This window comes from Oncorhynchus masou, chromosome 3 (assembly GCF_036934945.1).
Source record: "Oncorhynchus masou masou isolate Uvic2021 chromosome 3, UVic_Omas_1.1, whole genome shotgun sequence".
Taxonomy (NCBI): Eukaryota; Metazoa; Chordata; class Actinopteri; order Salmoniformes; family Salmonidae; genus Oncorhynchus; species Oncorhynchus masou.
In genome coordinates this window covers 40,327,402-40,399,490 of record NC_088214.1, presented here as the reverse complement: position 1 = coordinate 40,399,490, position 72,089 = coordinate 40,327,402, and the positions used below count along the sequence as shown (strand labels likewise).

Sequence of the window (72,089 nt, the reverse complement as noted above, 5' to 3'; positions counted from 1 at the left end):
TATCTTTTATATGTTAAAACATGCAATATTTCTTTCTAACATGGGGCAAATTGACTGTCAGCTGATTTGATAACCTATTGCTCCAACAACATCATTCAACAGGGTCATGTTCAGTAGCCACAGAACCGAAGAGGTCCAAAGTGGAGTGAAACTGGGAGGTTCTACTCTATCTGAACATGTCCAATGAGAAACACAAATGTTTGTTTTCTGTTGCAAAATGTTTTGCTACGGTGAGTGCTAATGAACACGACACAGTCCAGAAACATAATTTACCATTTGGCTTTGCCTGTGGTGTCCCAGTATCCTGTGGGTCTTGGAATGTAACATAGCCTGCTTGTAGTAACTATAAAACATGAGCATCATGTCATCTGCCAGCTGATATGGACCTATAGGAGATTAAATAAGGATAGGAGGGGAAAAAAGAGGATGAGTAAGGAAGTTTGATGATTGACATGATACGTAGAATTATTGTTACATTGTAGCCGATAGTCCTTCAACTTGCAGCGATTACCATAGGCTCGCAGCGATTACCATAGGCTCGCAGCAACTGACATTAAAAATGTATGTCATCAGAAGATATAAATATACTTCACTTTTAAATGCAATGCTTTAATGTGTTAATCTGCCGATCTTCAGCTCTAAAGACACAACCTGTCATTTCTATAGCCTGCCTACAGAGCTATACAAGGACTGGCTGTTCATGAGATTGACATGATAGTTTTAAACATATTTTGAATCACTGTTTATAAAGACTCATATGACGACAAAAACATAAACAATGGAGAAGCCTAATACAACTGTAACTGTATTTGGGGTTAAGACAGGGTAAAACAGTTGTAATAATTAAGCTCTGGATATCTGTCAGAATGACCATCAGGTTTTTGGTCACCTCCTTTACCAAGGCCCTTCTCCCCTGATTGCTCCCCGGATTGCTCAGTTTGGTGGTTCCAAACTTCTTCCATTTAAGAATGATGGAGGCCACTGTGTTCTTGGGGAACCTTCAAGGCTGCAGAACATTTTTGGTAACTTTCCCCAGATCTGTGCCTCGAAACAATCCTGTCTCAGAGCTCTACGGACAATTCCTTCGACCTCATGGCTTGGTTTTTGCTCAGACGCACTGTCAACTGTGTGTCCTTATATAGACAGGTGTGCGCGTTTCAAAATCATGTCCAATCAATTGAATGTACCACAGGGGGACTCCAATCAAGTTGTAGAAACATCAAGGATGATCAATGAAAACAGGATGCACCTGAGCTCAATTTTGAGTCTCATAGCAAAGGGTCTGAATACTTATGTTAGTTTGCTAAAATTTCGAAACCTGTTTTTGCTTTGTCATTCTAGGGTATTGTGCGTAGCTTGATAAAGGCTGTAATGTTAAAAACAAAAATGTGGAAAAAGTGAAGGGGTCTGAATACTTTCCGAATACACTGTAACCTACCAATTGTACTTGTAGAATCACAATAGTGTGGTGAGGAGGAGGAGCTCTGCGGACCCTTAGTGTCCAGAAGTAATTTAGCCATTTCATTGTAGTCATTGCGATCGATAGTTTCTATTTTCTCCATTTTCTTGTGGTGTCAATTAACTCGTGACATTCCTGGATTACTCATTAATAAAGTAAATGTAATCAACTAATACAATAGGTTAATGGTACAACTGTGTTTTGGCAAAATCACTACATATCATTACTACTTAACGGCGAGCCAAGCAGGCTCACAGTTCCAAGACCAGTCAGACCAACGAAACAATACATAATTTTAAAGTTTCTTTCCAACAAATTGTTAAGTTGAATGATTGTATAACTAGCAAAGGAGTGTTGAAGTTGAGGGAGCAATATTTATGAAGTTTGGCAATGAGGACAAAAACTAGCATAGTTCAGCTAGCCAGCTAGTTTAGCAAGGGAAAATGAGCTCGGGCCTAACATACTAGGCTAGATCAGGAGACATATTGTAGTTTTTATGCCCTGATATCAGGAGCTGGTGACAATTTTTTAATTAAAACAATTCAGAAACAAATAAAATCAGATGACTTATATTTAAAGGAATACTTATTTAAAGGACAAGAGGGCATTTTCACCTTAAATCCACAGATGAGATAGTCACGCTTCATATGCAATGTAGGCTATATTGGATGATAGATAGCAAGTGCACAACCAATACTAAATACTCCCTCCAAGCTAGCTAACCACTGTAGCTAGTATTGACAATAGAATTAAATCCCAATTAGATGCCCATTAATTAAACAGCTGCCTGTGTTCGTGCTCTGTCCTTCGCTAGCTAGCTATGTTGTGCTAGATAGCGTATATGCTAACGTTAGCTAGTTTTGGCCTGAATGTCAAGTGTGTGCATTGTGTCCCACCACCCACCACCCGCCAACCCCCTCTTTTACACTACTACTACTCTCTGTTCATCATATATGCATAGTCACTTTAACCATATCTACAGTACATGTACATACTGCCTCAATCAGCCTGACTAACCGGTGCCTGTATGTAGCCTTGCTACTTTTATAGCCTCACTACTGTTATTTTTCACTGTCTTTTTACTGTTGTTTTTATTACTTTACTTACCTATTGTTCCCCTAATACCTTTTTTGCACTATTGGTTAGAGCCTTTAAGTAAGTATTTCACTGTAAGGTTTACACCTGTTGTGTTCGGCGCACGTGACAAATAAACTTTGATTTGATTTGCTTTGAAGCATGGTCAAATCAAATCAAATGTTATGCTTGCTTACAAGCCATTAACTAACAATGCAGTTAAAGAAATAAGAGTTAAGAAAATATTTACAAAATAAACTAAAGTAAAAAAATACAAGAAAATCTAAAAGTAACACAAGACAATTACATAACAATAACTAGGCTATATACAGGGGGTACCGAGTCAATGTGCGGGGGTACAGGTTAGTCGAGGTAGTTTGTAAAGTGACTATGCATAGATAATAAACAGCGAGTAGCAGCAGTGGAAAAACAAGGGGGGGGGGGGTCAATGTAAATAGTCTGGGTGGCCATTTGATTAATTGTTCAGCCGTCTTATGGCTTGGGGGTAGAAGCTGTTAAAAACAACTTAGTGATAGGGGGCAGTATTCTGACGTGCCCAAAGTAAACTGCCTGTTACTCAGGCCCAGAAGCTAGGCTATACATATATTGGTAGTGTTGGATAGGAAACACGCTGAAGTTTCTAGAACTGTTACAATGATGTCTGTGAGTATAACAGAACTGATATGGCAGGCAAAAACCCGAATCCATCCTGAATTATTTTAGGAAATTCAAAGGAAATCCTCCCAGATTGCAGTTCTGGCTTCCACTAGATGTAAACAGTCTTTAGAAAGGGTTTCAGGCTTGTTTTTTTTAAATGAGCAAGAATTAGTAGTATTTCAAGGTGGCTCTCATTTGGACTGTAGTCTTGTGGCGCACGTGGACGAAGGTGTGCACTTCGTTTTTATCTCCGGTTTTGAACACACTATTCTCCTTCTTAAATGTTTCCATTTATGTACATATTAGGGTACATAAAGGATTGATTAGAAACGTTGTTTGACTTGTTTGGATGAAGTTTATTGGTAACTTTTGGGATTCCTTTGTATGCATTTTGAATGAGTGGAACAGGTGGATTACTAAATCAAGCGCATCAACTAAAGTGACTTTTTTGGGATATAAAGAACGACTTTATCGGAAAAAATACAACAATTTGTTGTGTAGCTGGGACCCTTGGGATTGCAAACAGAGGAAGATCTTCAAAGGTACCGGATTTACTTTATTGCTATTTCTCACTTTTCTGACGCCTCTGTGCTGGTTTGGATAATGTTAATGCTTTTGTACGTGGGGACCTGTCCTCATATAATCGCATGGTATGCTTTCGCTGTAAAGCCTTTTTGAAATCTGACAAAGCAACTGGATTAGCTTTTTTTTGGTATTTTCATGAAAGTTTAATATTATGATTTTTGTATTTTGATTTCGCGCTCTGCAATTTCACCGGATGTTGTCGAAAGGTGCTAGCGCCCCACCTTTCCCAAAGTTAAGGAGCCTTTTGGTGCGAGACTTGGCGCTCCGGTACCGCTTGCCGTGTGGTAGCAGAGAGAACAGTATGACTTGGGTGACTGGAGTCTTTGACAAATTTTGGGGCCTTCCTTTGCCACCGCAAAGTATATGTCAGGAAGTCAGGAAGCTTGGTCCCAGTGATGCACTAGGCCGTACGCATTACCCTCTCTAGTGCCTTTACAGTCAGATACCGAGCAGGTGAGACACCAGGTGGTGATGCAACCGGTCAGGATGCTCTCGATGGTGCAGCTGTAGAACTATTTATTTTTATTTATTTTTTACCCCCTTTTTCTCCCCAATTTCATGGTATCCAATTGTTAGTAGCTACTATCTTGTCTCATCGCTATAACTCCCGTACGGGCTCGGGAGAGACGAAGGTTGAAAGTCATGCGACCTCCGATACACAACCCAACCAAGCCGCTGCTTCTTAACACAGCGTGCATCCAACCCGGAAGCCAGCCACACCAATGTGTCGGAGGAAACACCGTGCACCTGGCAACCTTGGTTAGCACGCACTGCGCCCAGCCCGCCACAGGAGTCGCTGGTGCGCGATGAGACAAGGATATCCCTACCGGCCAAGCCCTCCCTAACCCGGACAACGCTATGCCAATTGTGCGAACCCAGAGTCTCTGGTGGCACAGCTGGCGCTGCAGTACAGCGCCCTTAACCATTGCACCACCCGGGAGGCCAGCTGTAGAACTATTTGAAGATCTGGGGATCCATGTCATACATAATTTAATCCCTTTACTCCCGCTTGACAAGCACTACTGTCCGGCAACTGCGTGGGAAGTAGCTACCTAGCAGCCAATATCAACAACTTGTAGACTTGTTTACGTGCTGCTGTGCAGTTTGTTGCTAATGTTTCTTTGCTTCCTGCTAACTTTACGGTTTTTACTTTTTAATTACCATTTTTTATTTTCCCTCGCTCAACTTTTTTCATTCAACTTTTTCACCTCGGATGCTTTATCTGGACATGGTTCTACACGACCTTCACCAGCCGAAGCTAAGTAGTAACATTAACATTATGCCTTCTAATTGCAGTCACTACTCATAATATGCAGGAGAATGATCGCCTTATGGCGAGGATAGCCGTGCTGCAAACCTAACTTCAGAAGTAATTGTTAGGCAAGAGTAATTTAAGTGTAGGAAAGGACGAAACAGCGTCTGTGCCACCAATAAGTACAGATAGTAGTATAAATCCCCTCGCACAGTCCCCACAGCCGGACAATTTTCTCATGGCTTCTTGAAGGAAATGCTGTAGGAATGTTCAACCGGTGTCACTCATTCAGCCGACATAAACTTTCAACCTCATTAAGCAACGAGTCAGAGTCTTCTCTGGTCTCTCCTCCACCCGTTATGGGGTTGGATACGCCGAAGCCACACACCATTAGCTCTGACAAATTGAACACCCTAGTCATTGGCGACTCCATTACCCGTAGTGTTAGACTTAAAAATAATCATCCAGCAATCATACACTGTTTACCAGGGGGCAGGGCTGCCGACGTTAAGGCTAATCTGAAGATGGTGCTGGCTAAGGCTAAAACTGGCGAGTGTCGATTGTATAGGGATATTGCTATCCACGTCGGCACCAAAGATATTAGGATGAAACAGTCAGAGGTCACCAAGCGCAACATAGCTTCAGCGTGTAAATCAGCTAGAAAGATGTCGGCATAGAGTAATTGTCTCTGGCCCCCTCCCAGTTAGGGGGAGTAATGAGCTCTACAGCAGAGTCTCACAACTCAATCGCTGGTTGAAAACTGTTTTCTACCCCTCCCAAAAGATAGCATTTGTAGATAATTGGCCCTCTTTCTGGGACTCACCCACAAACAGGACCAAGCCTGACCTGCTGAGGAGTGACGGACTCCATCCTAGCTGGAGGGGTGCTCTCATCTTATCTATGAACAAAGACAGGGCTCTAACTCCTCTAGCTCCACAATGAGAATTATTATTGCAGGCCAGGTAGCATGCTGTTAGCCACCCTGCCAGCTTAGTGGAGTCTGCCACTAGCAGAGCCAGTGTAGTCAGCACAGCTGTCTCCACTGAGACAGTGTCTGTCTCAATCTAGGTTGGGCAAAACTAAACATGGCGGTGTTCGTTTTAGCAATCGCACTGGAATAAAGACCTCCTCCATTCCTGTCATTATTGAAAGAGATTGTGATATCTCACATCTCAAAATAGGGCTACTTAATGTTAGATCCCTCACTTCCAAGGTAGTTATAGTTAATGAACTAATCACTGATCATAGTCTTGATGTGATTGGCCTGACTGAAACATGACTGAACTTCGTACGGCTGAAATACTGCTAACGGGATCGATATGACAAACAGCCAGTGAAAGTGCATGGTACCAAATTCAAACATCAGAAATCTCATAATTAAAATTCCTCAAACATACAAGTATTTTACACCATTTTAAACTTGTTGTTAATCCCACCACAGTGTCCGATTTCAAAAAGGCTTTACAGCAAAGCACACCAAACAATTATGTTAGGTCAGCACCTAGTCCCAGAAAAACACAGCCAAAGAGAGGAATCACAAAAAGCAGAAATAGAGATAAAATTAATCACTAACCTTTGATGATCTTCATCAGATGACACTCATAGGACTTCATGTTACACATACATGTATGTTTTGTTCGATAAAGTTAATATTTATATCCAATAATCTCAGTTTACATTGGCGCGATATGTTCAGTAATGTTTTGCTTCCAAAATATCCAGTGATTTTGCAGAGAGCCACATCAATTACAGAAATACTCATAAGAAACATTGATAAAAGATACAAGGTTATACATGGAATTATAGATCCACTTCTCCATAATGCAACCGCTGTGTCAGATTTCAAAAAAACTTTATGGAAAAAGCACCCCATGCAATAACCTGAGTACAGCGCTAAGACACAAAAACAAGCCATACAGATACCCGCAATGTTTTGGAGTCAACAGAAGTCAGAAATAGCATTATAAATATTCACTTACCTTTGATGATCTTCATCAGAATGCACTCCTAGGAATCCCAGTTCCACAATAAATGTTTGTTTTGTTCGATAAAGTCCATAATTTATGTCCGAATACCTCCTTTCTGTTCACGCGTTTAGTTCACAAACCAAATTCTTGAGTTGCGATCACTAGGTCCAGACAAAAAGTCAAAAAGTTCCGTTACAGTCTGTAGGAACATGTTAAACGAGGTTTTGAATCAATCTTTAGGATGTTTTTAACATAAATCTTCAATAATGTTCCAACCGGAGAATTCCTTTGTCTTTAGAAATGAAATGGAACGCAGGTCGCTCTCACGGGCGTGTGTGTGATCAGCTCATGGCCTTCAGTCAGACCTCTGGTTGAAACAGCTCTCATTCGCCCCCACTTCACATGTGAAGCCTCAAACAAGGTTCTACAGACCTATGGCATCTAGTGGAAGCCCTAGGAAGTGCAATCGGACCAAATCTACACTGTATCTTGGATAGGCAAAGATGAAAACCTACAAGCCTCAGATTTCCCCCTTCCTGATTGGATTTTTTCTCAGGTTTTTGCCTGCCATATGAGTTCTGTTATAGTCACAGACATCATTCAAACAGTTTTAGAAAATACAAGAGTGTTTGCTATCCAAATCTACTACAAATGCATATCTTAATTTCTGGGACTGAGTAGCAGGCAAATTTACTCTGGGCACCATATTCATCCAAGCTACGCAATACTGCCCCCAAGCCATAAGAAGTTAAGCCTGATGAATTTACTGTGTTAAATGATGCCTCTCCCCCTGGTTACACCAGTGACCAAAAACCCTGCTCATCCCGCAAAGGCAGAGGTGTTGCTAACATTTACAATAGCAAATTTCAATTTACCCCCCAAGAAAGTGACTGCGTTTTCGTCTTTTGAGCTTCTAGTCATGAAATCTATGAAACCTTCTCAATCACTTTTTATAGCTACTGTTTACAGGCCTCCTGGGTCGTATACATCGTTCCTCACTGAGTTCCCTGAGTTCCCTTGTAGTCATAGCAGATAATATTCACATTTTTGGTGACTTTAATATTCACATGGAAATGTCCACAGACCCACTCCAAAAGGCTTTCGGAGCCATCATCGACTCAGTGGGTTTTGTCTAGAGGTCGACCAATTAATTGGCATGGCCGATTAATTAGGGCCGATTTCAAGTTTTCATAACAATCGGTAATCATCATTTTTGGATGCCGATTATGGCCAATTACATTGCACTCCACAAGGAGACTGCGTGGCAGGTTGACCACCTGTTACGCGAGTGCAGCAAGGAGCCAAGGTAAGTTGCTAGCTAGCATTAAACCTTTCTTATAAAAAAAAACAATCAATCTTAACATAATCACTAGTTAACTACACATGGTTGATGATGTTACTAGTTTAACTAGCTTGTCCTGTGTTTCAAATAATCAATGCGGTGCCTGTTAATTTATCATAGAATCACAGCCTACTTTGCCAAACGGGTGATGATTTAACAAGCGCATTTGCGAAAAAAGCACTGTCGTTTCACCAATGTACCTAACCATAAACATCAATGCCTTTCTTAAAATCAATACACAAGTATATTTTTTTAAACCTGCATATTTAGTTAAAAGAAATTCATGTTAGCAGGCAATATTAACTAGGGAAATTGTGTCACTTCTCTTGCTTTCCGTGCAAGCAGAGTCAGGGTATATGCAGCAGTTTGGGCCACCTGGCTCGTTGCGAACTGTGTGAAGACCATTTCTTCCTAACAAAGACCGTAATTAATTTGCCCGAATTTTGCATAATTATGACATAACATTGAAGGTTGTGCAATGTAACAATATTTAGACTTTTGGATGCCACCCGTTTTATAAAATACGGAATGGTTCCGTATTTCACTGAAAGAATAAACGTTTTGTTTTCAAAATGATAGTTTCTGGATTTGACCATATTAATGACCAAAGTCTTGTATTTCTGTCTATTATATTATAATTAAGTCTATGATTTGATATTTGATAGAGCAGTCTGATGACTGCTCTATGACTTCAAGTCTATCAACTCCTGAGATTAGGCTGGCAATACTATAGTGTCTATAAGAATATCCAATCGTCAAAGGTATATGAAATACAAATGGTATGGAGAGAAATAGTCCTATAATTCCTATGATAACTACAACCTAAAACTTTTTAACTGGGAATATTGAAGACTCATGTTAAAAGGAACCACCAGCTTTCATATGTTCTCATGTTCTGAGCCAGGAACTTAAACATGAGCTTTTTTACATGGCACATATTGCACTTTTACTTTCTTCTCCAACACCTTGTTTTTGCATTATTTAAACCTAATTGAACATGTTTCATTATTTATTTGAGACTAAATTGATTTTTATTTACGTATTATATTAAGTTCAAGTATTGTTGTAATTGTCATTATTACAAATATATATTTAAAAATCCGCCAATTAATCGGTATCGGCTTTTTTTGGTCCTCCAATAATTGGTATCGAGACCTACTCACTGCCACAGTCATACTCTGGACCTAGTTTTGTCCCGAGGAATAAATATTGTGGATCTTAATGTTTTTCCTCATAATCCTGGACTTTCGGACTACCATTTTATTATGTTTGCAATCGTAACAAATAATCTGCTCAGACCCCAACCAAGGATCATCAAAAGCCATGCTATAATTTCTCAGACAACCCAAAGATTCCTAGATGCCCTTTCAGACTCACTCCACCAACCCAAGGAAGTAGTACAAAAGGAGTACAAGGAGTACAAAAATCGGTTAACCACCTAACTGAGGAACTAAATTTAACATTGTGTAATACCCTAGATGCAGTCACACCCCTAAAAACAAAAAACATTTGTCATAAGAAACTAGCTCCCTGGTATACAGAAAATACCCGAACCCTGAAGCAAGCTTCCAGAAAATTGGAACAGAAAGGCAACAAACAATGTACACGAAACACTTCAGTCTGGTTTTACACCCCACCATAGCACTGAGACTGCACTCGTGAAGGTGGAAAATTACCTTTTCATGGCGTCAGACCAAGGCTCTGCATCTGTCCTCATGCTCCTAGACCTTAGTGCTGCTTTTGATACCATCGATCACCACATTCTTTTGGAGTGGGTGGAAACCCAAATTGGTCTACACGGACAAGTTCTGGTCTGGTTTAGATCTTATCTGTCTTGGCTAGAACCAAAGAATTTGATCATATTACTCCAGTGCTAGCCTCTCTAGACTGGCTTCCTGTTAAGGCTAGGGCTGATTTCAAGGTTTTATTGCTAACATTCAAAGCATTACATGGGCTTGCTCCTACCCATCTTTCTAATTTGGTCTTGCCGCACATACCTACATGTACTCTACGGTCACAAGATGCAGGCCTCCTTACTGTCCCTAGAATTTCTAAACAAACAGCTGGAGGCAGGGCTTTCTCCTACAGAGCTCAGTTTTATGGAATGGTCTGGCTATCCATATGTGAGACGCAGACTCAGTTTCGACATTTAAGTCTATATTGAAGACCCGTCTCTTCAGTAGGTCCTATGATTGAGTGTAGTCTGACCCAGTGGTGTGAAGGTGAATGGAAAGGCACTGGAGTGACGAACCACTGTTGCTGTCTCTGCCTGTCTGGTTCCTCACTCTCCACTGGGATTCTCTGCCTCAAACCCTATTACGGGGGCTGAGTCATTGGCTTACTGGTGCTCTTCCATGCCGTCCCTAGGAGGGCTGCGTCACTTGAGTGGGTTGAGTCACTGACGTGATCTTCCTGTCCGGGTTGGCGCCCCCCTCGGGTTCGTGCTGTGGGGGAGATCTTCGTGGGCTATACTCGGCCTTGTCTCAGGGTAGTAGGTTGGTGGTTGAAGATATCCCTTGTGTGGTGTAGCTGCTGTGCTTTGGCAAAGTGGGTGGGGTTATAATCCTGCCTATTTGTAAATTTGGCCCTGTCGTCGGGCAGGGCCATAGTGTCTCCTGACCCCTCCTGTCTCAGCCTCCAGTATTGATGCTGAAATAGTTTGTGTGTCGGGGGGCTAGGGTCAGTCTGTTATATGTGGAGTATTTCTTCAGTCTTATCCTGTGTCCTGTGTGAATTTAAGTATGCTACCTCTAATTCTCTCTCTTTCTCCCTCTCTCTATCTTCTCTGAGCCCTAGGACCATGCCTCAGGACTAGCTGGCCTGATGACTCCTTGCAGTCCCCAGTCCACCTGGTCATGCTGCTGCTCCAGTTTCAACTGTTTTGCCTGTGGCTATGGAACCCTGACCTGTTCACTAGACATGCTACCTTGTCCCGGACCTGCTGTTTTGGACTCTCTCTCTAATTCTGAATGATCGGCTATGAAACGCCAACTGACTTTTACTCCCGAGGTGCTGACCTGTTGCACCCTCTACAACCACTGAGATTATTATTATCTGACCCTGCTGGTCATCTATGAACGTTTGAACATCTTGACCATGTTCTGTTATAATCTCCACCCGGCACAGCCAGAAGAGGACTGGCCACCCCTCAGAGCCTGGTTCCTCTCTAGGTTTCTTCCTAGGTTCCGGCCTTTCTAGGGAGTTTTTCCTAGCCACCGTGCTTCTACATCTGCATTGCTTGCTGTTTGGGGTTTTAGGTTGGGTTTCTGTACAACACTTTGTGACATCGGCTGATATAAAAAGGGCTTTATAAATACATTTACTTAATTGATTGATCAGGGTGACAGTCACAGTAAGCATATGCATACAATGCATTAAGCAACAGTACATTAATCTTCAATATTTTTTATTAAAAAAATGACAAACAATCAACAGTTTTATAACAACAACAAAAAAAAACTCAGTGAAATACGACTCATCCTCTGGCTTAAAAACGGAAGTCCAAACTCTCGCAGTACGGTAGCTCAAAGGATGGTAGTTGCATGAAAGGAACAGAAGAAAAAAAATGCAGCTCAATGTAAACAGTCTAACCTATAGCAGAGCGCTTTCGACATACAGTGTACCTACAGCTTTCATTTCAACACACTCACTAGCCCATATGCCGGTCACCATATTGCGATGCAGCTATCCCCTTATTGTGCAATAATGCAATTCGCCCTTGCACTCCTAAACAATGCCATTTTTTTAAACTTTAAAAAAGTGTAACATCTACAAAATGCTGTCCACTCTGTTACAGATTCTAGGTTTGGAATCAGAAAACTGTATGGAGATCAAATGCTTCATAGATAACAAAATGTCAGCCAAAATCTCAACCCATCTTCTCCACTGCAGGCCACTGGTCTTCCTCTCATCACCATATTTGGTAGTGAGTGGAAACGCCAACCGGATGCTTCAGATTTATATATCTGTTGAAATATCTGTCTCATTGTTCAATTTGTGCAGATAACTTGGAATCTAGACCATAAGGACCACACACGGATTGGCAAACAATGCTACTGCCTCCTTCTGGTTTGGAGTGTTTTAACAAGGCTGAGTGGCTGATGACTTCCAAGGTCTTTGTGGTGTGAACACAAAAGAGATTGACTGCCGACACTTTTCAGAGGTGCTAAGTGCTGTCGGCAGGCAAACGTTTGACAATCTTAACGGTGTGTCTGAGCTTTAAATGACTAAATACAACAGAGTGAGCAGACATAGGCTAAACAAGCTAATGTTACTGCTAAATAGGCTACTCAGTTGTAGCACATAGCCCACAAGTCATTTCCTGGTTTAATGTATAGGCTAGTATAGTTATTAATGGATAATTAGCCCACAATCTGCAGGTAAACTCTGAATCACTCGCACTGCGGCATCAAACCGGGTCGGAACTCGTCTTCGTTGGTGTGCTCCATGACTTTGTCACAACCAGGAGGACATGCACAGATTTAACATTCAGTCACCTCTGTGACAACAAAGTTACATGGCAGCAATAATGTCCATTAATGTCCATTAAATCAACAGGCTTTCATAATGTGTCATTGAAATCAATAGGCCTATTCAATACCCTCGCACCTCGTCAAGGTATTAAATGGATAGGCTACATGCCTATCTAATAGGATTGTTACTTATTATTTTCACTTGAGGCTATTCAGTTGTTGCAAACATTCTCAACATTAAATGTTAATATATGAGTGAATGTAAAAACAGAACCAAGTCGATAGAAGGTGAATTGGCCCTATGCATGTTTGGATGGATTAAGTCCTCTGCTGCCTGCATATAGCCCTATGCCGACAGTCCGATACTGACCTCTCAAATTCGGTCAAACAAAACATATAATCCCCAAAACTGCGAGGGAGTTGTAGGCCTAGTGTCTTTTCTACCAGGCCCATAATGCTCTTCATGGGGGATTTCATATGTGAGATGTTGTGAGAAAGAGGTGAAAGGAGGTGACAGGGATAACTGGGCCCAAAATCTGTATTCTCCAGCAGGTGGCTTTTTGTCGTGTTTTTTTTCGCTCACCAAGCGATGAGTTTTGTATGGAGGTCAATGAGAGAGTCTATTTGGTCAACAAAATATTTAATGTATTATTTGATCGTATATAAGTGTCGTAATGCTTAGGTTGTTACGCATGTACTTATATAGGACACGTGACATCCCGGCAACTTTGAGAAAAAACACTTAATATCTGAGTTGGGCCTGTTGTTAACACGCGTATCTGCCCTCTCATTGGCTAGAATGGTCCCACCTGCTCTTGCCTCCTTCCGACTGCCCTCCATTTTTAAAGAAACGTATATTCATTGTCAGAGCTGCCACTTGAGTATCTCTGTTCAATATAACGGATAATCTGTGGCTGACTGGAAAAACTCAGTTTTGCTTACCTTAAAAAATAATAATAATAATAATATATCCCATTTAGCAGACGCTTTTGTCCAAAGCGACTTACAAATCGGCTGGGGCCACTACTTTTACATATGGGTGGCCCTAGCGGGAATCGAACCCACGACGCTTGGCGTTGCAAGCGCCATGCTCTACCGACTGAGCCACACAGGACCCTATATTTTTGATACAGACGCACAAGGACAAAATGTTACAATGTAGCATATAGAATGCAACAAAAGCTGGGTGCCATCGATGGAACACTGGATAGGCTACTTTGTATCACTAGACTGGATTGTACATCACCCTTCATCACTTTTGGGTTTAGGTTCACGAGCGAATATCGCACTGAAATTCAATTGGTCAACAACTAATCGATGCAGCATTTGAACCAATCACATTTAACAACGAGCCCCAGAGCGCGTATAATTTTTGGGACAGTTATAAAATCGAGGCCAGAAATCTCACAATACCAGGCGGAGAGCCCCTTTCTCTCTTACCACACGGAAAGCCACAACGCTTGGCCTCATTGGAAAGAAAGAAAGGAAATGCAGAGGGATGTAAGATGGCAGAGCTACAAATGTTGCTAGAGGAAGAAATTCCAGCCGGTAAACGAGCACTCGTGGAAAGCTACCAAAATCTGTCGAGGGTTGCAGAATACTGTGAAAACAATTATGTACAGGTAAGGATAAAATGTTCAATTATATGCGGAATTCGTCGTATTAGTTATGTTATAGAACTGTGTGAAACCGGAGACAGGAAATGTGTCTCTGAGATCAATGACCGCTAAACATGGATATTTAACTCTTATTTAAACAGGCTTTGGCAATGTAACAAAAAAAATCCTACCTCATCATTATATGCTGACTCTATTCTCCTATAACAGCCGTGTTCGGGTGGTTGTCTACTCTTACGACCATTCTAAACCAGCTATTTGATATGCATTTACAAAGCTGCTGAAGACTATTCAGAGGGTGTGTCGTTCTCTTTGATAGGTAGGCTAGAACTGTAGCCTAGGCAATGCTATTACAATTGTAGCCAGGGCTAAAAGAAAAATGTATCGCTTTCCAAACCTAGGATATCGAATAGGTCAAATGGTTTGAATCGTTTCTTCATTATAGGCTTAATGTCTATTGGCATCGTTCGTCACCGAATGGTGTTACTAGGGCAATAATGGTCGCTCTACTGCAGTTTCCACCAATGTACTATATGCCTTTGAGAGCAGCACAGTAGAGCCAGCAAAGCAGTTCCCCTCATTCTGTATCATGCATGTAATAAATGCGTGACTGGTCTTTGTGTTTTTTTGTTTTTATCGACAGTGTGCCTAGCTTAACATTAGTTAGAAATTGGTAGGTATCGCAGTTTATTGCCCCTGGATAGGTTTCTGTGCAAGCGCCGTATGTGTGTATAAACTACAATTTATCAAATATATTGCCCGACTTGGTTGAGGCTGCCTGAATTGTAATTAACCGAAAGAAGGGACTGCATCGTGATACCTGTAATTCCAGATTGATGGATAAAGCGTAGTCCTATGTACTTGTTTCATCCTCCGTCTTTCAGATAATTTGAATAGTTGAATTGCGCCCCAGTAGTGGTCTACTGAAACGGTGGGAGCTGTTGTCACTGTACAAATGTGATAAAAATATGAAATATTATATGTATTTCCTATTCAACAAAACTGTATGAATAAGGCATGAAATTACTTGTGTGCTTTGTAAATATAGTATAATCAAATTATAAAATGACCAACTATATGATTTCATCTTCCTTCTAACTGTAAAATACCAATATGTATGTTTAGTGTATGAGAAAATGTGCATGTTTTCTAAAGGCCTCTATTGATCAAAACGTCTGTGCCAATGACTTGAACGTCTCACAGAGCTCTAGCTTGGCTTTCTGAATTCGTTAGGCAATCGCCTTTCATATCCTATTAATCGTGTCTGTCTAGGACACAGAAAGTGTTTTTTGTTTAAAAGCTATGAATTATTATAGATTAGTGGCTATAAATCGACCTCTGTATGGAGTACCGTGATGAAACAATGTTCTCCTGCTGCACTATGATGTAAAGATTACATGCATGTGCGATGTCAGTGGCTGGGATGTAGGGTTCAGCCAGGAGTGGATGGACAGTCGGAAGAGCAAATTAAATGCGAGAAGGGACATCCCAGCTTCAAGTGGTTTCAGATTTCACATCCTACATTACACTGGCCCAGGGTTCAGGAAATATATTGTTTCCACCTGACCTAGGGGTATAGCTCAAGGCAAGCTATTTTTAATCGACTGTGTCCACAGATCAATTTATAAGCAAAAATGTCAGTCGGAACAGGTACCAGAACCATGCAGGTCTTTACATCTAAGAGGATTTACTAATAGCCAGGCAACGGCTTCACATTTCTATCCCTCCAATCATCTCTAACTCCTCTTCCTCCCTGCCTTTTGCTGCTGAGCCCTGACTCTCCACACCACTTCCATTGACTTAGATTAGCAGAGGGAGAGGAGCAACAAATAGGATACAATTGTGGTCAGGAACTTAATCTTTCTCTCTCCCTGTGTCTCTTCCTTCCTCTCTTTTTCTCAACCATACACATTCACTCTTGCTAATAAAGGGTTTCCATAATAAATTGTGTGATACAGTTACACACACACTCTCTCTCCTCCAATCAACTTTCTTGCCTGACAGACTAACTACAGAGTTAGCCAATGCTAGCTGATTAGTTACGAAGCAGGGACAGTTTTCAAATTAAATGCATCGGTAGAAACAGGACAAAACACGCAACTTGCTAGCTGGCAATGTAAACAAATATCAAACTCATCATATGAGCTCCACTGCACAGGCATCTATTACCCTAACAGGACAACTAAGCTGTCTAATAACATAAATACTAGGCAATGTACAGTGCTTTTGGAAGGTATTCAGACCCCTTGACATTTTACACATTTTGTTATGTAACAGCCTTTTTCTAAAATTGATCAAATTGTTCCCCCCCCCCCTCATTAATCTACTCACAATACCCCGTACTGACTAAGCAAAAACAGATTTTTAGACATTTTTTGCAAATGTATTAAAAATAAAAAAAACTGAAATATCACTTTTACATAAGTATTCAGATCCTTTACTCAGTACTTTGTTGAAGCACCTTTGGCAGCGATTACAGCCTCGGGTCTTATTGGGTATGACGCAACACGCATGGCACACCTGTATTTAGGGAGTTTCTCCCATTCTTCTCTGCAGATTCGCTCAAGCTCTGTCAGGTTGGATGCGGAGCGTCGCTGCACAGCTATTTTCAGGTCTCTCCAGAGATGTTCGATCGGGTTCAAGTCCGGGCTCTGGCTGGGCCACTCAAGGACATTCAGAGACTTGTCCCAAAGCCACTCACGTGTTGTCTTGGCTGTGTGTTTAGGGTTGTTGTCCTGTTGGAAGGTGAAGCTTCGCCCCAGTCTGAGGTCCTGAGCGCTCTGGAGCAGGTATTTTACAAGGATCTCTCTGTACTTTGCACCGTTCATCTTTCCCTCGATCTTGACTAGTCTCCCAGTCACTGCCGCTGAAAAACATCCCCACAGTATGATGCTGCCACCAACATGTTACCTCCAGGCATGACTTTTGGCATTCAGGCCGAAGAGTTGGTTTCATACGGAGGAGTGCCTTCTGTCTGGTCACTTCATCATAAAAGCTTGATTGGTGGAGTGCTGCAGAGATGGTTGTCCTTCTGGAAGGTTCTTTCATCTCCATAGAGGAACTCTGGAGCTCTGTCAGAGAGGCCATCGGGTTCTTGGTCACCTCTCTGACCAAGGCACTTCTCCCCCGATTGCTCAGTTTGGCCGGGCATGCAGCTCTAGGAAGAGTCCTGGTGATTCCAAACTTCTTCCATTTAAGAATGATGGAGGCCACCGTTTTCTTGAAGACCTTCAATGCTGCAGAAATGTTTTCGTACCCTTCCCCAGATCTGTGTCTCGACACAATCCTGTCTCAGAGCTCTACAAACAATTCCTTCAACCTCATAGCTTGGTTTTTGCTCTGACATGCACTGTTAACTGTAGGATATTTTATAGAGGTGTGTGCCTTTCCAAATCATGTCCAATCAATTGAACTTAGCTGAGCTCAATTTTGAGTCTCATAGCAAAGTGTCTGAGTACTTATGTAATAAGGTTTTTTTTTTTTTTTTTTTTTTTTTTTTTTCTAAATGTGCAAACATTTAAAAAATAATTTTTGCTTTGTTATTATGTGGTGTTGATGAGATTTTTTTTAGTTATATCCATTTTAGAATAAGGCTGTAATGTAACAAAATCTGGAAAAAGTGAATACTTTCCAAATGCACTGTATATCCTACAAATATCTGCACCTAGCAAACATAACAAACCATAACCTAAGATAATCACAAATTACTCTAGCCTTAATTTTGGAGGCTATTTAACTGGTTGTCTGTATGGCTAGCTGGTGAAAGTGACAGTTGAGGTTGACGCTTCAGCGCAGCCCAAATTTACTGCTACACACAAGTTCTTGCCTGACAGACAAACTAGTTATCTAGCTAGTTATAGCAAGCCATTTATATGTGAATTACGTTGGTACAAACAAGACAAAACAACTAATTAGTTATCTGACTATATACAGCTAAACACTGCAACTATTTCCAAGAGACGGAGAGCAATTATTCGAGCTCCGCCGCTGATGTGCTTGCCTGTACCAACCAAGTTATCATGACATGACAGGACTTGTTAATCTAAGAGCTATTCCCCAACTTTCACAGCATCAAACATAGACAACACCAAACATATATCTGCTGTTTACTTATTTCACTCACCTCGACATCATTGCTTTTCAAAATGCAAAGACGTGTTCTAATCCATATCACCGACCAATATAGATACAGCCTCTTTCACAGTGAAATGTTGTGTACGCTTCGGCGGCATCATTTTGAGTAATGAAGTTAAAAAAACGATTAAATGTCAAATGACAGCAGCCACGCAAAAACGACAACAGGGTGTCGCAAGTTCATTTTGCGATATTGACACAGATATTATTATTAGAAAATATGGCTGTTCGCGGCCGCTGTAGTAATTTAAAGAATAGTCCATAGACAGCCGCTATGGGTCCTAAAGAGTTCAAATATAATTTTGTTCTAATGTTACTGTCCCCACCACAACAAAAAAATACTTAACGAGAAATTTTACTGCTATTCTATTTCACTATATATGTCTGTTAATATGTTATTAACATATCATATGTGTCATAAAAATGTTGAATTTCCTTACTACACGTAAATATGAGCGCACCAGTAGAAATGGGCCTGCTACATTTCTTGGTTGTAAGCAAAGCACATTATCCAGAATTCATAGCGATTTTAGGACATAGTACTGCCCGGTAGAGGTGTATCCAGTTTGGGAGAAATATCAAAGTGTTTGTAGCCAGCACTTTCAGACAGAGGATTTGGAAAAGGAACCAAATTCTCAACTGATGGGGTTGCCATGTCGTCGAACATTGAAAGGTGATGCTGTTCCATCGATTTTCTCTTTCACTTCGAAGAGGAAGGCATCCGATCAGCCAACATCAGAGCAGCAGAAAAGAAGTCAAGCTGAGGTAACGTAGTTAACGTTACCTAGCTAACTAGCTAGCGAACTACATTTGTTTTCAGTGCCTTCAGAAAGTATTCACACCCCTTGGTTTTGTTGTGTTACAGCCTAAATTAGATATTTTTTTCACTGGCCTACACACAGTACTCTATAATGTCAAAGTAGATTCATGTTTTTTTTTAAGCATTTTTACAAAATAATAAGAAATAAAAAGCTGAAATGTTGTAAAGTCGGCTTCCCATCATTAAGCACACCTGTCACCATATCAGTGCAATATAGACTCACCTGGACTCCTTCACTTTGTTGATTGCCCCTTCTATATCTGTCTGTTCCTCAGTTTGTTCCCCGTGTCAGCATATTGTCGTTATGTTTCCCCTGTTCAGAATCTGTCCTTTTTTGTTTCTTATCAGTTATTTATTAAATGTTCACTCCCTGTACTTGCTTCTCGTCTCCCAGCATCTGTCCTTACAAATGGTGAGTTTAAAATGGGTACAGAGTTTAATGGCTGTGATAGGATAACTGAGGTTGGATCAACAACATTGTAGTTACTCCACAGTACTGACCTAATTGACAGAGTTAAAAGAAGGAAGCCTGTACAGAATACAAACATTCTAAAACATCCATCCTGTTTGCAAAAAGGCACTAAAGTAATACTGCAAGAAATGTGGCAAAGCAATTAACTTTTTTCCTGAATACAAAGTGTTATGTTTGGGGCAAATCCTATACAGCACATTACTGAGTACCACTTTTCAAGCATAGTGGTGGCTGCATCATGTTATGGGTAAAGACTAATAGACATATTTTGCACAATCCAGGTGTGGAAAACTGTTCAAGAACTTACCCAGAAAGACTCACAGCTGTAATTGCTGCCAAAGGTGATTCTAACATGTATTGACTCAGGGGGTGTGAATACTTATGTAATCAAAATATATTAGTATTTTATTTTTGATTCAATTTTTTTTTACACATTAGACTTTTTCTTCCGCTTTGACATTGCAGAGTATTTTGTGTAGATTGTTGACAAAAAAATGACAATTAATTCCACTTTGTAACACAACATTATAAATACTTTCTGAAGGCACTGTATCTCAACCAAAATCTAGCTTTCATAATACGCTGACTAGACATTCCAAAGCATATTAATTTAATTAGCCAGCTGCTATCTGGCAATGTAACTTTGCAAGCTGACATTAGCTTCATTAGGTTACGGTAACCTAACTAACTACCGCAGAGGCTAATGTGACTTTGTTCTATTTAGAGTCTGATCCCATCAACATCTGCATAGGCATCAAGCTCAGCACCAGGAAATAGTGTAAGTCACCTTGAAAATTTTTACTAAAATCTACTAAATCTTTCAATGACTCTATGCATTAGCAAATATATTGGAGCTAGGGATTAACATGGTGTGTATGTTGTTGTTGGTGTGTTTACAAGTAGGGTACAACTTCTACTGTAGTTTTCTCTGTATTATGGAGTCTTAGTTGATTACTCATGCAAGGCTTGAAGTCTGAATTGGAGTAAATTATGCATTAGTAAGGAGGGGATGGTGTGGGTGACTGACTGGGGTGGGTATTGTATGTGAAGGTTAGTATGCATGATCTATTGGCATGAGGGGGTTGGGTGGATATAGTACCTTGTTTGAGCATGTGTTGATGGGGGGAAAAGTAGTAAAATGTTGGCTTATCACTCACTACTGTGTCCTACAGACTAATCCTGCTGATGATGACCTTAACACCAGCTTTAGTAGTACAGCGCCTGTAGACCCATTGGATGAAAGCTTTCAGCCTGGAATAAGCTTAATCTCAACATCATCTGACTTAGAAACAAGCCAGGACAGCCAAAGGTATTTATGAAAGTACACTACCCTCTTGAGAAAACTAAATCACCAATACAATTAACTGTCTACAAGATGAGAACTCCTCAAAACTTTCACACCCTTGTAGTCAATTCTTTGGCATATGGGAGAGGGGCTGTTAGTATACTTTTCTAGCCTATTCACTCGATTATTGGCAGTGCTTGTCTGCTTAACAGCACAACTAGAGGTTGAAGCAGTGGGTGGTGAAGAAAGTGTATGAGAGGCTTGTACACCTGGCTGTGGAGTGCAGAAAGGACCAGACAGTTGTCAACAAGGAGCCTGATTCACAGCTCCCCAAACCCAACATCCCTGCCAACATCGCCACAGCGCCAAAGCCTGCTCAACCAGCTGCCATTACCCAACACAAGAAGAGGCTCACCAGCTGAAGAACATTCTGGAACCTACTTGGAACATTCAACCAACACAACATCCATATTCAGTTTGACTGATATAGTAGTATAATATAAAATGCCTATTATGCTCAAAACTGCAATGTGGTATAGATGTTGCTAGCTTTTGTACATATAGTGTTTTTATATATGATCTTTTTTTAAATGTATTTTTTACAAGTGACTAAATGAAAGCAATAAAGTGTTTAACTTCAACTTCTGGCTCAATACATTGTGATATTTGTGAAATATATTTGGATAAACTAGCTTCAGTCTTACTGCTAAAAACAAATTATGTAGGGAGTTGGTGTATCATTCAAACTGAAATTTGTTGGCAAGTGAACATGCTTCAATAGATTAGTCTGTCAAAATAGCAAATAAGTAGACATGGCTTGTATTCAAGACAAAGCTTATTTACTCTGGAGACCGAGGTGAGTTTACAAAGCAGTATGCAGGGGCAGTTATGACAATGTATGACAGTATATTTTTTATTTTACTGTACACCAACCCTTATAATAAATACTACAGTTCTACATAGGAAATACTTGCATATTGTGTGTTTGGTGGTGCAATGAGGTGTTCGAAGTCACTTTGATACAGGGGAGATTGTTGTTATGGAACCTTTCACATCTCTTGAGAGTCACAAACTTCTTTGTATCCAAGCGGTTTTGTCTGTGAGGGATCACGAAAATGCTAGTACACATTCATGGGCAATCATTGTATACGGTATGTATTCATACTGTAGCAGCATGGTGTAGAATATGAGACATCTCGTAGTCACACGTTAGCTACAGCACACAGGTATAGTTACTCCAAGACTAATATGAGTCATAAAACCAAAGTCATTCCTTTACTTTCCACCATCCTCAAAACATTTCTCCAGTTTTGCTCTTAATTAGACGTGCTAGGCTAGTTAGCTAGCAAGCGATAACATTAGACTACAGTACATTTTAGGTATAGTAAATACACAGCTAGGTAGCTGAACTTGTCTAGCTTGTATTGTAGTGGTACTAGCAAGCCCTGTCATGGACGAATCAATTACACAATTGTACTGTACTGACCAACACTGCTTCGTGTAAAAAGAGAGCTTCTATTGCTAGCTAGCTACCGACAGCAAAACAACTTATGCGTTTGTCATTTGCCCTCCTGAGTCCTGGTCCAGCTGGTCTAGGCTGCCACCCCTGCTTGCTGGTCTCGCAATTATTTTCCTCGTTGTCTCAACTCCTCTCCAGTTTATTCCGGTTCAAATAAATAGGGCTGTATATAAAAGAACATGAACAAAAACAATCGTCGTCTAGCTCTTTTTGGAAAGAGGAATAATCAGAAGTAGCCATTGTAGCTAATTATTTAGCAATCCTGGATAGACGGCCATAACGAAATAAGATTGCAGTCAGAGTGCAGTATAACTGCAGTACACAACAGTATAATTGCAGTTAGAGTGCAGTGTAACTGCAGTATGCTGCAAATACTGAGTACAAAATAACACCGTTTTTTTTACTGCAGTAATTTTACAGGATAACAGCAGTTCGAGTGCAGTATAATCCAAAATACCACAATCGACTGCAGTTACTGCAATATTACTGCAGTTTCAAAACGGCAATCTTTTTTTGAGAGGGAGTGCATGGTTACATAGCTTCTGTGAACCTGTAAACTAGGATAATGTGTCAACCTATTTATCCTGCAATGTCCTGGGAGATAGGAACATTGAGACAAGTCCAACGGTTCTATTGAACAAGGACAACCATATCTACTCGCTGGTAGCGTGATCGTGCAAACTGCAAAACACAAAGCCCACAATAATTGTTACAAAACATGATTCCATTCATTTTTAGATCGTTCACCATAAACACACAAATCAAATTTTAGTGGTTGCATACACATATTTAGCAGATGTTATTGCAGGTGTAGCAAAATGGTTGCGTTCCTAGCCCCAGCAGTACAGTAATATCTAAAAATTCACAACAATACAACCAGATCCAAAAGTAAAATAATTGCATAAATATTAGGACGTATCTCAAAGAACATTTTATGCTTTTTGTTTTTGGTGGTTGCAGATGTTTTTGCCATGTCTCCGGGTGCTATTCATCAACTTCTATGAGAAATATAAGCCATTAAATAACAAAATATAAAACATCTTTCTTCATTATTTTATAATCCTACTTAAAATCTTTCATCAAAAACGTTTTTTTTATAATGATTGTATTTATTGTTATTGTATTTAATATTTTCTGTGTCCTTGATTTCACTTTCTACCCTGTTAGTTTGTAGTACCCCTTTTAAACACAGCCCCTTCCCACAATGACATCACATTCAGGAAGTGTCAACATTTTTTGGGTGTGAAAACAACAGCGCAATGCTACATAAATATAAACACACAGTTTTGCCTAGATGTACCTCCCCAGAGACCACCAAAGAAAAATCCTGATTGGATCTTTTTTTCTCCTCAGTTTTCTCAGACATTGATATTTAAAAAATACAACAATTATTAGAAGGCTTTGTTGGTTCCCCACTGATATACAGTCCGGTCCAAAATGAGTAGCACCAATGACAAAGATAATTAAAAAAACTGTAGAAAGTTAATAATACAAATACAGAGCGACAGGAAACTGACAAAATAATGGAAACACCAACATAAAGTGTCGTAATAGGGTGTTGGTCCACCACTAGCCAGAACAGTGGCTGAAACTATATTGGAGGGATGCAACATCATTCTTCCACAATAAATTATATAATTTGTTGTCTTGTTGATGGTGGTGGAAAAGTCTATCTCAAGCACCACTCCAGAATATCCCATTATTGTTCAATTGAGACCTGGTGACTGACATGCTGACCACACACATTCATGTTATTCAATCATTGCATCCACACTGCCTGCGCACTACAATGAAAGTAAAAATTGGTTCTATTTGTGAGGTTTGACACGCTGCAAGTCCTTCCTCTCCCATCTCCTCATTGGTTTTTAGGAGCATATACCCACATGGGTGATTGATTGATGAACTGAGGTTTACACTCCAGTACAGTTGGTGGTGGTAATGCACCTTAAAGCTGGTGTCCAACTGCCATATAAAGTCCAAAGAAGAAGAAGCCTGAAGGAGGAGAGATTACTAGAATCAAACTCTGTTTAACTTTTATCTGTATATTAATTGTCGGAGTAGAGGACCTTGTTCATTTCAGGTAAAATAACAACCCAATGTTTATATCCCAGGACAAATTAGCTAGCAACAGCAAGCTACTGTAGCTAGCTAAATTGCCATGAATGTTTAATGCTTTTCGACCTGTCCCCAAATTAATTTAGTTGTTTCATTTTGTTTTGATATTTCAACCTACGTGTCTTGATCGCATCTGGTGTGGATGGACGAAATCAACATGCGAGCAATGGCGCACGTAGACGCACCCACACGCATGTGCACACACGCCCGGTGTAGTCAGCATGTGAGACGGCCATGGCATATGACATCGTTTTCATGCTCATCAAACTATTCAGTGATCACTCGTACCCTGTGGGGTCATAGCCATGGTAGCCAAAATAATGGCCTGCCCAGCCAATACTTGACCTAAGCATGATGGGTTGTTAATTGCTTAATTAAGTCAGTAACCACACCTGCTGTGTGGAGCACCTGCTTTCAATATACTTTGTATCCCTAATTTACTCAAGTGTTTCCATTATATTGGCAGTTACCTGTATATTGTATGCTTAACATTTTTGGAATATAATGTTATTTTATACTAATACAATTGCTCAGAGAAAGATTCTTGTTTAACAAGAACAAAAAAAATCTCAAAAAGATAGGGGGCAAAATTTGTTTATCAATGGGGTTCACGTCCAGAGACTGAGATGGACATTGCAAAATGTTGATTTTGTGGTCAATTTACAATTTCTTTGTGGATTTTGATGTGTGCATGGGATTATTGTCTTGCTGTAAGATCCAATTGCCTCCAAGTTCCAGCCTCCTGGCAGAGGCAGCCAGGTTTTGATCTAAAATGTCCTGGTACTGGGTCAAGTTCATAATGCAGTTGACCTTAACAAGAGCCCCAGGATCAGTGGAAGTGTATCATATTAATGAACAAACAAACAAAAAAGTCTGGGCCAGATTATGCACGCAGGAGTGCCATTTTGTTGAGGCTATGACGACGACGCTAACGGAATAGCAATTTGTAGTTCTAATGGTCACCCATTGTGGGCACCAGATATGCCATATTGTAGAATCCAGATAAATCCAACTGTGCAGATGGATAGCTCGTCATCAGTGACATCATTGAGGAGCACTACAGGTCATGTTGCCTGCTATAACACCTTTCTAACCATATCATAAAAGAACACAATGCCCATTGATAAATGCCATAATCCGTAATGACAGGCAAACTAGCATAATAGCTATCCCCATAGACTTCTAGTTGTTGTGCTAATGCTTGTTGGCAACTTCTTTCAAACTGCATGCAGAGACAAAGAAAATCATTGCCAAAATCACAAACTATCCCATTAAGGAAGGAAACACACAAGCAACAGTATTTGTCACAGCTGAGCCCCCACTTTAAATCCCCCTTCACATGATATCCTACTGACTGGATGTTTCTCTCATGAGTCATTCGTTTTTGGACTTAATGTTTTAAGGCCCTTCAAGTCTTTTTCACAGTAGTAGCAGCAGGCCTGTCTGACAAGTATCGTTAGATGATGGGGTACTAGTTCAAACATACCAGGTTAGTACAATGTGGGTCTCCCATCATAAGGTAGGCTACCAAATAACAAGAAAAGAGACTGGTTAGTCTTGGTAAAGGAGTTGAAAATGACGAGATATAGGGGTTGGAGATTAGAAGTGTAATGGTTTTCTTCTGGGGAAAGAGAGGCGGACCAAAACGCTGCGTGGTTACATGTAAACATCTTTAATCAAGATGAACAATGAACAATCTACAAAACAAGAAATGTGAAAAAACCGAAACAGCCCTATCTGGTGCAACAAACACAGAGACAGTAACAATCACCCACAAAACCCAACACAAAACAGGCTACCTAAAAATGGTTCCCAATCAGAGACAATGACTAACACCTGCCTCTGATTGAGAACCATATCAGGCCAAACATAGAAATAGACAAACCAGACACACAACATAGAATGCCCACCCAGCTCACGTCCTAACCAACACTAAAACAAGGAAAACACACACGAACGATGGTCAGAACGTGACAATAAGAGTTGTAACAGGTTAGTATCATGTGTGTCTTCCATCAAAAGGTACCACCTACCATTAGTGATGGGGGGGGGGGGGGGGAATCGCAATATTATTGTGGCCGATATTATACTGATTCCTTAACTCCAAGTATCGATTTGTGTATATATATATTTTGTGTATTTGCTTGCTAGCGTTAGTTTCTGAACAGGTCGCCTGCTAACACATGACATTAGTGGAACATTTGATGAGAAATGAACACCACAGAACAGTGAGTATTGTACACACCATTGGATGATTAATCTGTCAATCAACTATGCATAGAATCCCTGATACAACTATTCGTTTACAAGGATATGAAGAGGAGGGGAAAGGGGTCAAAGAGATGTTGAGAGATGTTTTGTCCTGTCAATTTCCCCTGTGCTATGGATTCAGACCAAGAAGTGTTGTGTTTCAATCTACTATCACTTAGTGATTTCTATCATGAAATTAATTCAGTTGCTAAACGACTTCAAACAATCATGTCCCCTGGAGAAGATGTTTATATTAGAATTACTATTAACTTCAGTAGGGACTCTAGGGACTGTTTTGTTGTGGTTTTACCTTCTTGTATACAAGTACCTACCATGAGGGTTGTGGCCCTACTGTACATGCCATGGGCTGCTCCACACGTATCCAATGTTATAGAGAATGTCCTCTTTGACCCTTGGGTTACTAGGCCAATCTCCAATAGCAGTTTGCAATAACTCCCTTCTGGCTCAGCAGCAACAGGGGTTCCAAACTGCTCTCCATTTGGGCGAGCAGTACTCCACCATAAAAACTGTTGTACTGCAGGTTGAGTAAGATCAGTGTTCAATGTGTACTGCTCTACCTATATTGTGCCCTGATGTGTTGGTTAATGGAAATATCTATCATATAAAAAATCTTGGATCTACCAAATCCAGTTTGAGAATTTAGGTAATCCCACCACGGCCACCAAATGTACATATAATGACTGAGTGCTTCTGTTATGTTGTATATGGTTTCTAAACACTCAAGCTTTTTGAATTAGTATTTATACACTCGAAATGCATTCAACAGCCTAAATACAACTTCATCCCAAATGTTGCAAAAATAAAATTGGGACTGTAGCTTTTTTTAGGATGTTGGTCAATGTTTAAAAGGTGTTAACACAACCTAATCCTTCTCTCTCCACCACTAAGATGTACCACTTGTCCTCAATTACCCTGAATTAAAGGTGTGCCCCCTTGCTTTGTAGACAAATATAGACACCAATGCAGATGAGACAGACATTCTCCCAAATTCATTCACTCAACCCATTAATTGCGCCGACCAAGTTGCTTTCAATGAGAACAAGGCTTTAGCCATGCGTCGATTTCTAAGTGCATAATGTAAGAGTACTTTTAAGTCACACATTCATACTGTACTTTTATTCAGATGAATGGAAGAATGGGGATATACAGTATATGGAGATGTCGATCACTGATACAAGGTGCTTTCTAGATGTGTGCGTGTGTGTGTGGGCCTGAGGACATGCATGCGTGTGTATGTGTGTGTGCGTGTGTGTGTGTTGCCGTTGTGTATGTACAATTCGGTGCCAAGTTTGTGCTGCGATTACATTGTAAGACGTAGGCCTTTTAAATGTCTGTGTTTGTGCGGGTATGTGTTGTCAGAATCTCTTTGTCTGCACTGTGTGGACTTGCTTTGATGCATTGCGTACACTCAGGGAATTTTATATTTACACAAATCCACTGTAACAGGGTCTGTTGTATCGAACCCAATCTTTCAAATACCTTGAGCATTTGCTCTCGTCTGCCTGGAGTGCCAGATGAGAGGGGTATGCAGTTTAGAGACTATTTTATTGGTACATTAAGCCAGGCAAACTTAATCAAGCACCGATAAAGTATTTGAAATGAATTAAAATAGTATTTGAACCCAGGTCTGCTGTGTGTGTGGTGTAGTCTTCATGCACTTCATAGGCCTATACTTACAACGGAACTGTGTGTAGAGCAATGGTTGTAGGCTCAGACAGATGGCTCTTGCAGCAGGGAGGGACTCGCTTCTTAACCGATGTCCCAGCATTCCCGGAGGCTAACGTCCCAATGTGCACCTGTCTATTCGGAAGTGGCGGTGTGAATTCCACTCTACCCAGCCTGCATTGCTTTGCACCTTATCAGAAATGTCAAGTAACATATGGAGAAAAACCCTGTCCTCGTTTAGGCAGAGGTATTTTTAGAGCACCACCTAAGTGCTTTTATCATTGTTTTCCTATGTTGTCCCCTGGGTGAATTCGTGTTCTGTATTTGTTTTTCACAAGTTTATTTGACTCGGCCTGTGTCCCCCTACATTGTATGTCTTCTATTTCTCCTCCTTTTGTATATCTCTGTCCTTCCACCTTTCCCGTTATATTTTTTTATTTCGTTATTTAAAAAGTAACCTTTATTTAACTAGGCAAGTCAGTTAAGAAAAAAATATTATTTAAAATGACAGCCTACACTGGCCAAACCCAGACAACGCTGGGCCAATCGTGCTCCGCCCTATGGGACTCCGAAACACAGCCGGTTGTGATACAGCCTGGATTCAAACCAGGGTGTCTGAAGTGACGCCTCTAACACTGAGATGCAGAGCCTTAGACTGCTGTGCCACACAGGAGCCCAATCTCCCAAATCTCGCTTTCTCACTTTTTAATTAAATTCAATAAAGCAACAAATACTATCTGTATGCCAAAGCAGAAGAGTTGATGATCTACAACAGTTTTCTGTTTTCCAAACTTCTACTCAAGTACCCCCTGCCAGTTTAATTTATTGTATGTATTCCAGTGCTAGCACATCCGAGGGGGTACCCAAGGAAAAGTTTGCAAAACATTGTTGTGGATCTACAACTCCTCTGCTTTGGCAATATGAGAAATTCAACGGAATTGCGCTGAGAATCAGATTTCTCTTTTAAAATGTACGACAAACAACATTTTTCAAAATGATTTCAAATTTTAACAAACCATACAACTCGATGCACATGGACCACTTATAACTATTTACACTAAACATTTTTCAAAAACACATTTACTGGAAGATCTGTGCAAATGCAAAGTTTCCAAACAGAATTTCGGTAAACTCGCCCTTTGTTTTTTTCCGACCATGTTTCTCAAAAACGTTGCTTAATATCTGCTCTCAATTAAAGATTCAAAGATGTCTGCAGAAGGAATGGGGTGGCAGCTTAGACGACACCTTGCCTTTGAAAAAAAATATTTTGGTTATTGAACTACAGAAAGTGACGTGGATTTACACCCGGTAACATAATTGCGGTAACGGAATTCCATCATGGGTCCCTGATCTGTACTACAGAAATGCATAATTATGGATACGAATGTCATTCTCTTCATGGTGATGTATCCTAAATAGGTACACAAAGGTAGAAATATGCAATATCAATCCTTTGAATATTTGGGTATTATTCTACACACTTTCTATTGTTTTTATGACCTCCACCACCAAACAAGACCAGATTTGGTGGGTCTGGACCAAGCAAATCTGAACCAATCATATTTGTTTAAGTTTCACAAGTTTTAACTACTTATCATCATCCATGGACGTCAGGTGTTTGTCGGTGCTCAGTGGGTGAGGATGCTAGTTACGGTAAATGGAAAGAGCGGGCTCATGGGTAGGTGTCAGTAAGAGCCGAGAGAGGTGACATTAATTAGACATTAATTTAAATTCCAAAAATTCGGTTTTAAATTTTTCTGAAATATCGTTACTAATTTGGTAACAGAATTCTGAGTTTGAATCACTTATTAATTCATAAACAAAATTGATATCAGTATAAACACTATAAATAATTGATAGGTCTACCTTTACTTGTTACTTCTATGCACTTTCACTATCCTTCCTTGTCATGTGGGAGAGACATTAGAAAATATCTTAAAGATATGTGGGTTTTGTTAACGGAATTTCAAGGTATAATACAGTGTTTCTTAAAATGACAGAAGGCAGAATACATTTTCCTTAACTAAATAAAGTGTTGATATTAGTTGGCAGGGATCTTTACTTTAACAGTATTATGTTTTGATATATTTATAATACCTTTGAAGACTTTTCTGGTTGATGCTTAGCTAAGACCCTTTTTCCATCTGTTTAACAAGAAATCAACCATTGCTTATTCATGATTTTTACGATGGAAAATGGTTGAAAAATGTATAGCTTAGCTTTCATTTGACACCCAATTTGACATGCTCCTATGAACTTTACATGTTGGTGCTCATGGGTCCTTTTACATGGAAATGACCATATACATTAATTTAATCTACCAAATGTACAAAATGTACATAAATGTATACAATGGTCTTTCCCCCTGCTCCAACCTCTCCAACCTATGTATGTGTATGTGTCTTTCGGGGGGTTTGGGATAAAGTGGAAGTCAAATTTCCATTGGATCTTGTGTAGTCATCTTCATCTTCCTCATCTTCTAGGCCCAGGACAAGAGGAAAGCTCTGGAGGAGACTAAAGCCTACACCACCCAGTCTCTGGCCAGCGTTGCCTACCAGATCAATGCCTTAGCCAACAACGTGCTGCAGCTGCTGGACATCCAGGCCTCGCAGCTGCGCCGGATGGAGTCCTCCATCAACCACATCTCTCAGGTCAGGAGAGATAAACATTAGAGCTGGGAGTTATGGAAATAAATCCATATCACAACAAATTTTTTATGCTTAAAGGGAACAACTCAAAATCTACGTACATCTACGTATGGGTTGTTTAAGTTGCATCTCTTTATATTCCCAGTATTATTTCATCAAATCTCTAGTTATCGATTATCCACACATACAATTCATCTAATTTTCATATCTTCACAGAATCCATATTGAACGTTAGAAATTCTTAGGTACTCACTTCAACTAAATCCATTGGCTCAGCAATCTCCGATAAATAGAACAACGTTTATACCATTAATATACACCACAGTTTTTTTTAATTATACTTTACTAGTTTGATTGTTGTAGCCATCAATTGTCCCAATAATAATCACCCATATTAGCAAACGCATTTCATTTCAAACTTCACATTTCTCTAGTATAGGCTACTTATCGAAATGAATGATATCAGCAAAATGCCTGCAATAAGTGATTGATATGGTCAGTGTCGATAATTTCCGATTTATCGTCCCAGCTTTTGTACACATACATGGGGCAAAAAAAACATTTAGTCAGCCACCAATTGTGCAAGTTCTCCCACTTAAAAAGATGAGAGAGGCTGTAATTTTCATCATAGTTACACTTCAACTATGGCAGACAAAATGAGAAAAAAAAAATCCAGAAAATCACATTGTGGGATTTTTTATGAATTTATTTGCAAATTATGGTGGAAAATAAGTATGCGCTGATGACTAAACACGTTTATGCAGGCAAATGCTTGCCGCACTGGTCTCATGTCCTAATTTCGATAGCTAGCTAACATGAGCTACTTAGCTCATCATGACTGCAGGCACATGACCTGAATTATAGATCTGCGCTAACTCTCTTGTTTTTTGCAGATTGCATATTTGAGAAAACTAACCAAATAAGCCCACTATCTAACATAATTGGCCCAAACAGTAACAGTTTTCTTTTTGTATCAAGGACGAGTGTTCACTTTAGTGCCAGTCCAGTGTTAGCATATAAGTGGCACAGATTGCTAGCTAGCTAGCTAAGCTAACAATCTTGCTCTCTAGAAAGCTGAGTTAACGATCTTGCTGGCTAGGTAGCCAGCTAATGTTAACTAAGTGAGATGTGATGAGGACAAGGCTGCTTGCTTGGTGAAGTTTACTTTTGATTATATACTTATTCAATTATGTTGGCTGAGGCAAGCTACTACTCTCTCTCCCGTTGTGACCTAGGGCTGATGTTCAATGAGCAGCTGGTAGAGCTCCAAAATATAAATAAATTACCTCAAATGAGCAGACATTCTTTGTTTCTCCTATGTATACAGTGCATTCGGAAAGTATTCAGACCCCTTGACTTTTTTCACATTTTGTTACATCTCAAATGGATTATTATTTTTGTCTCATCAATCTACACACAATACCCCATAATGATGAAGTGAAAACAGGTTTTTAGAAATTTTAGCAAATGTGTATATATTTAAATGGAAATACCTTATTTACATTAGTATTCAGACCTTTTGCTATGAAACTAGATATTGAGCTCATGTGCACCCTGTTTCATTGTATCCTCTTTGAGAGGATATTTACAACTTGATTAGAGTCCACCTGTGGTAAATTCAATTGATTGGACATGATTTGGAAAGACACACACCTGTCTATATAAAGGTTCCACAGTTGACTGTGCATGTCAGAGCAAAGAGATACTTTTGCTGCTTTTTGGGGTTTTCCATGCGAAAGTCTTTTAAGGGATTGTGCAAGCATACTTGTTCGGATCGACAAGTCGATTTCGGCTTGGCGCCAGCTGAACTGAAGCATGCTGATGCCTTTAGAGCAGGAGGTGAGATGAGTTGACAATCCAGGTGTTTTACAGTCTGGTTGGGACTATTAGAGCATACTAACCAATGAGGCTTTCCAGGGATTGGGATTTCCAACACTAGCTTTGAGGGGGTTAGGGTGCAAAACATCATAGGACACTTGGTGAGAGATTAATTCCTATAGCAAAAATTCCTATGAACAGTTTATAGCAAAATCTTGACCAAGTGGACCAGGCTCTGATATCTCAAAGTGCTGTACAGAAACCCAGCCTAAAACCCCAAACAGCAAGCAATGCAGGTGTAGAAGCACGGTGGCTAGGAAAAACTCCCTAGAAAGGCCAAAACCTAGGAAGAAACCTAGAGAGGAACCAGGCTATGTGGGGTGGCCAGTCCTGTTCTGGCTGTGCCGGGTGGAGATTATAACAGAACATGGCCAAGATGTTCAAATGTTCATAAATGACCAGCATGGTCAAATAACAATAATCAGAGGCAGAACAGTTGAAACTGGAGCAGCAGCACGGCCAGTTGGACTGGGGACATTGAGGAGTCATCATGTCAGGTAGTCCCGAGAGAGAGAAAGAAGGAGAGAAAGAGAAAATTAGAGAGAGAATACTTAAAATTCACACAGGACATCGGATAGGACAGGATAAGTACTCCAGATATAACAAACTGACCCTAGCCCCCCGACACATAAACTACTGCAGCATAAACACTGGAGGCTGAGTCAGGAGGCGTCAGGAGACACTGTGGCCCCATCTGGTGACACCCCCGGACAGGGGCAAACAGGAAGGATATAACCCCACCCACTTTGCCAAAGCACAGCCCCCACACCACTAGAGGGATATCCTCAACCACCAACTTACCATCCTGAGACAAGGCTGAGTATAGCCCACACAGATCTCCCCAATGGCACAACCCAAGGGGGGGCGCCAACCCAGACAGGAAGATCACATCAGTGACTCAACCCACTCAAGTGATGCACCCGTCCTAGGGACGGTATGAAAGAGCCATAGTAAGCCAGTGACTCAGCCCCTGTAATAGGGTTAGAGGCAGAGAATCCCAATGGACAAAGGGGAACCGGCCTGGCAGAGACAGCAAGGGCGGTTCGTTGCTCCAGAGTCTTTCCATTCACCTTCACAATCCTGGGCCAGACTACACTCAATCATATGACCCACTGAAGAGATGAGTCTTCAGTAAAGACTTAACTTGAGACCGAGCTTGCGTCTCTCACATGGGTAGGTAGACCATTCCATAAAAATGGAGCTCTATAGGAGAAAGCCCTGCCTCCAGCTGTTTGCTTAGAAATTCTAGGGACAATTAGGAGGCCTGCGTCTTGTGACCGTAGCGTACGTGTAGGTATGTACGGCAGGACCATATCAGAGAGATAGGTAGGAGCACGCCCATGTAATGCTTTGTAAGTTAGCAGTAAAACCTTGAAATCAGCCCTTGCCTTGACAGGAAGCCAGTGTAGGGAGGCTAGAACTGGAGTAATATGATCACATTTTTTGGTTCTAGTCAGGATTCTGGCAGCCGTATTTAGCACTAACTGAAGTTTATTTAGTGCTTTATCCGGGTAGCCGGAAAGTAGAGCATTGCAGTTGTCTAACCTAGAAGTGACAAAAGCATGGATTAATTTTTCTGCATCATTTTTGGACAGAAAGTTTCTGATTTTTGCAATGTTATGTAGATGGAAAAAAGCTGTCCTTGAAACAGTCTTGATATGTTCTTCAAAAGAGAGTTTCATTGAAATGTACAGCTGTGTGTCATCCGCATAGCAGTGAAAGTTAACATAATGTTTTCGAATGACATCCCCGAGAGGTATATAGTGAAAATAAGTGGTCCTAAAACGGAACCTTGAGGAACACCTAAATTTACAGTTGATTTGTCAGAGGACAAACCATTCACAGAGACAAACTGATATCGTTCCGACAGATAAGATCTAAACCAGGCCAGAACTTGTCCGTGTAGACCAATTTGGGTTTCCAATCTCTCCAAAAGAATGTGGTGATTGATGGTAATCAAAGCAGCACCAAGGTCTAGGAGCACGAGCACAGATGCAGAGCCTCGGTCTGATGCCATTAAAAGGTCATTTATCACCTTCACAAGTGCAGTCTCAGTACTATGATGGGGTCTAAAACCAGACTGAAGCATTTTGTATACATGTCTTCAGGAAGGCAGTGAGTTGCTGCGCAACAGCCTTTTCTAAAAAATTTGAGAGGAATGGAAGATTCGATATAGGCCGATAGTTTTTTATATTTTCTGGGTCAAAGTTTGGCTTTTTCAAGAGAGGTTACTGCCACTTTTAGTGAGTTTGGTACACATCCGGTGGATAGAGAGACATTTATTATGTTCAACAAAAGAAGGCCAAGCACAGGAAGCAGCTCTTTCAGTAGTTTAGTTGGAATAGGGTCCAGTATGCAGCTTGAAGGTTTAGAGGCCATGATTATTTTCATCATTGTTTCAAGAGATATAGTACTAAAACACTTAAGTGTCTCTCTTGATCCTAGGTCCTGGCAGAGTTGTGCAGACACAGGACAACTGAGCTTTGAAGGAATACGCAGATTTAAAGAGGAGTCCGTAATTTGCTTTCTGATAATCATGATCTTTTCCTCAAAGAAGTTCATGAATTTATTACTGCTGAAGTGAAAGCCATCCTCTCTTGGGGAATGCTGCTTTTTAGTTAGCTTTGCGACAGTATCAAAAAGGAATTTCGGATTGTTCTTCTTTCCCTCAATTAAGTTGGAAAAATAGGATGATCGAGCAGCAGTAAGGGCTCTTCGATACTGCACGGTACGGTCTTTCCAAGCTAGTCAGAAGACTTCCAGTTTGGTGTGGCGCCGTTTCCGTTCCAATTTTCTGGAAGCTTGCTTCAGAGCTCAGGAATTTTCTGTATACCAGGGAGCTAGTTTCTTATGAGAAATGTTTTTAGTTTTTAGGGTTGCAACTGCATCTAGGGTATTGTGCAAGGTTAAATTGAGTTCTTCAGTTAGGTGGTTAACTGATTCTTGTCCTCTGGCGTCCTTGGGTAGACAGAGGGTGTCTGGAAGAACATCAAGGAATCTTTGTGTTGTCTGTGAATTTATAGCACGACTTTTGATGTTCCTTGTTTGGGGTCTGAGCAGATTATTTGTTGCAATTGCAAACGTAATAAAATGGTGGTCCGATAGTCCAGGATTATGAGGAAAAACATTAAGATCCACAACATTTATTCCATGGGACAAAACTAGGTCCAGAGTATGACTGTGACAGTGAGTAGGTCCAGAGACATGTTGGACAAAACCCACTGAGTCGATGATGGCTCCGAAAGCCTTTTGGAGTGGGTCTTTGGACTTTTCCATGTGAATATTAAAGTCACCAAAGATTATAATATTATCTGCTATGACTACAAGGTCCGATAGGAATTCAGGGAACTCAGTGAGGAACGCTGTATATGGCCCAGGAGGCCTGTAAACAGTAGCTATAAAAAGTGATTGAGTAGGCTGCATAGATTTCATGACGAGAAGCTCAAAAGACGAAAACGTCATTTTTTTTGTTGTAAATTGACATTTGCTATCGTAAATGTTAGCAACACCTCCGCCTTTGCGGGAGGCACGGGGGATATGGTCACTAGTGTAGCCAGGAGGTGACGCCTCATTTAACACAGAAAATTCATCAGGCTTAAGCCATGTTTCAGTCAGGCCAATCACATCAAGATTATGATCAGTGATTAGTTCATTGACTATAATTGCCTTTGAAGTAAGGGATCTAACATTAAGTAGCCCTAATTTGAGATGTGAGGTATCATGATCTCTTTCAATAATGACAGGAATGGAGGAGGTCTTTATCCTAGTGAGATTGCTAAGGCGAACACCACCATGTTTAGTTTTGCACAACCTAGGTCGAGGCACAGACACGGTCTCAATGGGGATAGCTGAGCTGACTACACTGACTGTGCAAGTGGCAGACTCCACTATGCTGGCAGGCTGGCTAACAGCTGCCTGACCTGCACCCTTTTTCATTGTGGAGCTAGAGGAGTTAGAGCCCTGTCTATGTTGGTAGATAAGATGAGTCCGTCACTCCTCAGCAGGTCAGGCTTGGTCCTGTTTGTGGGTGAGTCCCAGAAAGAGGGCCAATTATCTACAAATGCTATCTTTTGGGAGGGGCAGAAAACAGTTTTCAACCAGCGATTGAGTTGTGAGACTCTGCTGTAGAGCTCATCACTCCCCCTAACTGGGAGGGGGCCAGAGACAATTACTCGATGCCGACACATCTTTCTAGCTGATTTACACACTGAAGCTATGTTGCGCTTGGTGATCTCTGACTGTTTCATCCTAACATCGTTGGTGCCAATGTGGATAACAATATCCCTATACTCGCTACACTCACCAGTTTTAGCTTTAGCCAGCACCATCTTCAGATTAGCCTTAACGTCGGTTGCCCTGCCCCCTGGTAAACAGTGTATGATCGCTGGATGATTCGTTTTAAGTCTAATACTGTGGGTAATGGAGTCGCCAATGACTAGAGTTTTCAATTTGTCAGAGCTAATTTTTTTTTATTTTTAATTTATTTTTATTTCACCTTTATTTAACCAGGTAGGCTAGTTGAGAACAAGTTCTCATTTACAACTGCGACCTGGCCAAGATAAAGCATAGCAGTGTGAACAGACAACACAGAGTTACACATGGAGTAAACAATTAACAAGTCAATAACACAGTAGAAAAAAAAGGGGAGTCTATATACAATGTGTGCAAAAGGCATGAGGAGGTAGGCGAATAATTACAATATTGCAGATTAACACTGGATTGATGTACAGGTAGAGATATTGGTGTGCAAAAGAGCAGAAAAGTAAATAAATAAAAACTGTGGGGATGAGGTAGGTGAAAATGGGTGGGCTATTTACCAATAGATTATGTACAGCTGCAGCGATCGGTTAGCTGCTCAGATAGCTGATGTTTGAAGTTGGTGAGGGAGATAAAGGTCTCCAACTTCAGCGATTTTTGCAATTCGTTCCAGTCACAGGCAGCAGAGTACTGGAACGAAAGGCGGCCGAATGAGGTGTTGGCTTTAGGGATGATCAGTGAGATACACCTGCTGGAGCGCGTTCTAAGGATGGGTGTTGCCATCGTGACCAGTGAACTGAGATAAGGCGGAGCTTTACCTAGCATGGCCTTGTAGATGACCTGGAGCCAGTGGGTCTTGCGACGAATATGTAGCGAGGGCCAGCCGACTAGAGCATACAAGTCGCAGTGGTGGGTAGTATAAGGTGCTTTAGTGACAAAACGGATGGCACTGTGATAAACTGCATCCAGTTTGCTGAGAAGAGTGTTGGAAGCAATTTTGTAGATGACATCGCCGAAGTCGAGGATCGGTAGGATAGTCAGTTTTACTAGGGTAAGCTTGGCAGCGTGAGTGAAGGAGGCTTTGTTACGGAATAGAAAGCCGACTCTTGATTTGATTTTCGATTGGAGATGTTTGATATGGGTCTGGAAGGAGAGTTTGCAGTCTAGCCAGACACCTAGGTACTTATAGGTGTCCACATATTCAAGGTCGGAACCATCCAGTGTGGTGATGCTAGTCGGGCATGCGGGTGCAGGCAGCGATCGGTTGAAAAGCATGCATTTGGTTTTACTAGCGTTTAAGAGCAGTTGGAGGCCACGGAAGGAGTGTTGTATGGCATTGAAGCTCGTTTGGAGGTTAGATAGCACAGTGTCCAATGACGGGCCGAAAGTATATAGAATGGTGTCGTCTGCGTAGAGGTGAATCAGGGAATTGCCCGCAGCAAGAGCAACATCATTGATATATACAGAGAAAAGAGTCGGCCCGAGAATTGAACCCTGTGGCACCCCCATAGAGACTGCCAGAGGACCGGACAGCATGCCCTCCGATTTGACACACTGAACTCTGTCTGCAAAGTAATTGGTGAACCAGGCAAGGCAGTCATCCGAAAAACCGAGGCTACTGAGTCTGCCGATGAGAATATGGTGATTGACAGAGTCGAAAGCCTTGGCAAGGTCGATGAAGACGGCTGCACAGTACTGTCTTTTATCGATGGCGGTTATGATGTTGTTTAGTACCTTGAGTGTGGCTGAGGTGCACCCGTGACCGGCTCGGAAACCAGATTGCATAGCGGAGAAGGTACGGTGGGATTCGAGATGGTCAGTGACCTGTTTGTTGACTTGGCTTTCGAAGACCTTAGATAGGCAAGGCAGAATGGATATAGGTCTGTAACAGTTTGGGTCCAGGGTGTCTCCCCCTTTGAAGAGGGGGATGACTGCGGCAGCTTTCCAATCCTTGGGGATCTCAGACGATATGAAAGAGAGGTTGAACAGGCTGGTAATAGGGGTTGCGACAATGGCGGCGGATAGTTTCAGAAATAGAGGGTCCAGATTGTCAAGCCCAGCTGATTTATACGGGTCCAGGTTTTGCAGCTCTTTCAAAACATCTGCTATCTGGATTTGGGTAAAGGAGAACCTGGAGAGGCTTGGGCGAGGAGCTGCGGGGGCCGGAGCTGTTGGTCGAGGTTGGAGTAGCCAGGCGGAAGGCATGGCCAGCCGTTGAGAAATGCTTGTTGAAGTTTTCAATAATCATGGATTTGTCGGTGGTGACCGTGTTCCCTAGCCTCAGTGCAGTGGGCAGCTGGGAGGAGGTGCTCTTGTTCTCCATGGACTTCACAGTGTCCCAGAACTTTTTGGAGTTGGAGCTACAGGATGCAAACTTCTGCCTGAAGAAGCTGGCCTTAGCTTTCCTGACTGACTGCGTGTATTGGTTCTGAACTTCCCTGAACAGTTGCATATCGCGGGGACTGTTCGATGCTATTGCAGTCCGCCACAGGATGTTTTTGTGCTGGTCGAGGGCAGTCAGGTCTGGAGTGAACCAAGGGCTGTATCTGTTCTTAGTTCTGCATTTTTTGAACGGAGCATGCTTATCTAAAATGGTGAGGAAGTTACTCTTAAAGAATGACCAGGCATCCTTAACTGACGGGATGAGGTCAATGTCCTTCCAGGGTACCCGGGCCAGGTCGATAATGGTGGGAAGCTTCGGCGTCTCAGACCCCGTAACGGGAGGAGTAGAGACCAGAGAAGGCTCGGACTCTGACTCACACTCGTTGCTTAATGGGGAAAACAGGTTGAAAGTTTGTCGGCTGAATGAGCGACACCGGTTGAGCATTCCTACAGCATTTCCCTCCAGAAACCGTGAGAAAGTTGTCCGGCATCGGGGACCGTGCGAGAGGATTTATACTAACGTTACTATCTGTACTTAGTGGTGGCACAGACTCTGTTTCATCCCTTCCTACACTGAAATTTACCCTTGCCTAACGATTGCGTCTGAAGCTGGGCTTGCAGCACAGCTATCCTCGCCGTAAGGCGATCGTTCTCCTGTATATTATGAGTACAGCGACTGCAATTAGAAGGCATCGTGTTAATGTTACTACTTAGCTTCGGCTGTTGGAGGTCCTGACGAACCATGTCCAGATAAAGCGTCCGGAGTAAAAAAGTTGAATGAAAAAATAAAGTTGAGGGAAAAAACAAAAATTATAAACGGTTATTAAAAAGTAAAAACATGCTATTGTTGGGTAAAAAAAAATATTTTCTCTACTGTTGGGGAAATGTTCTGTCAGGATTACATGAGACTTGCACATAAAGATAGGAGTTGTGGCATTAACCACTGATGAAGATTTCAATGACCACTCGTACGTAAAAGGAATGCACGCATGACTGTTAGTCGCTTTGTATAAACGTGTCTGCTATATGGCATATGTTATACTATTAGTATTATTATAGATTCAGCAGATCTTATCTGTTTGTGGTAGGCAATCATATGAACATCCAATCCACAGAGAATGTAGTGCACCTCTGATGTCGACCTGAACAGTAACAGTGGAACCAACACATTTCTAACCACATATAGTGGAGCAAAAAAGTATTTAGTCAGCCACCAATTGTGCAAGTTCTCCCATTTAAAAATATGAGAGAGGCCTGTAATTTTCATCATAGGTACACTTCAACTATGACAGACAAAATGAGAAAAAAAATCCTGAAAATCACATTGTAGGATTTTTTATGAATTTATTTGCAAATTATGGTGGAAAATATGTATTTGGTCACCTACAAACAAGCAAGATTTCTGGCTCTCACAGACCTGTAACTTCTTCTTTAAGAGGCTCCTCTGTCCTCCACTCGTTAACTGTACTAATGGCACCTGTTTGAACTTGTTATCAGTATAAAAGACACCTGTCCACAACCTCAAACAGTCACACTCCAAAATCCACTATGGCCAAGACCAAAGAGCTGTCAAAGGACACCAGAAACAAAATTGTAGACCTGCACCAGGCTGGGAAGACTGAATCTGCAATAGGTAAGCAGCTTGGTTTGAAGAAATCAACTGTGGGAGTAATTATTAGGAAATGGAAGACATACTTACAGACCACTGATAATCTCCCTCGATCTGGGGCTCCACGCAAGATCTCACCCCGTGGGGTCAAAATGATCACAAGATCGGTGAGCAAAAATCCCAGAACCACCCGGGGGGACCTAGTGAATGACCTGCAGAGAGCTGGGAACAAAGTAACAAAGCCTACCATCAGTAACACACTACGCCGCCAGTGACTCAAATCCTGCAGTGCCAGACGTGTCCCCCTGCTTAAGCCAGTACATGTCCAGGCACGTCTGAAGTTTACTAGAGAGCAATTGGATGATCCAGAAGAAGATTGGGAGTATGTCATATGGTCAGATGAAACCAAAATATAACTTTTTGGTAAAAACTCAACTTGTTGTTTGGAGGACAAAGAATGCTGAGTTGCATCCAAAGAACACCATACCTACTGTGAAGCATAGGGGTGGAAACATCATGCTTTGGGGCTGTTTTTCTGCAAAGGGACCAGGAAGACTGATCCGTGTAAAGGAAAGAATTAATGGGGCCATGTATCGTGAGATGAACACCTTCCATCAGCAAGGGCATTGAAAATGAAACGTGGTTGGGTATTTCAGCATGACAATGATCCCAAACACACCGCCCGGGCAACAAAGGAGTGGCTTCGTAAGAAGCATTTCAAGGTCCTGGAGTGGGCTAGCCGGTCTCCAGATCTCAACACCATAGAAAATCTTTGGAGGGAGTTGAAAGTCCGTGTTGCCCAGCAACAGCCCCAAAACATCACTGCTCTAGAGGAGATCTGCATGGAGAAATGGCCAAAATACCATTAACAGTGTGTGAAAACCTTGTGAAGACTTACAGAAAACATTTGACCTCTGTCATTGCCAACAAAGGGTATATAACAAAGTATTGAGAAACTTTTGTGATTGACCAAATACTTATTTTCCACCATAATTTGCAAATAAATTCATTAAAAATCCTACAATGTGATTTTCTGGATTTTTTTTCTCATTTTGTCTGTCATAGTTGAAATGGACCTATGATGAAAATTACAGGCCTCTCTCATCTTTTTAAGTGGGAGAACTTGCACAATTGGTGGCTGACTAAATACTTTTTTCTCCCACTGTAGCTAAACCTTTCATTCTCTCTTTCTTTTCTTTCCTGCCCTCTCATTCTCATTTTGTTTGGGATTTTTTGTTGTTGCTCTCTGTATGAACTGTTTGTGAGCCCCCTATCTCTGATTCAGACAGGAAATGGGCATGAAGGGTTTGGTGCTGGTTCCAAGCTGAAACTGGGCGTGACCATGTTGTTTCCTCTCCAAAAATAAGTTACAACCTTGTTTTCTATTTTATCACACGGCACATAAAATGTGTAGCATTGAATGCAGAGAGGTTTGTGTGGCTGCAGCTCAGGGACTTCTTTAAGGTCGTTCCAGAGGGTCAAATGAACTACCTGTCTATTAAATATTCCCTTTCTCTCACCTGTTGTAACGGATCTCTTCATAGTCTGACGACGAGTATGAAATATCGGACCAATGCGCAGCCTGGTAAGTATCCATGTTAATTTATTAACCGAACACACAAAACAAAATAACGAAGTGAATGGAAGAAACAAAACAGTTCATACTCTAAACAGAAAACAACCAACCACAAACAAGAGTGGGAAAAGTATGGTTCTCAATCAGAGACAACGATTGACAGCTGCCTCTGATTGGGAACCATACCAGGTCAAACACATAGAAATACCAAACATAGAACAAAAACATTGAATGCCCACCCCAACTCACATCCTGACCAACCTAAAATAGAAACATTCAAAAGGAACTAAGTGTCACGTTCTGACCTTAGTTCTTTTGTTATATCTTTATTTTCGTATGGTCGGGGCGTGAGTTGGGTGCGTAGTCTATGTTCTTTTTTCTATGTTGTGGTTTTGTGTTTGGCCTGGTATGGTTCTCAATCAGAGGCAGGTGTCGTTCATTGTCTCTGATTGAGAATCATACTTAGGTAGCCTTTTCCCACCTGTGTGGTGTGGGTGATTGTTTTCTGTTACAGTATGTGTATGTCTCCTTACAGAACTGTTTCGTTTCGTTCTCCTTTGTTATTTTCTTTAGTGTTCTTTGTTTAATAAATATAATGAACACTTTCCACGCTGCGCTTTGGTCCTCACCTCATTCCAATGACGAGCGTGACACTAAGGTCAGGATGTGACTCTTGTTCTCCATCTCTAGCTCCTACAGCAATGGAATCCCTAAAGAGTAGTTAACCCAGTTGGATGAACAGTGACTGAAGTGTGACCTCATTGCCTAGGGACACACACACACACACACACACACACACACACACACACACACACACACACACACACACACACACACACACACACACACACACACACACACACACACACACACACACACACACACACACACACACACACACACACACACACACACACACACAGTCTTGTACAGCTAACCTTGTGGGGGGACACAATTCAGTCCCATTCAAAATCCTATTTTCCCTAAACCTAACACTAATTCTAGCCTTAACCCTAAACCCCCTAGAAATAGCATTTGACCTTGTAACAAAATGTCTGTTCCTCACAAGAGTAGTTAAATACCTCTACACACACACACACACACACACACACACACACACACACACACACACACACACACACACACACACACACACACACACACACACACACACACACACACACACACACACACACACACACACACACACACACACACACACACGCACCATCTAATCCCCCCCCTCTCACACACACATCATCATCTCTCTCTTACTGACTGAAGTGTGACCTAAATGCCCAAAGACATACACATCCACCCACCCTCATTCCTTCATCTATCGTTCATAAGAATCAACCCTCTGAGACTCTAACAGGAGACAGGCAACCTGCTGCGAGATCATATCATTTATGACTGTAATTTAAAAGGATATGGGGAGCACTCGCAGCTTCAACTGACCCAGACGGAAGTCGTCTTTCGAATGGTCTCCAAGTTAAAGACAGTGTTCTTTGGTCGTGTTCATTAGGGCACACAGTAGGAAAACGTTTTGCAACAAAAAAGGACACGTCCAGTGGAGTTATTGGACATTTCCAGGCAGTCCCTCCCTGTTTCAACCCCTAAGGGCCACTAAATGTGAAATACTGTTGTTGTAGTCCATCAGTATGAATAGTTTATACGCTTTCTTAATGCTGCCGTAAAAAATGACTTAATGGAGGTGTTAAACAATCATAGTAAAATGTAATGATCTAAGACTGTAGTAAAAATCTATGACAGACACACCAAACATATGACAGTGTAAAGTCACTGTAATTACATTTATCAGAGCACTCCTTCCTCTTCCTTGCTTCTAATCCTCTCTCTCTCTCTCTCTCTCCCCATCCCTCCATTCAGACAGTGGACATCCACAAGGAGAAGGTGGCACGGCGAGAGATCGGCATCCTGACCACCAACAAGAACACGTCGCGCACGCACAAGATCATCGCCCCAGGCAACATGGAGCGGCCAGTCCGGTATATCAGGAAGCCCATCGACTACACGCTGCTGGACGACGTGGGCCACGGTGTCAAAGTAAGAGCCCCACCCCCCTTCTCAAAGTAAAAGCAACAGACTGGAGTCATATCATCCTCAGCCCTAGTGCCTCATACTGACTTTTTCAGAAAAAAACACTACTCTATATGTAATACTGCATTGACGTCTCCAGTAATCATGCTGGTTTCGGCTTACACAGTTTACACAGTCATCATTCCCTTAGGTGTGTACTAGTCCCTGTATAAATCCAAATCCATCACGCCTGGAACAGTCATGTAAGTGGTCTGTTTAGCCATTTTATTGCCATTTAATTACTTCCACTTAATTAAATCATGCTAATCAATAAACTGCCCTTTTTAGTTAATGTGCAGTAAGTGTGAAACTGCAGTAGGGTGTGTGAAGATTTAACATAACACTGTAGCTGTCAGTGTAGTAGGCGAAGCCATCAGTGGTTACAAGCTTGGCTCCTCTAACCTCGGTCTGTGTCCAAGAACTCTAGGAGGTTACTGGCTGGGAAGTCTGACGCCATCATATCCCCCGTGAATTGTGGGAAAATAATCTTTCAGCTATCTTCCGGTTCCGTCTTCATTTTTTATTCTCCCTCCCTTGGATCTCTCTCTCTCTCTCTCTCTCTCTCTCTCTCTCTCTCTCTCTCTCTCTCTCTCTCTCTCCCTCCCTCCCTCCCTCCCTCCCTCCCTCCCTCCCTCCCTCTCTCTCTCTTTCTCTCACTTTGAGCTTGTTGTGTGTATTGGTTGCTGCCTGTCATTGATAGTCCTTTATTTGCCATGGTGTGCTATTCATGAATGAATCACTATATTACTCTTGCTGTGACTGTGTCTTATGTTAGATAATGAGTTTGTTTGTTGATATTCTTCTAACATCCGCTGCAAAGCAATTCTAACCAAAAGAGGCCCTATTAACACATTTGTCTTAGTCTCATGATACAAATGGATTTGAGAATTTGCAGCCATACAGAATTAGTGAATGGATACATGCATATAGTACATAATATGTCTCTCCACTATATTGGGGTTTCCTATAGTGACCAAATTTACAATATGACTTCTCAGTCTACACTTTGGTATTGTACTGTTAACGTATTCCAGCTACTCAAGAACACAACGAGATCAACATTATTTCAGTCATGACCCCCGATGACATCATACGGGGTATTTTTCTTCTGACCTTTTCTTCTCATCTTTTTGACTACAAAACGCACAAAGTTTCTCAATGTTCACATATGTAGAAACTAGTATGATTTTAAAAAGTGGTGAAGTGCACCTTTTAAGATAAGTTTCTTGTGTCTGGTACAGAAAGCTGTCAGATTCATGCTTCTCAGGACTCTGTAGTGCAATGTACTGAATCTGATGCACCTCCATTTTGATTCCTCAGGTTTCACTGTGTCTGCTTCATGGTTGACAGACAGTCAGACAGAGAGGGAGCCCTCTCAGATTTCCCCTCTCTCCACCGAAACATTTGTGTGTTATAATAATTCAGAGCCATTGATATCAGCCCAGTGCCACAACAGCCACACCTCTGTGTGTGTGTGTGTGTGTTGGATGTGTGTGTGTTTTTGGATGTATGTTTAAGCAAACTTGTGTAGTATGAGCGCCATGCGTTTGTGTGTGTGTGTTATGTATGGGATTGGGGTTTGTGTGGTGTGTATGTGGGGCTCATGTACTGTATGTATACGTGTGCATGCGCGTGTGAATAGCTCATTATCCCAACTCATTCTCACAGTCTATTTCCCCTTCGTTGGGACAGGAGAAGTCCCCGGGGGCTCGCCTTCGACAATGAATACCAAATCACTCTCCTCGCCTCCCGGTTACCGTGGTATCCTTCCAATAGTCTTTACTGACAGACAGTTGCCCCTGGAGATGGAGGCGTGTGTCTTCCCCCTACAGACAGATCCATAGTGACAGCCCAGGGAGCTTCGCAACAATTACGAATCAAGAGACATTTTAGAGAGACAGGGTAGTCGACTCACCAGTCACTGTAAACGCAAGTCATGTGTTAGACCACACTGACTGACTGATTACAACAGCTAGCTTCCAGTAGAATTCAAATCAGGCATTTGACAGACTGAACTGTGAGCTATCTCAATTAGGGTGCAGGTTTTAGTGGGAGCTAGCTGTCGTTGATAAGGTTCAATATTAGGTGTTGGATAAATAGAGTAGGACATTCAGAGGTTACAGTTCACTATTCAGGCTAATTCAGGAACTTAATCATTGAGAACTCAAGTATTTTATCCCTGCTACCTCTATCTCTTTTTAAATTATATTTTCACTGTATTCCTAACTAGAATAGTTACAAAATAATACTCTCTCATCCAGTGGTTCCGAAATGTTGTTTGCACACAACTTAAAATTGAGGGGGACATCACTTGGGGAAATGATATATTACCTAGTTAACGCTGTGTGTTCATATTCATTCTATTTTATGTCCCGCAGGCTGTCAACACATGATAATGAAATAAAACAAGTGTTTGTCATCTTTCTTGTCTTAACCAATAAGTACAAGAGTTATTACTATGTCTCCTCCAGTGAGCCCAAGTGTTACTCCTTAGGTCTTACTCCCCTGCTACTCTTAACCAATGAGCACAGCTGTAGTTCTCACTCTGTTTCTTCTCTTAACCAATAAGCACACGTGTTAATCGCTTTGTTCTTACTCACCTGCTACTATTAACCAATGAGCATGTTGTTGTTTTTTGTCTCTCTTCTCTTTTTTACTGCCTGCACTCAGTGGCTTAAAGCCAAGGTAAGAGCTGTGTTTCTCCCCCTACCCATGATGCTTTGGCTCTCTAAGCCACCACTACTCTGAGTCGCCTCATTTCGTAACAGCAGTATATGTTGTATGTATATTAAAACTTTATGAGAGAATGTAGTCATAATATAAGGTCCTTGTTATGTCTCCAAATGATCTAAATTACCTCTCAATTAAACAATATAGATACCATTACAATACCATCACAAAACACTAAAAGTGAAAGCAAAATATTAACTATAAACTGCACCGTACTGTAATAGGATACTTGCACAATGAAACATACAGTAATTGCCTTTGTAAAGGTTTGAACAGTAGGCCACCTATGACTGAGTATCCATGTTTGTCTTTTTCATAGCAACATGGCAACAACCAGCCAGCGAGGGGAGGAGGAGGAGGGGGGACATTATCGAGGACCAATCCACCGACACAGAAACCCCCGAGCCCACCCATGGCTGGTCGTGGAACTCTTGGGTATGGTATCCCAAAAATGTGTGTATGAGTGGGTGTGTGCCTGTGTGAGCTTGTGTTGTGCTGATGTGCACTTAAGTTATTGGTGTGTTTGTGCACATGTGTGTTTTCTTAACGTGCAAAAATGTTTTTGGTGTGTGTTGTGTTGACATACGCTTAATGTTCTAAATGTGTGTGTCCTCTCCAGGCGAAACACCTCATATAAGACCCTGGAGCCAGTCAAGCCTCCAACGGTGCCTAACGACTATATGACCAGCCCAGCACGACTAGGCAGCCAGCACAGCCCTGCACGCACTGCCTCCCTCAACCAGAGACCCAGAACACACAGGTAAAACACACTGCACACCCCTCATTTGCAGTGGGCCACTGGAGCGTGTGTGTGTTAGTGTGTTTTACACCTTTCAAACCAAGACGTGGTGAAGCCAACGTTTTGCAGACTTTTCTTTAAATCTGAAAGGTATTGCCAGCAACAAAGCCTGCATGGTTGACCAATGAGCCCGGTTCATCTTGTCATCCAATCAAACAATGTTTTAATGACAACATTTGTGCTGACAACAAAGGGGACCGCTGGTCTCTACACACGGTAGCCGGATTTACTCGCAGTTCAATAGCCGTTTACCGCAGCTCGTCTGTAAGAGCCTTCATGTGATTAAAAACCAAGCGTTCCACTCAATGAAGGCTGAATTTCTTTTGTCCCTCAGAAGTGTTCCTTTTTTTGTCCTTTTTTTGTCCGTCAAGTAGCCAAGCTGATCAATAAAGGGTCGTGAGATTACTTTGAAATAAATCTTATTCAAGAAAGCTTTATTAAAATATCAAGTTTGTGATCAGCAAAACAGTGAGCGGACATCCCCTTTTTATCTGTAGGCCTACATTATATTAACTAGCTCCCATTTTTTTCATTTAACTATTGCTTGCTTTTTATTTCATATGATTAAAAACCAAGCCTTCCTCAGGCTACCCTTACACTAGGTCAGGAATTGGCCGCTGGTGGCCGCTGGTGGCCCCCGGACCCAATTTTTTTGGGGGGGGGGTTGACTCAACTTCGGGGTCTCAACTTACTGTTAGATTAATAGAATACACAAGGTGCAATTTCAAAATTTGGTTGTGCATCAGCAGTCACTTAATTAGCCCATGTCAGCATTTTTTTTTAGATTGGTAAATTAGTCCATTATGTTTATGTCACGCCTGCTCCCGCTCTCTCTCTCGAGCAACAGGTAGCCCTTCATTACGCACACCTTTCACCATCATTACGAACATCTGTGCTCATTGGACTCACCTGGACTCCTTCACAGTGTTGATTGATCGTCTGTTCCTCAGTTTTGTTTCCCGTGTCAGTATTATTGTCATAATGTAATTTTGTTTCCCCTGTCCATACGCTGTCCTTCCTCTGTTTGATGACCATTTTCCATTAAATGTTCACTCCCTGTACTTGCTTTTCGTCTCCAGCGTCGGTCCTTACAGAATACTGACACCCCTATTTGAAGCATCAGGGAGATATTGTTTTTTGTTTTTGGTGGTGACGTTGGGTCTGGGTGCCGCCGATGGAACCGGGGGTGCCTCAGCGGGCTCGTCTGGCTTCCACGCCTTAGCTGGCTCGAGAGGTTTCCTTGCCTCGGTTGGCTCGGCAGGCTCCCATGCCACGCCATTCCTCAGCCGGCTCGTCGGGCTCCTATGCCTCAGCCGATCATCGGGCTCCCATCCCACATCATGCCTCAGCCGGCCTGCCAGGCTCCCAAGCTTCAGCCGGCTCGTCATGTTCCCTTGCCTCAGCGGGATCGTCAGGCTTTCACACCTCAGCCGGATCATCGGGCTCCCACGCGTTAGCCGGCTCGTCGGGCTTCTACTCCTCAACTGGCTAGTCCAGCGCCCATGCCTCGGCCGGCCCGTCAGGCTCGCCCAAGTGGGACGCCAGGTGGGACGCCAGGCGCCCATAGGGGGAGGCGGTACTGTCACCCCCGCTCCCTCTCTCCCTCGGCTGCCCTTTATTACTCACACCTGTCACCATTACTATGCGCATCTGCTCTCATTGGACACGCCTGGACTCCTTCATGTTGTTGATTGCCCCCTCTATATCTGTCTGTTCCTCAGTTTTGTTGCCAGTGTCAGCATTATTGTCGTAATGTCATTTTGTTCATTATTGTCGTAATGTCATTTTGTTTGATGCCCGTTTATTCACTCCCTGTACTTGCTTCTCATCTCCAGCGTCGGTCCTTACAGTTTATAAAACATTACATTTGGGAGCTGTATAAAGTTGAGTGGGCATTTCCCCTTTCTCTTGATATCGGATATTTATCCAGCTTTTGTGAAAACTTTGAATATGCGTAAAACCCTCCAGTCGTTGTTGCCTTAATATTATATGGGGAATTACGGAGCCTGCAACTGTATTGAAACAGCCTATTTAAAACAAGTTGTTGTTTTGTTTTTATTAGAATTTGATTGGAATTATTCACTGTCTTTTTAGGCCTTATCAAAGTAAATGTAATCTTGCCTATTGACAACATTTGGGATACCCACTGCAATCCCTGGGTCGAATCCAGGCTGCATCACATCCGGCCGTGATTGGGAGTCCCATAGTGCGGTGCACAATTGGCCCAGGGTCGTCCGGGTTTGTCTGGGGTAGGCCGTCATTGTAAATAAGAATTTGTTCTTAACTTCTTATGTATGTGGGGCAGTATTGCTACTCAGGCCCAGAAGCTAAGACATGCATAGTATTAGTAGATGTGGGTAGAAAACACTCTGAAGTTTCTAAAACGGTTTCAATGATGTCTCTGAGTATAACAGAACTCATATGGCAGGCAAAAACTTGAGAAAAAACCTAACCAGGAAGTGGGAAATCTGAGGTTTGTATTTTTTCAAGTCTTTGCCTATCCAAGATAGTGTGAATTTGGTCCGATTGCATTTCCTAAGGCTTCCACTAGATGTCAACAGTCTTTAGAAACTTGTTTCAGGCTTCTACTGTAAAGGGGGAGCGAATAAGAGCTGTTTGACTAAGAGTGCTATGAGCTAAGTCATGCGCGCGGCCGTGAGAGTGAACTGCATTCCTTTTCATTTCTAGAGACAAAGGAATTGTCCGGTTGAAACATTATTGAAGATTTATGATAAAAACATCCTAAAGATTGATTCTATACATTGTTTGACATGTTTCTATGAAATGTAATGGAACCTTTTGACTTTTCGCCTGGACTAAGTGCCTGCGCCTCGTGAATTTGGATTTGTGAACTGAACGCGCAAACAAAAAGGAGGTATTTGGACATAAATGATGGACTTTATTGAACAAAACAAACATTTATTGTGGAACTGGGATTACTGGGAGTGCATTCCGATGAAGATCATCAAAGGTAAGTGAATATTTATAATGCTATTTCCACCACAACATGGCGGGTATCTGTATGGCTTGTTTTGATGCCTGAGCGCTGTACTCAGATTATTGCATGGTGTGCTTTTTCTGTAAAGCTTTTTTGAAATCTGACACAGCGGTTGCATCAAGGAGAAGTATATCTTTAATTCCATGCATAACACTTGTATTTTCATCAACATTTATGATGAGTGTTTCTGTAAATTGATCTAGCTCTCTGCAAAATCACCGGATGTTTTGGAAGCAAAACATTACTGAACACAACGCGCCAATGTAAACTGAGATTTTTGGATATAAATATGAACTTTATCGAACAAAACATAGATTAATTGTATCTCTATTTCTGCTTTTTGTGATTCCTATCTTTGGTTGTGTTTTTCTGGGACTAGGTGCTGACCTAGCAATGCATAGGCTGTTGTCAAATCGGTCCCGTTAGCGGAATTTCAGCCGTAAGAAGTTAACTGACTTGCCTAGTTAAATAAATGGTAAATATAAAAAATAAAGCCCCAATATCAGTGTGCATGCTATGTATACAGCTGAAGTCGGAAGTTTACATACACTTAGGTTGGAGTCATTAAAACTCGTTTTTTCAACCACTCCACAAATGTCTTGTTAACAAACTATAGTTTTGGCAAGTCAGTTAGGACATCTACTTTGTGCATGACACAAGTCATTTTTCCAACAATTGTTTACAGACAGATTATTTCACTTATAATTCACTGTATCACAATTCCAGTGGGTCAGAAATGTACATTCACTAAGTTGACTGTGCCATTAAACAGCTTAGAAAATTCCAGAAAATTATGTCATGGCTTTAGAAGCTTCTGATAGGCTAATTGACATAATTTGAGTCAATTGGAGGTGTACCTGTGGATTTATTTCAAGGCCTACCTTCAAACTCAGTGATTCTTTGCTTGACATCATGGGAAAATCAAAAGAAATCAGCCAAGACCTCAGACAAAAGATTGTAGACCTCCATAAGTCTGGTTCATCCTTGGGAGCAATTTCCAAATGCCTGAAGGTACCACGTTCATCTGTACAAACAATTGTACAGATGAACAGCCGTCATACTGCTCAGAAATGAGACGCGTTCTGTCTCCTAGAAAGGGAGTACTTTGGTGCGAAAAGTGCAAATCAATCCCAGAACAGTGAAGGATCTTGTGAAGACGCTGGAGGAAACCGGAACAAAATGTCCACAGTAAAAACGAGTCCTATATCAACATAACCTGAAAGCCTGCTGTCACACCCTGACCATAGTTTGCTTTGTATGTTTCTATGTTTTGTTTGGTCAGGGTGTGATCTGAGTGGGCATTCTCTGTTGTGTGTCTAGTTTGTCTGTTCCTGTGTTTGGCCTGATATTGTTCTCAATCAGAGGCAGGTGTTAGTCATTGTCTCTGATTGGGAACCATATTTAGGTAGCCTGTTTTGTCTTGGGTTTTGTGGGTGGTTGTTTCCTGTCTTTGTGTTTGTTGCACCAGATAGGGCTGTTTCGGTTTTTCCACATTTATTGTTTTGTATTATGTTCATGTTTAGTTTTCTTATTAAAAAACATGAACTTCAACCACGTTGCATTTTGGTCCGCCTCTCCTTCCCAGGAAGAATCCCGTTACAGCCGCTCAGCAAGGAAGAAGCCTCTACGGTTTGCAACTGCACATGGGGACTGTCACACCCTGACCATAGTTTATTTGTATGTTTCTATGTTTTGGTTGGTCAGGGTGTGATCTGAGTGGGCATTCTATGTTGGATGTCTTGTTTGTCTATTTCTATGTCTGGCCTGATATGGTTCTCAATCAGAGGCAGGTGTTAGTCATTGTCTCTGATTGGGAACCATATTTAGGTAGCCTGGGTTTCACTGTGTGTTTGTGGGTGATTGTTCCTGTCTCTGTGTTTGTTGCACCAGATAGGGCTGTTTCGGTTTTCCACGTTTGTTGTTTTGTATTGTTTGTGTTTCAACTTCATAAAAGATGTATCTAACTAACCACGCTGCATTTTGGTCCGATCCTTATTCCACCTCTTCGTCAGAGGAGGAGTTAGAAGAAACCCGTTACAGGGACAAAGATCATATTTTATGGAGACATGTCCTCTGGTCTGATGAAACAAAAATAGAACTGTTTGGCCATAATGACCATTGTTATGTTTGTAGGAAAAGGGGGAGGCTTGCAAACTGAAGAACACCATCCCAACCGTGAAGCATGGGGGTAGCAGCATCATGTTGTGGGGGTGCTTTGCTGCAGGAGGGACTGGTGCACTTCACTAAATACCCGAAACATTTGACCCAAGTTAAACAATTTAAAGACAAGGCTACCAAATACTAATTGAGTGAAAGTAAACTTCTAACCCACTGGGAATGTGATGAAATAAATAAAAGCTGAAATAAATCATTCTCTCTACTATCATTCTGACATTTTACATTCTTAAAATAAAGTGGTGCTCCTAACTGACCTAAGACAGGTGATTTTTTTACGAAAATCTGAGTTTAAATGTATTTGGCAAAGGTATATGTAAACTTCCAACTTCAACTGTATATTTACATATTCAAGCCATGAAATAACTTAGAATAATGTGGAGTGTTAACATTTTCAACATATTTAGCAAAGATAGGATAGCCCCAAATTTTGTTATTTTGTTTTTGTTGGCTATTTATGTTATGTACTTGAGTGAAGACCCAAAAGCGGTTTTAACAGAAAACAGAGTTCTTTAATGAAAAACAGGAATGGCATAAATCCTCTTCCAACGTAGTCAATGGAACAAAAAGAACGTTAGTATAATGCAGGATGCACCTGCCAGGCAGACTCCGACAGGATAGGACAAGGTGGAAGCAAACGAGACGACAGCTTGCTTCTGGCATCAAAAACACAAACAAGAATCAGACACTGAAAGTAGCAGGAACAGAGAGAGAAATAGAGACCTAATCAGAGGGGGAATAGAGAACAGGTGGGAAAGAGTGAATGAGCTAGTTAGGGGAGATGTAGAACAGCTGAAGAATGAGAGACAGAGAAGGTAACCTAAAAAGACCAGCAGAGAGAGACAGAGTGAAGAGAAAGGACAGGAACAGACATAACAAGACATGACAGTACCCCCACTCACCGAGCGCCTCCTGGCGCACTCGAGGAGGAAACCTGGCGGCAACGGAGGAAATCATCGATCAGCGAACGGTCCAGCACGTCCCGAGAGGGAACCCAACTCCTCTCCTCAGGACCGTACCCCTCCCAATCCACTAGGTACTGATGACCACGGCCCCGAGGGCGCATGTCCAACAAAATCTTACGAACCCTGTAGATGGGTGCGCCCTCGACAAGGATGGGGGGGGGGGAGGGACGAGCGGGGGCGCGAAGAACGGGCTTAACACAGGAGACATGGAAGACCGGGTGAACGCGACGAAGATAGCGCGGGAGAAGAAGTCGCACTGCGACAGGATTAATGACCTGAGAAATACGGAACGGACCAATGAACCGCCATACTCTCTGACCGCAACAATATCTAGGACTCTTGGTCCTACGCTTATTAGCGGCCCTCACAGTCTGCGCCCTATTACGGCAAAGTGCCGACCTGACCCCCTTCCAGGTGCGCTCGCAACGCTGGACAAAAGCCTGAGCGGAGGGGACGCAGGACTCGGCGAGCTGAGATGAGAACAGCGGAGGCTGGTACCCGAGGCTACTCTGAAAAGGGGATAGACCGGTAGCAGACGAGGGAAGCGAGTTGTGGGCGTACTCTGCCCAGGGGAGCTGTTCTGACCAAGACGCAGGGTTACGAAAAGAAAGACTGCGTAAAATGCGACCAACAGTCTGATTGGCCCGTTCGGCTTGACCGTTAGACTGGGGATGAAAGCCGGACGAGAGACTGACGGAAGCCCCAATCAAACGGCAAAACTCCCTCCAAAATTGAGACGTGAACTGCGGGCCTCTGTCGGAAACGACGTCAGACGGAAGGCCATGAATTCGGAAAACATTCTCGATAATGATCTGAGCCGTCTCCTTAGCAGAAGGGAGCTTATCGAGAGGAATGAAATGAGCCGCCTTAGAGAATCTATCGACAACCGTAAGAATAACTGTCTTCCCCGCTGATGAAGGCAGTCCGGTGATAAAATCTAAAGCGATGTGAGACCACGGTCGAGAGGGAATGGGAAGCGGTCTGAGACGGCCGGCAGGAGGAGAGTTCCCAGATTTAGTCTGCGCGCAGACCGAACAAGCGGCGACAAATCGACGCGCGTCACGTTCCCGAGTGGGCCACCAGAAACGCTGGCGAATGGAAGCGAGCGTACCCCGAACGCCGGGGTGGCCGGCTAACTTGGCAGAGTGGGCCCACTGAAGAACGGCCGGACGAGTAGGAACGGGAACGAACAGAAGGTTCCTAGGACAAGCTCGCGGCGACGGAGTGTGAGCGAGTGCTTGCTTTACCTGCCTCTCAATTCCCCAGACAGTCAACCCGACAACACGCCCGTCAGGGAGAATCCCCTCGGGGTCGGTGGAGACCTCAGAAGAACTGAAGAGACGAGATAAAGCATCAGGCTTGGTGTTTTTTGAGCCCGGACGATAAGAAATAACAAACTCGAAACAAGCGAAAAACAGAGCCCAACGAGCCTGACGCGCATTAAGTCGTTTGGCTGAACGGATGTACTCAAGGTTCCTATGGTCAGTCCAAACGACAAAAGGAACGGTCGCCCCTCCAACCACTGTCGCCATTCGCCTAGGGCTAAGCGGATGGCGAGCAGTTCGCGATTACCAACATCATAGTTACGTTCTGACGGCGATAAGCGATGAGAGAAAAACGCGCAAGGATGGACCTTGCCGTCAGAGAGAGAGCGCTGAGAAAGAATGGCTCCCACGCCCACCTCTGACGCGTCAACCTCAACAACAAACTGACTAGAGATGTCAGGTGTAACAAGAATAGGTGTGGATGTAAAACGATTCTTAAGAAGATCAAAAGCTCCCTGGGCGGAAACGGACCACTTAAAGCACGTCTTAACAGAAGTAAGGGCTGTGAGGGGAGCTGCCACCTGACCGAAATTACGGATGAAACGACGATAGAAATTAGCGAAGCCCAGAAAGCGCTGCAGCTCGACGCGTGACTTAGGAACGGGCCAATCAATGACAGCCTGGACCTTAGCGGGATCCATCTTAATGCCCTCAGCGGAAATAACGGAACCGAGAAAAGGGACAGAGGCGGCATGAAAAGTGCACTTCTCAGCCTTCACATAAAGACAGTTCTCCAAAAGGCGCTGGAGGACGCGTCGCACGTGCTGAACATGAATCGAGAGAGACGGTGAAAAAATCAGGATATCGTCCATGTAAACGAAAACAAAAATGTTCAGCATGTCTCTCAGGACGTCGTTAACTAGTGCCTGAAAGACAGCTGGAGCGTTAACGAGGCCGAAAGGAAGAACCCGGTATTCAAAGTGCCCTAACGGAGTGTTAAACGCCGTCTTCCACTCGTCCCCCTCCCTGATGCACACGAGATGGTAGGCGTTACGAAGGTCCAGTTTGGTGAAAAACCTGGCTCCCTGCAGGATCTCGAAGGCTGAAGACATAAGAGGAAGCGGGTAACGATTCTTAACTGTTATGTCATTCAGCCCTCGATAATCCACGCATGGGCGCAGGGACCCGTCCTTCTTCTGAACAAAAAAAAACCCCGCTCCGGCGGGAGAGGAGGAGGAGACTATGGTACCGGCGTCGAGCGAAACCGACAAATAATCCTCGAGAGCCTTACGTTCGGGAGCCGACAGAGAGTATAATCTACCCCGGGGGGGAGTAGTTCCCGGAAGGAGATCAATACTACAGTCATACGACCGGTGTGGAGGGAGAGAAGTGGCCTTGGAACGACTGAACACCGTGCGCAGATCGTGATACTCCTCCGGCACCCCTGTCAAATCGCCAGGCTCCTCCTGTGAAGAAGAGACAGAGGAAACAGGAGGGATAGCAGACATTAAACAGGTCACATGACAAGAAACATTCCAGGATAGGATAGTATTACTAGACCAATTAATAGAAGGGTTATGGCGCACTAGCCAGGGATGACCCAAAACAACAGGTGTAAAAGGTGAACGAAAAATTAAAAAAGAAATGGTTTCGCTATGATTACCAGAGACAGTGAGGGTTAAAGGCAGCGTCTCACGCTGAATCTTGGGGAGAGAACTACCATCTAAAGCGAACAAGGCCGTGGGCTCCCTAACTGTCTGAGAGGAATGTCATGTTACCGAGCCCAGGTCTCGTCCATAAAACAGCCCTCCGCCCCAGAGTCTATCAAGGCACTGCAGGAAGCAGATGAACCGGGCCAGCGGAGATGCACCGGAAAGGTAGTGCGTGATCCAGAAGGAGAGGCCTGAGTAGTTGCGCTCACCAGTAGCCCTCCTCTTACTGATGAGCTCTGGCTTTTACTGGACATGAGGTGACAAAATGACCAGCGGAGCCGCAGTAGAGACAGAGGCGATTGGTGATTCTCCGTTCCTTCTCCTTGGCCGAGATGCGGATACCCCCCAGCTGCATAGGCTCAGCCTCCGAGCCGGCGGAGGAGGGTGGCAGTGATGCGGCAGGTGGCAGTGATGTGGAGAGGGGAGCAACGGAGAACGCGAGCTCCTTTCCACGAGCTCGGCGACGAAGATCAAACCGTCGCTCTATGCGAATAGCGAGAGCTATTAAGGAGTCCAGACTGGAAGGAACCTCCCGGGAGAGGATCTCATCCTTAACCTCGACGAGGAGACCCTCCAGAAAACGAGCGAGCAAAGCCGGCTCGTTCCAGTCACTAGAGGCAGCGAGAGTGCGAAACTCAATAGAATAATCCGTTATGGATCGATTCCCCTGACATAGGGAAGACAGGGCCCTGGAAGCCTCCTCCCCAAAAACAGAACGGTCAAAAACCCGTATCATCTCCTCCTTAAAGTCCTGATACTGGTTAATACACTCAGCCCTCGCCTCCCAGATTGCCGTGCCCCACTCACGCGCCCGTCCGGTAAGGAGAGAAATGACGTAGGCGATGCGGGCTGCGCTCCTGGAGTAAGTGTTGGGCTGGAGAGAGAACACCACATCACACTGAGTGAGGAATGAGCGGCACTCAGTGGGCTCCCCAGAGTAACACGGCGGGTTGTTGATCCTGGGCTCCGGAGACTCGGAAACCCTGGAAGTGGGCGGTGAATCGAGGTGGAGTTGGTGAACCTGTCTTGTGAGGTCGGAGACTTGGACGGCTAGGGTCTCAACGGCATGTCGAGCAGCAGACAATTCCTCCTCGTGTCTGCCTAGCATCGCTCCCTGGATCTCGACGGCGGAGTGAAAAGGGTCCGGAGCCGCTGGGTCCATTCTTGGTCTGATTCTTCTGTTATGTACTTGAGTGAAGACCCAAAAGCGGTTTTAACAGAAAACAGAGTTCTTTAATGAAAAACAGGAATGGCATAAATCCTCTTCCAACGTAGTCAATGGAACAAAAAGAACGTTAGTATAATGCAGGATGCACCTGCCAGGCAGACTCCGACAGGATAGGACAAGGTGGAAGCAAACGAGACGACAGCTTGCTTCTGGCATCAAAAACACAAACAAGAATCAGACACTGAAAGTAGCAGGAACAGAGAGAGAAATAGAGACCTAATCAGAGGGGGAATAGAGAACAGGTGGGAAAGAGTGAATGAGCTAGTTAGGGGAGATGTAGAACAGCTGAAGAATGAGAGACAGAGAAGGTAACCTAAAAAGACCAGCAGAGAGAGACAGAGTGAAGAGAAAGGACAGGAACAGACATAACAAGACATGACAATTTATCAGACTAGGTTATAACGGACTAACATAAGAATTGGAGTTGATGACAACGCAATATACATTAAAAAAATGTAAATGCACAACTTGATGAAGCCACATATTTAGGGACAGAGCATGTTCTGATTGGCCAGTGAAGAGTCAAGCCTCGACACACCTACAACAAATGTGTTCATCATAACCCAGCCTATTCGCACCTCCGTTAGCTTTTGCGCTCATAAGTCCTGCAGGGGAAATAGCAAAACAAATTCTGAGACACCCCCGTACCTATAGAGCTACCACCAGTCTAAGACTTGCCATTGTGTTAAGTTTGTTAAAATAGAGCCCATTATGCTCTACAGCTGAATTGTGATAGGAGCTCATGCTGACAATATAATTACAGATTGTCTGACACTCTCTCTTCTTTTGTCATCCTTCTATTTTATTCTCTCTATGACTCTCTCTTTACCTCTTCCCCATCCCAATTTTTCCCCACCATCTCTCTCTCTCTCTCTCTCGCTGTCTCCGTCTCTCTCTCTCTCTCTCTCTCTCTCTCTGTGCAGTGGCAGCAGTGGGGGTAGTGGCGGGCGAGAGAACAGCGGTGGCAGCAGCATAAGTGTTCCTCTGGCCGTGCCCACTCCTTCCCCTCCCAGCTTGGGACCAGGTGAGCCCAGCAATACATCGCCTTTAGATTAGCTTTGCATAGAGCGTCTGCCAAATGACTTAAATGTAAATGTAAATGTAAATTTAAATAGTCATTCTATTATTGTAGATTCTTTGCTAGCTTAGTATTTAGGTGTCCATTCTACTGAATTATCTTCTCTTTTAGCCTAGTTTAGCATTCAGCCTTCCATTCTGTTTGCTTCTCTGTTAGCATTGTTTAGTTCAGCAATTAGCTGTCGGCACTGTCAAGTTAGCTTCTCTGTTAACCTATTGGTAGTGTAGCATTTTAGCCTTTTCATTCTGTTAGCTTAGCATTAGCCTTTCTGTCTAGCTTTTCTGTTAGCTTAGTATTCAGCCTTCCTTTCTGTATAGGATCTCTGGTACCTTAGCTTAGAATTTAGACTTCCATTTTGGTACCTTTTCTTCTCTGTTAGCTTAGCATTTAGCTTTCCATTCTGTTATCTTAGCTTCTTATTTTGTTTAGCATAGCATTTAGCTGTCCTTTCTGTTTGACCAGTCTTATTCTTTTAGTATAGCAGTATCGCCTATTTCTATCAGGCCTTTTCCTGTCTTCAACTTAGCATGTGTCTGGTTATTGTGTCAGCTAATCGTTTCATATTCATACGCTTAGCTGCCTATTTGTTCTGTCAATTTGGCATCTCTTTTGGCAAACAATGGTGTTTGTCTGTTTGTTTTAGCCTCATATTATGCATCAGTTTTCCATACAATTCAGCTGTCCATTTAGATCTAGATTCATATGCATATTTTGATGATATTTTGGCAGCACAGTATATCTTCTCATGGAAGTCTTTTTTTCTGTCTGGTTGGTTGTTGTACACCAGCCACAGCTGAGTCACTTCCATCCAACCACACACTAAATAAGTGCAGTTAAGACCGGGCCAACTTCAGTGAATTCACTAACTCTCTCACTCTCCTTTCCCTACCTTCTTTCTCCGTACCTCTCTCCCCACCTCAACAACGACCGCAGCAGTCCCCCAGGGCCCAGGCCTGGGTCCCATCCCCATGTCCCAGTTTGGCACCATCTCGAGGCAGGTCTCCCGCCACAACTCTACCGCCACCTCAGCCTCCATGGTGTCGGCCACAGGTACCTACCGCCGGGCGCCCTCCGGCAGCTCCCATTTCTCCATGTCTCAGCAGCCCCACCTCAACGGGGGACCCGCATACCCCCAGAACTTAGGTAAGACCACGGGAAGAATTTTTGTTGGATTATGGTTGAAGTAATGTTATGTCCAACCAAAGAAGAAAGTTAATAGACCGTAGTTGGATTATGGTTGAATGTTTGTAACCGACCAAAGAGCAACATCAATAGACCGTCGACTCAGTGTGTCCTGGATAGGAGTCAGTTTGAGGTAGCTCACTTTAATTAGCCTACAGATTGTCAACAGTGTAACTAGGTTGAATATAAAATATCCTCTGAAATCCTCTTTGATTGATTTGATCTTAACCAATACTCTCCATAATTTTAATGCTTGGTTTTCTTGCGGTGAAGGAGTGGCGGACCAAAACGCAGCGTGGTTATATTGATTCATGTTTAATAAAAAAATGATAAACACGAACACTACAAAACAATAAACGTGGAAAACCAAAAACAGCCCTATCTGGTGCAAACACAGAGACAGGAACAATCACCCACAAACACACAGTGAAACCCAGGCTACCTAAGTATGATTCTCAATCAGACACAACTAATGACACCTGCTTCTGATTGAGAACCATACTAGGCCGAAACATAGAAATACCCAAATCATAGAAAAACAAACATAGACTGCCCACCCCAACTCACGCCCTGACCTTACTAAATAATGACAAAACAAAGGAAATAAAGGTCACAACGTGACACTGTGCTATTGCCTGTGTGAGAGATGGTAAAATTCCTAAGAAATCTCCACGTGTTATTACGAAAAGAAACTGGAAGTGGTTTGATATTCAAGGTTTTTTACATGATGTATCTAGCATTGAATGGAATAGAATGGAATGAATCCCTGGTGTTGAACTAGCCTTTTCTTACTTCCACAACGCATTCTAGGATGTATGCAATAGGCCTGCCCCTTTTAAAAGATTCAGGATTAAGGGCAAAGAGAACCCTTGGTTTGCTAAGGAATGTACAAAAATCATAAGGGAACGAAATGCTATGTGGGCTAAAGCAAGAGGGACTGGTTTGCCAGATGATTGGAAGGCTTTTAAACATCTTCTAAATATGGGTGTAGCTATGATCCATAAATTGAAAGCAGACCAATACCTGAAATCTACTTCACAAAATGTAAATAATCCATCCAAATTTTGGCAAGTAGTGAAGGGTTTGGAGTGCAAAAAAGATACACAGCTTCCCAAACAATTGTTGGTCAATACACAGATTGTAACTGAGAGAACCTCCATTCTGAAAGCCTTAAATACGCATTTTTTAGATGCAGGCAGTTTATTTGAAAAGGTCAATGGTATAATTGAGCCCCCTATGAATTTACATGACATCCCTGTGCACTCCTTCACCAGGTTCTCCTTTTCCTCCTTCTCTGTTTCAGAAATGTGTAAAGCCCTGAAAGAAATTGATTAAAAAAAATCCCCTGGCCCTGATGAACTAGACCCCCGCCTCCTACACCTAGCTGCTGACATCATTGCTCCCCCCTTAACATGTATTTTTAATGTTAAGGGAATCCCCAAGTTATGGAAATCTGCTTTTGTACTGCCTCTCCTGAAAGGTGGAGATCCTTCGCTACTTGACAACTATCGACCCATATCAAAATTGTCTGTACTGTCAACGGTACTGGAGTCCTTAGTTAGTAGACAGCTAAAGGTCTACTTCCAAGAAAACAACATCTTAAATGGAATGCAATCAGGTTTTAGGTCTGGCCACAGCACTTTTTCAGCAACATTGAAGGTTTTAAATGACATCCAATGTGCTCTTGATAAGAAGTTACATTGTGTGTCTGCTTTTACTGATTTGTCGAAGGCTTTTGACACCGTGGACCATGCTGTGTTAGTGCAAAGGTTAAGATGTTGTGGAATTACTGGTCATACTCTAGATTGGTTTATAAATTACCTATCAACTCATACACAATGTGTAATGGCGGATGGTTGTAAATCTGTGTCCATAGAGGTGTGCTCAGGTGTTCCACAAGGTTCTATTTTGGGCCCATTGTTGTTCATTTTGTATATCAACAACATTGGGGATCTTATTGAAACAGCGGATGTTCATTTTTATGCAGATGATACTGTTCTTTATTCAAGTGGTAGTAGTTTATAACTTTACATTTGAAAATGCCCAAAGAGCATTTAACATCATACAACAGAATCTGTATGATTTAAAGCTGATTCAAAATTTGGGTAAAACAAAATGCATGGTATTTTCAAATGCCAGGCATGTTACAAATCATGTCATTGCTCCATTGGCTGGACATACTATAGAGCAAGTTAAAGTGTACAAATATTTGGGTGTGTTGGTTGACGATAAGCTGAGCTTCACTGTGCATGTGGAGTACTTGATAAGGAAGCTCTAGCTGAAAATAGGATTTTATTACCGGCATAAGGCTTGTTTTTCTTTTGAGGCCAGGAAGGAGCTGGTACGATGTACATTACTGTCGGCTTTAGATTGTAGTGATGTTATATATATGCAGGCCTCAGCCACTACCCGAGAGCATTTGATTCAGTGTATCATGCAGCCCTCAGGTTAATTTCAAATCAGAAACATCTAACACATCATTGTGATCTCTACAGAGCTGTTGGCTGGTCGTCATTGACCTTGCGTAGGCTTAAACACTGGTATACACTGATTTACAAGGCCATGTTGGGTAAAATGCCATTTTATCTCTGTTCTTTTTTAGTCAGGTCAATAAATAAATATCAATTACGGTGCCATTCTGATTTACTTCTAACAGTACCAAAAATTAGAACAGGACATGGTAGAAATAGTTTTAGTTACTTAGCTCCATGGTCCTGGAATTCTGTCATGAACATTTTAAAATGTGATGATCTAGTTTCGTTGGAAGAAGAAGAGTGTAATTGTTTTTAATCCAGCTGTTTTTAGTCAAGACGTTTTTGGTTTTAATGTACAATATTTTTGCTGTACTGTATGTGTGTTTATAGTTTTGTTTAATGTTGTGTTTGTGTATGTAAGTTGTTTTGTCTGAAACATTGTTCCCTCTGCTGCTATTGGAACAGGTCTCTCTTGGAAAATAGATGTTATCTCAATGAGAAAAAAACCTGTACACATAAAGGTAAAATAACAATAATTAAATTGCAGGTAAAAGAGGAAGAGGAAATACATCCACACATACTCACATTAGCAGTAAGACAAAGGGAAATCCAGGACACACATATACACATGCCGACATTAGCCGTCAGACGAGGAGGTTTAGGACGAACGTCGCAAACATAAAACCAAGGCATACAGTATCGCTGTTAGCTCTCACACATAACATTGACCCATAAGAGGTAGACTAGTCTGGAGAGGGGAGACAGTGACTGATCTATGTATCTGAAGGCAGCTCTATGGCGGCGAAAATAAATCAGACGTGACTAGTTGAGAGACAACCATTTCATTACTGCTGATTTATGCCCCGGGAGTCAGAGAGGAAAATCACCCTCATGATGATGTGTCACCCTCTATGACAGTGGTTTTCAACCAGTGTGCCGCAAAACTTTTCCAATTCTTGATAACATTCGCCTATAAATGTTACCTGTGGAATGAACGTGGGATTTTGACTTGGGGGCACCAGTGCCGGTAGCAAGAAAATTAATCATATAATCCATTGATTGAATGACACACATGGTTACAAATCTGTATCGTTGTTTCAAGCCCGGTGCGCTGCAGCTGTTTTTACATTTGGATCATTTGAGGGGCGCGTATCATGAGCAAAGAAATTAGTATCATTTTACTTTGCCTGTGAGAACCATTAACACAGGCAAGTCTGAAGCTTAGCAGTACCACAGCCTCTTCCATAGAAACACACGGAGCTTGGCTTTGTGCCCGTGGATGCACCTTTACAATGCAGGAAACCGCTAGTTTCTAGACCTTTCCGTTCAAAGTAAGACCTATTTTACCATGTTTCCCTTTCTATCTGAGATTTGTGGGATGCTCTTAAAGGGGTACACACAAATGAACCATCATGAGTGGGCCAAAGGAACTATGAAAATAGTTGAAATACACCCAATTTAATCTATGAAAAAATGGTTGTCACAGAAAATGAATTATTTGCAGTATGGATCAGATGAGATGAAGGTCATTAACACTTAATACATGATTAGAAAAAGTTTTGGTGTGCCACATCATTTTTTAGCCCATCAAGGTGTGTCACTGATCAAAAGATATTGGGAACCACTGCTTTATGACATCATGCCTTTGGGTGGGAACAATCATTACAACACTGTACTGTACACTGGGTTAGGGTGACGGTCATTCAATGAAGGGCATAGTCATTGTCTTTGTCGGAAGACAAAGGAGGGTCATAAAAAAATTGTATTTTTCACCTGAAGAACAGAAATGTACAGTGTAGCTGTTTGCATTTTATTGCACAGTAAACTAGAAGTTGGTATTATTACACAATAGAAAATACATTTTGACACTTATTTAAAATAATTCCTATAACATTGGGGACTACTCTGCATGAAATGGTACCTCATGGTGTTCATTTCAATTAATCCCAAAGAAACCGAGTACATTTGGTAATAATAATTGGTGAAACTAAATTGTTACAACACAAATAAACACTGTATAGTAAGTATACTGTGAAATATCATGCTGCCAATGCTGAATGTTGTTTGTTTATATAGCCAGTAGGCAAAACTGGTTCAAATAACATCAAAATAACCTAATTTCACCCAGTTTGTTGTAATAACCTCATTTCAACCAGTTTGTGGTTGTAATAACATCATTTCAACCAGTTTGTGGTTGTAAAAAAAATGTAATTTCAACCAGCTTTGCCTGAAGGGTAGGTTTTGGTGTCTATGAGCGAAAGGGGTCACAGCGTCCCACACTGCCTTTCTATTCGCCTAGCTTTCTTATTGTCTTGTTACAGAACCACATTTTGTATATCAGTAAATTGCAAGCCACTATCATAGATAAAAGCTTTGGCTATCCTTTAGATAGATCACAAGGTCCAGTGGTTAAATTGAGAGAATAAAATACTCTTACTCTTAAGTGGGTATGCACTCTTACTGTTTTATTTTGCTCTCTGACAAGCATATTTTTCCTGTGTTTCTCCTCTCTCCGGTATGTCCATCTGTCTGCCTGTCTGTGTTGCTGCATTTAGTGTCTGTGGCTCCTCCTCCCCCTCCTATGGTCCAGCTGACTCCTCAGATTCCTCTGACAGGCTTTGTGGCCAGAGTACAGGAGACCAGTAAGTAACACACACGCACACAATCAAACACACACACACACACACACAAACACACACACACACACACACACACACACACACACACACACACACACACACACACACACACACGTTATGTTCTTCTATCCCCGTTGGGACCTAAAATTGATTTCCATTTAAAATCCTATTTTTCCTAAAGCTAACCCTTACCATACCCCTAACCAAACCCGAAAACTAAACCTAACCGTCATTTTATCCTATCCCCTAACCCCTGAGCATAAAATAGCCTTTGTCCTCATTGGGACGTGAGAAATGTTTCCACGGGAGAGATTTTTCCTTGTTTTTCTATCCTTGTGGGAACATTTGGCGATTTTAGTTCCCCAAAAGGATAGAAGAACCAACGCACACACAGGTAACCGCACCTCAGCCTTACATTTCACACTGTCGCCTATTAGTGCTCTTTTATGCTGTGTCTGTCATGCCTTTCTCATACGCTGGCTACTGCCTTTAGACACACCCCTCCAATGTTTTGTCTGTTGCCATGGTCACTGAGAGACAGTGGTGAGAGTTATATGGTTCTACCTTTGTCCACTGAAAACACGTGACTTAACATTTGGAAAACCGCATAATGTCAGCCAAGTCAAACAAGGTTTTAATCAGACAGGGCATGTCTCAGGGATCCTCCAAAATCCCTACTGTACACAGCAGCTGTTTCCTTGTCCAGGTGACTTTCGTGGTTAATCCAGCTTTCAAATGACAGTTTGATCCTTACTTTCCTTATTTTGCATTTGCATTTCACCTCAAGAAACCTTACTAGCCATATCTGAACTACTGTGTCTGTTTTATGCATACAGTGGATTCGGAAAGTATTCAGAAACTTTTTCCACATTTGGTTACGTGACAGCCCTATTCTAAAATGGATTAAATAACCATTCTCATCAATCTACACACAATACCCCATAATGACGAATACAGGTTTTTAGACATTTTTGCAAATGTATTAAAAATAAAAAAACAGACATACCCTCTTTGCATAAGAATTCAGAGCCTTTACTATGAGACTCGAAAAATTGAGCTCAGGTACATCCTGTTTCCATTGATCATCCTTGAGATGTTTCTACAACTTGATTGAAGTCCACCTGTGGTAAATTCATGATTGGACATGATTTGGAAAGCACACACCTGTCTATAAGGTCCTGCAGTTGACAGTGCACGTCAGAGCAAAAACCAAGCCTCGAGGTTGAAGTAATTGTCCGTAGAGCTCAGATACAGGATTGTATCAAGGCACAGATCTGGGGAAGGGTACCAAAACATGTCTGCCGAATTGAAGGTCCCCAAGAACACAGCGTCCCCATCATTCTTAAATGGAGAAAGTTTGGAACCACCAAGACTCTTCCTTGTGCGGGCCACCTGGCCAAATTGAGCAATTGGGAGAGATTGAGCAATTGGGAGCTCTAGAGTTCCTCTGTGAAGATTTGAGAACCTTCCAGAAGGACAACCAACTCTGCAGCCCTAAACCAATCAGGCCTTTCAGTAAAAGGCACATGACAGCTCGCTTGGAGTTTGCCAAAAGGCACCCAAAGAACTCTCAGACCATGAGAAACAAGATTCTCTGGTCTGATGAAACTAAGATTGAACTCTTTGGCCTGAGTGCCAAGCATCACGTCTGGAGGAAACCTGGCACGATTCCTACGGTGAAGCATAGTGGGGGCAGCATCATGTTGTGGGTATGTTTTTCAGCGGCAGGGACTGGGAGACTAGTTAGGATTGAGGGAAAGATGAACAGAGCAAAGTACAGAGAGATCCTTGATGAAAATGCGCAGGACCTCAGACTGGGGCGAAGGTTCACCTTCCAACAAGACAACGACACTGAGCAAACAGCCAAGAAAATGCTGGAATGGCTTCGGGACAAGTCTCTGAATGTCCTCCTCCAGCCAGAGCCCGGACTTGAACCCGATTGAACATCTCTGGAGAGACCTGAAAATAGCTGTGCAGCAACGCTCCCCATCCAGCCTGACAGAGCTTGAGAGGATCTGCAGAGAAGAATGGGAGAAACTCCCCAAATACAGATGTGCCGAGCTTGTAGCATCATACCCAAGAAGAATTGAGGCTGTAATTGCTGCCAAAGGTGCTTCAACAAAGTACTGAGTAAAGGGTCTGAATACTTATGTAAATGTGATATTTTGAAAAAAAAATTGTAATACATTTGCAAATATTTGTTTTTCCTCTGTCATTATGGGCCATTGTGTGTATATTGATGAGGGGGAAAAAATGATTTAATCAATTTCAGAATAAGGCTGTAACGTAAGAATATTTGGAAAAAGTCAAGAGATCTGAATACTTTCCAAATGCATGGTATAATAAGAGAAGACACTGTTCTGTCATGCTATCTGCTGACCAGTATAGGTCATCACACGGCTCATGTATGGCATAGAATGTAATTGAATAGAATAGACAGGAATATTGGTATAATAGAATGCAATTGTGGTAGAATAGAATACAGGTAGAATATAATATGATGGAATGGAATAGAATACTGGTAGAATAGAATGTAATATAGACTGAGTGTACAAAACATTAGGAATACCTTCATGGACTCTACAAGGTGTCGAAAGCGTTCCACCGGAATGCTGGCCCATGTTGACTCCAATGCTGGTGGTGGACCATTCTTAATACACTGGAAACTGTTGAGAGTAAAAAACCCAGCAGTGTTGCAGTTCTTGACTGTGCCTGTCACCTGCTACCATAACCCGTTCAAAGGCACTTAAATATTTTCTTAATTGTCTCAAGGCTTAAAAATCATTCTTTAACCTGTCTCTTCCCCTTCATCTACACTGATTTAAGTGGTATTTAACAGTTGACATCAATAAAGGGATCATAGCTTTCACCTGGATTCACTTGGTCAGTCTGTCATGGAAAGAGCAGGTGTTCCTAATGTTTTGTACACTCCCTGTATATGAATTCATGTTTTGTTTGTATGATGTTAAGGAGCAACACACTGGTAGGGGCAGAATTAAGTTATTTGTTCAGTTTGGAGTGGTGGAGCTAAGACCATTTCAGAAATGTTATAATTAGCTTTTATTGTTTAAAGAAACCATGAAAGAGATTGGTGTGTTTTTTCACTATTTCATCATGGCATGGGGTTGTGACAGACATTTGTTTCAAATCTATCACTTGATGGTTTCATTTCAGAGAGACAAATTAGCTTGTTTTTTTTCAAAATTCTATATATCTGCCTCACTGTCAGAGAAATAAGTAGTACTGCTAGGTTTTACACAGCCAAATGTAGCAAATAACTTCATTTTTAATAAAGAAATCTACAAATTATATATTTGTGACATCAATATAATTATTTGTTAAGAATTATAATTCAATACAGCAATATGAGATCTGTATGTAAAACATTTACATTTGACATTTTAGTTATTAGGCAGATGCTCTTATCTAGTGACTTACAGTAAGTATGTTCATCTTAAAATAGCTAGGTGAGACAACCACATATCACAGTAAAATGTACAGGATACAAACATTGCATTCCAGCTGAACAATGGATATGTAGCGTTTAGCAAAAAAAACATTGAAACTCAATTAATTAAAAATCAGAGAACAGTCATATTTTACACATACATTAAGGTACCCATAAGAAATCATTTCTGATGAAAAAACACAAATGTGAAAAATGTGTGGATATAGCATTTTGGAAATAAACTTAAACAATTGTTCCTGTTTACACTACAGTATATGTATTTAGGAGTTTTTCCTGGTCAGGTCACATGGTCAGGTGAAACCCCAGGCCATAGTATAGAGAAATTACAATGGCATCTTTTTGTAGGGACTAACTCAGCCATGGTTTGTTGGACAAAGCCTATGGGGAAATGAGTGGTGTTTTTGATAGGGTTTTTGGATATACGCCGAAAATAAGGTATGTGTGATAAACACAGTCTTAGGAGATCTCATACGTTTTGTTCTATGAGATCATCTTCATCAGCTAACGTCACTTTTCTGTGAATTTTTTAGCATTTATGTAGTTAAACAAAGCACAAAACATAAAGGTAATGTTAACTGACTGGTATTATCTCATAGAACAAAACGTATAAGATCTGCCAAGGCTGTGTTAAGTCCAGACCTTATTTTCAACGTTTATCCCAAAACCCTATTCTTTCCCCATAGGAATGGCTGAACGAATCAGAGGTAACTCATTTCCGTTTTTTTAGCACTACAAGCTAGCGAGCGCTATTGATATCACACAAATAAATATAATTACTATAACAGACATACAACAGACACTATGAAATTGTGCTTCCATAATGTCAAATTTATTTTCCTCTCCCCTCCTGTTCAGTAACAGACAGCCCGGACCCCCTTCCACCGCCCCCTCCCGAGGACGTTGTCATGTTTGAGGAGCCCTCGCCCCCTCCCCCGCCCCCACCAGTGGACTACCAGGGGGATGAGGAGGCGGCCGTGGTGCACTACAATGACCCTTATGCTGACGAAGACCCCCACTGGGCCCCCAAGTCCTACGTAGAGAAGGGTGAGTTTGACTGGTACCCCCGGAACTTTAGTGACATCATACACTGATACCAGTTTGAGCATGATTTACATGCTGTTATAAGCTTGTTTTAAACGGTGTGGAGACAAAGTATCATACTTATCCAAAGGACCAATTAAGTAGTATAGGACAGTTACAGTACAGATACTACTAAGGGACACCCACAAATTGTCACTCTTGGGTGTAGGCCTACTATATTATAATATACTATATTATAGTGCTGTATCTCTTTCAGTAATTATTTCACGTACAGCCCTATTCCCACCAGCTGTTCCCCCTCACTCTGTTCTGTCTATGGTCAGGTCGTTATTGTAAAAGAGAATCCGTTCTCAATCATTTACCCGGTTAAATAAATCAATCAAATGTTTTTTTTTACAGTGGTGGCCATTTATGACTACTCCAAGGACAAGGAGGACGAGCTGTCCTTCATGGAGGGCTCCATCATCTACATCATCAAGAAGAACGACGACGGCTGGTACGAGGGCGTCTGCAACGGCGTCACTGGCCTCTTCCCCGGCAACTACGTAGAGTCCATCATGCACTATGCAGACTAAGGGCGGACATTTTGACAGTGCAAAAACGCCAGGAATGTTACAAAGAAACGTGCTGAGTTTAGTATTTGAAACGATAAGGTAGCTTTTAGTAAGATTTTGGCATTTGTTTTGCACGGTCAAATTGTCCTGAAAGCCCCCCATCTCTTATCCACACAGAAAAACGTCAATCTTACTTTTACAGAAAAAAATAAGAAAGAATAAACAAACAAACAAACATAAAGAAGTGCATTGTGACATGAGTGACCGAATGTTTGTTTTTGTCAGTGTCCAAATTGCAATGTTACAAAACAAGCTAAATATTCAATTTACTATGCTACATGTTGGAGGGAGGGGAGGGGTGGGTTGGGGAGGTGGGCCAAGGGATAGGGAATATGAGTTTTTAATGCTAAAAGATATGAACATTAATTTGCTTATTTCTGGTGAAGTTATTTAGTTTTGTTTACAGTACCAGTCAAAAGTTTGGACACACCTACTCATTCAAGGGTCTTACTATTTTCTACATTGCAGAATAATAGTGAAGACATCAAAACTATGAAATAACACATATTGAATCATGCAGTAACCAAAAATAAAAGTTCCAGGTGAAGCTGGTTGAGAGAATGCC

The 72,089-nt window shown here is 42.0% G+C and overlaps 1 protein-coding gene and 1 long non-coding RNA gene across 4 annotated transcripts; one reads left to right on the top strand and one right to left on the bottom strand.

The window, feature by feature from the left end:
• Positions 1 to 14,108: 14,108 nt before the first annotated feature.
• LOC135516552 (abl interactor 1-like) lies at positions 14,109 to 71,810 on the top strand. 3 transcript variants are annotated; one of them, XM_064940919.1, is made up of 11 exons: positions 14,109 to 14,430; positions 31,189 to 31,356; positions 44,946 to 45,122; positions 47,826 to 47,840; positions 48,205 to 48,320; positions 48,505 to 48,645; positions 59,951 to 60,051; positions 61,039 to 61,248; positions 66,317 to 66,403; positions 70,725 to 70,913; positions 71,310 to 71,810. In XM_064940919.1, exons 1-11 carry the CDS (start codon positions 14,314 to 14,316, stop codon positions 71,483 to 71,485), a joined length of 1,497 nt encoding a protein of 498 aa, XP_064796991.1. In that variant the 5' UTR covers positions 14,109 to 14,313; the 3' UTR covers positions 71,486 to 71,810. The 3 variants fall into 3 exon arrangements, with proteins under 3 accessions (XP_064796991.1, XP_064796980.1, XP_064796985.1); XM_064940908.1 differs by having other exon boundaries at positions 14,220 to 14,430; positions 61,042 to 61,248; XM_064940913.1 differs by lacking the exon at positions 47,826 to 47,840 and having other exon boundaries at positions 14,220 to 14,430.
• On the bottom strand, positions 33,475 to 52,828 carry LOC135516576 (uncharacterized). Its single transcript, XR_010451946.1, has 3 exons — positions 52,564 to 52,828; positions 41,570 to 41,701; positions 33,475 to 33,699 (listed from the first exon to the last, which is right to left on the bottom strand). It is a non-coding gene; the product is annotated as an uncharacterized LOC135516576 (long non-coding RNA).
• Positions 71,811 to 72,089: the final 279 nt, after the last annotated feature.

What these genes read in the sequence shown, in the direction of transcription:
- LOC135516552 (XM_064940919.1), top strand. Translation starts at nt 14,314, where the DNA reads ATGGCAGAGCTACAAATGTTGCTAGAGGAAGAAATTCCAGCCGGTAAA. An exon ending in CAGAGACCCAGAACACACAG is followed by an intron (nt 48,646 to 59,950) that starts GTAAAACACACT and finishes CTCTCTGTGCAG; the next exon opens with TGGCAGCAGTGGGGGTAGTG. An exon ending in CCCTCCCAGCTTGGGACCAG is followed by an intron (nt 60,052 to 61,038) that starts GTGAGCCCAGCA and finishes CAACGACCGCAG; the next exon opens with CAGTCCCCCAGGGCCCAGGC.